Source organism: Plecotus auritus, assembly GCF_963455305.1.
Source record: "Plecotus auritus genome assembly, chromosome: 8".
NCBI lineage: Eukaryota > Metazoa > Chordata > Mammalia > Chiroptera > Vespertilionidae > Plecotus > Plecotus auritus.
In genome coordinates this window covers 113,648,787-113,719,787 of record NC_137782.1, presented here as the reverse complement: position 1 = coordinate 113,719,787, position 71,001 = coordinate 113,648,787, and the positions used below count along the sequence as shown (strand labels likewise).

General features: G+C 49.0%; 2 protein-coding genes across 3 annotated transcripts in view; both read right to left on the bottom strand.

Moving 5' to 3' along the window:
* The window catches only part of MAL (mal, T cell differentiation protein (MAL blood group)), a 23,593-nt gene extending 15,516 nt beyond the window's left edge, over positions 1-8,077 (bottom strand). Inside the window, exon 1 of one of the 2 annotated variants that reach the window (XM_080685290.1) lies at positions 7,971-8,077. In XM_080685290.1, coding sequence (XP_080541416.1) covers positions 7,971-7,991 — 21 coding nt within the window. In that variant the 5' untranslated portion in view covers positions 7,992-8,077. Of the gene's footprint in view, positions 1-6,976; positions 7,158-7,970 lie in introns of those variants that run through there. The other variant, XM_080685288.1, reaches the window with a different exon arrangement.
* Positions 8,078-34,761: 26,684 nt separating this feature from the next.
* MALL (mal, T cell differentiation protein like) lies at positions 34,762-58,223 on the bottom strand. Its single transcript, XM_080684239.1, has 4 exons — positions 57,876-58,223; positions 39,466-39,633; positions 38,182-38,304; positions 34,762-36,174 (listed from the first exon to the last, which is right to left on the bottom strand). Exons 1-4 carry the CDS (start codon positions 58,185-58,187, stop codon positions 36,112-36,114), a joined length of 666 nt encoding a protein of 221 aa, XP_080540365.1. The 5' UTR covers positions 58,188-58,223; the 3' UTR covers positions 34,762-36,111.
* Between the last annotated feature and the right edge of the window lie 12,778 nt (positions 58,224-71,001).

Below are 71,001 nucleotides of genomic sequence, written 5' to 3'. Positions count from 1 at the left end.
CACATCCATCCGCACCAGAAGAGAACACCCGCTGGGGTACCTTATCAGTGCCTGCCCAGGTGGCCGTTGGTCCAGAGCCCTACTGAGAGGAAACCCCCCATCCCCCACTGGGACCCTGGGCCGCCTGTGTCCATTTGAGTCAGCTCCCAGCCCCCATCCAGGTCTGGACAAGCTGGCCCCCTCTGGCCTGAGCCAGGCCCAGATGGCTCAGTCCCTGCCCCCAGCCCTTCCCTCACAGAATGCATCTGTAGCCCAGAGCCAAGCAAAGCCATTCCTAAGCCAGTGCACCCTGTACTCCCCAACCCTCCTCGGCAGCAGGCACGGTGTAGGTTCAAATAGTCAGCCTTTGTCCCGGCCTGGCATGCACTGCCCCTGCAATGGCATCTGGTACCCTCCCTCCCTCCTGAGAGCACTACAGGCATTTGCAGGCATTGCCCCGTCTGCGCCAAGGAAAGCTGAAGGGCACCCTTTTCCAGTGCAGCTTGGCTGTGTGATATGTGCACGACCATCCCCAAGCTCAGCCCCATCACCACACCTAGCAGTTTCCAGAGAACAGCTCAGAGTCACTGACTCCAGATCAAAGCAGGCCTCTGGTTCTTGAAAAACTGGAAAAGTCACTTCTCAACTGGAGAACAAATCCCTTAGAGACCTCTACCTGGAATTCTTCCCTCCCTTTAGAGAGGAGGAAAGGAGAAACCCTGGGCAATGCCCTTACCCCCCTCTAAGCAGCTAGGAGAGGGGCAGCACAAGATAGGGACAAGGCCAGGAGTCCCTGGACACAGCCATGCTCAGTCACTGGCTTGCACTGGCCTGCAGGGGCAGTCCCCACACTCCTGTGACCGCAGGAGAGGTCCCTGGCTGGGGCAGCAGGAACATTTCCCTGGGAGCAGAGAAGGTGCCTGCTCTGAACCCAGGAGAACCTCAGGGCACCTGGCTCCCTGCCCCAGCCTCTCACTGGATACTGCCCCTTCTATTCGTTCTTTCCCCCCCAAGATTAACTGAATTTATTGAATAAGCAAAGACAGAAAGAAAAGGCTGTGAGAGGGTGCCCAAGCGGCAGAATGACTGGTGTGAGAGGTGAAGGAAAGGGGGTGTCACTAGCCAGCATCACAGTGAGTTTGAGTTGGTCATCGGAGGAGATGCTGCCGTGACTTTATACACACATATTAAAGGCATCACAGGTCATCGTGATAAGAATAGACCATCACACAAAGTTTAACACATTCATATGAACACAGAGAAGAATTAGATAGAACTTATTTCTCATGGTACCTAACATATATTCAAACAAAGATGGCACTGCACAAAATGTATTACCTACCCCAGTAGGCTATACTTCCTGGAAAATCAAAACCATTTCTCATTCATGCCAACCTCCACCGTGACGTGCAGAGTGCCAGCAGCTTTCCCATCTCCTGTCAGCCCTCTTCAGCCCTCTGTAAGTCTTATTCTCTGTTGATTAAATTCTTGCTCAACTGCTGCTATGCACGTAAAAATTCGGCATTAATTTCTTCCAACTCTGCTACCCATTGCTAAAGAGAAACTTCAGGCTGAGAAGCCGGCCTACTGTGTGTGCCATGGCCAGGCAGTGGGAGAACAGCGATGGCTGAGTGGCATCCCGGATTCCCCTGTGTCCCCACTATTCTGTCCCTGCCTAAAAACATTGAGGGGTGAGCTGGCCTACAGATGACCATGGGGTTTGTGCAGCCCTTATCAAATGCAGATTCTTTTAAAAAATATTTTTATTGATTTCTAGAGTGAGAGGAAGGGAGAGGGAGAGAGAGAAAAATATGGCTGTGAGAGCATAACCTAGATTGGCTGCTTCCTGCACCCATCCTCCAGGATTGAGCCGAAACCCAGGCATGTGCCCTGACCAGGAATCCAATCAACAGTCCTTTGGTACTTAGGCCGACACTCTAACCATTGTGCCACCAGCCAGGGCTCAGGTGCAGATTCTTGGACCTGCCCTGGATCTAGTGTCTCAAAACCTCCAGTGTGTTTTTGACAAGCAGGCCCAGGGGGTTGTGAGCTCTCCAATGGCTCTGAGCTGTCCCTTCATTCTCAGGGTGGGAGAAGGGAGCCAGGCATTGCCCAGGGCTGCCCGGGGTGGGGTGGAGCAGGGCCACCTAGTCATGGTCCCTTGGGCTGTAGGCAAAAGTGCATCGTGGGCATCCAAGGAAATGCAGAAACCTGGATGTGATTTGCTGTCACTGCAGGAAGTGCCACCCTGGAGACCAAGTTATAGGGCAGTTGTCTCCGCTCTCTGAGTCTCAGTTTCCTTTCAGGTCCACAAAAATGGGTTTCTGTGACTTTGTATCCCTCCTCTGCTAGGAGTTCAGATGCTGCCTGCTCAGTGCAGCCAGAATGTGGACCACCCTCCAGAAAACGGCTGTATCACTGTGCCCCCCAGAACCCCAGTGCCCACTCCTGGCAGGTGGAGATCTAGGGCAGGTCCTGGAACTTGCCTGGTCACAATCAAATAATAAGAGGCCCTCAGTCACTTTGAGTCACAGAAATGGTCTCATTTTAGTAACTAGTATGTCCAGTTCACTGTAAACCAATCCCAGATGCCTCCTCCCCCCACTAAGCCCCCACCCAAGTGCACCCTACAAAGCACTGCCTCTTACCACTTTCAAGGCGGGGAATGCTGCCAGAGAGGTGGGTGGTGCCCTAGCACACTGTTGTCAAAGAAATGCTCTCCCATGCTTTCTGTGGCTCCACCTCACATAGGCTGGGAGGAGGCTGGGAGTTAGTAATTTCATACCCCATTTTCAGGCTCTTTCTTCTCACAGTTTGGAAGTGTGTATGTGTGTGTGTTGGTGGGGTGTCTCTCAGGGCGCCTTGTGAGAGGCTTCCCCTTAGGGCTCTGGCTAGAGCTGAGACTAAAAGCATCCCATGTGAGCATCCCGTTCTGTGAATGGTGGCTTGAGTGTCATAAGCCCATGACTTATAGGAAGAGAAGGAAACCGAGACTGGATTCCATAGGAAAAGGCCCTCATGGTGGTGGCGGCGGGGTGTGTGTGGGGGGTTGAGTCGGTGGGGAGGAGGATACAGGACAGAAGCAGAGCCCTGGGATGAGTTGTTGGGAATGGGGAGACAATGAACATTTCATCTGGGTCCATAGGGGGTACACTTGTGCTCCACTGCCTGCAACAGCAGCATGGCCTGTGTGGCTCTGGGGGTGCTCACTTCCTGTGAGGACCCTGCAGGAGTTAGAGGTCAGAAGCTCTGGGGTAGGGGTGCTGCACCAGGGGAAGGCTGCCAGGCCCCACCCTGAGTCGCGTCCTTTCCCAGCTCCCGTGGCAGTTTTCCTACCTTGGGAGGGGAGTGAGCTCCACCCTGGTGACTCCTGGAGGCCAAAGTTTGACATCTGCACCTCCCAGGCTACTGGGAGGTCAAGCATGGGAACATAAAGAGTGAATAATCAACAACTCGCTGAACTACGGATTTAAAAAAATAAACATTTCACACCCATTGGATGAGCAAAAAATTACAACATCTGACGCTACCAAGTGTGACAAGGATGGGAAACAATGGTGACTTTCATAGGCTGCTAGTGAGATTCAGGAAGGTCCAGGTTTAACCTGAAGCTTATAGGATTTGGGGACCTTCTTTATAAAAGAATACAAAATGGGGCAGGGTTTTGGAAGGGGCTGAGCAAGTGGGGGTCCCGAGCTTCATTAAGCTTCTGCAGCCTCCCAGTAAGTCTGCTTCTGGGTGTGTACATCACAACAGACCAGTGTGCACATGTATAACCCTCAGCGCTGCATGGAAAGCATGCTACAGAAAGACATGTACATTGTGTGAGACTGTTTTCATCCTGTGAAAACAGGGAAAGCAGGGCATGTACAGCTCAGCACATTTAGCTTGAGGCGGTCCTGAGGATGCAGGAGCAGAGTAATTCAGATTTGACCAAGTTCAATGATAATGACCTGGGTGCCCATGAAATTTTTATATATATACTTTCCTGTAATATTTTAAATTAAAAACAAATCAAAGTGACATTCAAACAACATAAAATTAACCATTTAAAACTGACCAATTCAATGACATTTAATATATTTGCCATGTTGTGCATCCACCATCTCTATTGAATTCCCAAACATTTCCATCACCGCAAGAGGTACCCGTACCCATTACGCAGTACCCATTATGCTGCAACCCCCTTTTCCCTTCCTCTCAGCCCCTGGCAACCACCAGTTTGTGTTGTAATCTATGGATATTTTATATAAACAGAACCAACAATAGGTGACCTCTACTCAGCACAGTGTTTCCAGCACAGTTTTTCAACTTTGCAGTATGTATTAGTGCTGGATTCCTTTCTATGGTTGAAAAAAATATGCCATTGTATGGATAATCACAATCTGTTCATTGATGGACCTCGGGCTGTTTCTAGCTATTGGTTATTGTGGATGGTGCTGTTATGAACACGCCTGCCCATGTATCTAGTCAGGTCCCCGCTGTCCATTCTTTTGGTTACAAACCCGGGCATGGATTTGCTGGGTCATATGGTCTTTTTTTGGGGGGGGAGGGGGACCCACCAGTTTCGCATAGCAGATGAACCATTTTCCATTCCCACCATTAACGCATGAGAATTCCATTTCTCCACAACCCGGCCAGCACTTCTCACTCTCCATTTTTTAAAATGCCATCCTAATTTTGAGTGCAGTGGCACCTCACTGTGGTTTTTGATGTTGTTTCCCTGAATGACAACATTATGTGCTTATTGGCCATGTGCCATGTGCGTATCTTCTTTGGAGAAATGTCTGCTCAACTCCTTTGCCCATTTTTTAATTGGGTTGCTTATCTTTTTGTTGTTGAGTTGTAAAAGTCCGTAATTTAAAAACACCTCCCGGGGTGGCAGCACCGCCTAGGCCTTTTAATCCTACTTCCCCTGCACATGGAGACGCAGGCAGCTCTGCATTTACAATCCTGCACGGGCGAACTCACAGGGCTGTGTCTGCCTTCTTTCTGCTCTCCCGCCCTCTCTGAGCCCACCCCCAACCTAGAGAGGAAGAGAGTGAAGACAACCTGGCATGCAGGGCCTCTCAGGAAAAGAGTGGAGGGAGCAGGGCTGAGGTGGAAGAGAAAAAACAACTTACAAGAAAGGTGAGAAGGAAGTGTTCTGGCAGGCAGAATTATTTCTTCTAGAAGCCCCCACCGTCGCAGGTCACCACCTGGAGGAGTACGTTCCCACTAATCCCTGGCTCTGGTTATATTTCCCACACCCCTGTTCTCTCCTTTCACTTGGTGGGGTGGTGGTGAAGGTCGTCCTGTCCCCTCCTTTGAAGATGGCTCTGCGGGCTGTTCCTACCTCAGGGAAGGTGGTGAAGACCATGAGGGCACTGGGCAGGGGCATTCCTTCCCCCAAGCTGCTGCACCAAGAGGAAGCAGAGGGCACGGGGAGGCCAGACCCTAACCTGCCACCACCTGCTGCCACATGAGCCAGTTCTTGTGAAGGCAGGAGGAGGGCCCTCCAGAATCCGCCACATGGAGCCCAGCTAACACTCACTCATGGTTCTTGTTAAAATGCCCCCCAGACAGCTACACAGAGTGAGCCACCCATTGGAGCAATGTAGAGACACTAGGGAGCGCTTTCGTTGTTTAAAAATGTCTCTGCCCCACCACACTCCGCCATCAGCCATCTTTTCTTTCGGTCATGAAACCCTGCCTTCGTAAGAACAGTCCAGTAGCCTCTACAGGAGCACTGCAGGCTCGTTTTCATCAGTAACCCAGCCTCAGGCAAGCGCAGGGGAATGAGCCCTTTGGGGAATGAATGTACCAGTGGCACAGCCCCTCCCCACTCTGCCGGGCACAGGGAGGGTCCCTATCTACATCTGGTGGGGTTGGGCTTAGTGATGTCCCCCTAGGGCTTTTTCTAGGGGTCATTTCCTTGGTTCTGGCTAGCCCCAGGATTTGAAGTTCCTCTGGATATACCCAGGTTTGGGATCAATTCAACCCTCATGAGTTCAGTGATCCAGTGCCACGAGGCAACCTGGGGCCCCTAAGTCCTCCCCCTAAACCCTCCATGGTTGGCAGAACCTGCTTCCTTTGGGGATCACCCTTCTGCCTCCATCAGGCAGTAAGAAACTGGAATCCCATTTTTTAACAGTCAGGTTTGGCCATTTTCTTTTCCTACCAGCTCTCCAGGCAGCCATCTCTGTGGTGGGGGTACAGGAAAGGAGTCTCCATGACTTTCACGTCCAAATCCACAAAATAAACACAGCTCGCCCCCTTCCAGGTAAGAGCTGGTGGCACCTGGGGAGCACCTTCCCTTCCTGCAGCCACCGCGGAGCTGCGGGCTCCAGGGCAAGAAGAGACCACGGGCAGGTGCAGAGGCCTTGGCAGCTCAAGGTCAGCCCAGCCGCGGGATCGCTCTGCCAGCACACCTCCACCCAACACACACACACACACACACACACAAACACACACACACTCTCTCACACACACACACACTCACACACAGTCACACACACACACTCACACACAGTCACACACACAGTCACACACAGTTACACACACACACACAAACACACACACGCGCGCACGTGACAAAATCACTAGTGGAGCAAACCACAGCCTGTTTTGCTCCTTCTATGACACCAGCCTCATCTCCAAACCTTGGCTGGTGAACTCAGGCTTCTTTTGCAGACTTTAAAAAACAAATCCTAACCCTGGAAAAAGCTGGGCACCTCTAAGTGGACATCGCTTTCCAATAGGGCTGCTTCTGCGTGGCCCTTGCGAAGCTTTGGAAGAAGCTTTGGAACCGGCGCGCAACGAAGGGACCTGACCCGCTTCCAACCTGTGACCCAGGTTGACCACTTGGATTTCCCTCTTAAGTCTGTGTTTCTTATTGTCGTTGGCCTAGAAAGGTCCAAAGGACTGAAAGGGTAGAGGGGTCAGGGGACGGGAGACCCTCCTCAACCTGGGCAGCTTGCGAATCACTCCCCAGCGCGGGGGCGCGCGAGCCACTTACAAACTCGAGGATGAAGAGCAGGTCGGGGAAGGTGGTGAAGACCGCGAGGCCGCTGGGCAGGGAGCTGCCCCCCGACGCCGCTGCGGGGGCCATGCCGGCGGGCTGCGTGGGCCTCGGGATGGGACGCGCGGCTCTGCTCCGCGATGACCGCTGGGTGGCTCAGTTGAGGCCAATGACCCGGGTCCTCGCGCGCGCGGATTAAGAACAGGGGCGCTGGGCCGAGGAGGGAGGAGCCCAGGCCGCTGCCCGCCCCGCCCGCCCCGCCCGCCTTCCCGCTGGGCGCGCCCCAGGGGACGGGCACGGGATGGGGAGGGGAGCTGCTGGCGTCGCCCTGACCCACTCAGAGCGCCTGGCTATTCGACACAACTCCGGTGCCACCAGGGAACAAAAAGCCACTTAGGTTGTGCACTCTTAGCAGGTGATCACCACCCCTTAGGAATGACAACCATCAATCACTACCTCCCCAAACTCCTCACCCTGGGGCCCCACGACGTGCCATTGCTTTAACTCTTCTTAAGTTGGGTATCTTTCTGCGGGGTGCATTCATATGCGCCACGTCCGAGTCCCGGCTCACCGCAGGGCAAGTTCCTAGTCCTGCTCCCCGGGGGTCTGCAAGAGCGGAGCCAAGACCATCTCTGGCCACCCACCCCTTCTTTCTGCTGCGCTGGAACCCGTGAGCCTTCAGAGCGCTCCACTCGGAGCCTTAGCTGCGAACATGGAGTGACTCTCAGCCATCCAGCCCGGAGGAGGGCTGCTGGTGCTGCTGCTGGTGCTGGGGCAGATCTGCTCTGAAGCCAAGGGGCATGGTGACACCCCTGGAGCAGAGTTATCCCCTTCGCCCAGAGGGGCAGCTGGCGCCTCCTCCTCGAGCCCTTTGACTGCCTGTTAACGGTGGCGCTTGTTTCCGCTCTCCCCACCCCCCGCACTACAATTTCTTTCTTTAAAAAAAAAAATTACTGATTTTAGAGGGAGATAGAGAGATTTGTTGTCTCACCCATTCATATTCACGCTCCATTCATTGGTTGATTCCTGTAAGTGCCCTGCCCGGGACCCAGCCACAACCTTGCCATGTTGTATCTGGAGAAAAAGCTCCACCCAGCTGAGCTCCCTCCCCCGCCAGTTGTTTTTTTTTTTTTTAAACTTTATTTTTTAACAAGTATCACACTGAGTGGTTGCCTGTTTATTTTAATCTAGGCACTATTACTGGGGCATTCTCCCCCCTCCCTCAGGCTCCCCAGCACTTCTGTGGCTTCACCCACAGCTGGTGGCAGGGCAGCCAGCCAGCTCCCCTCTCTCCAGTGGACCCCATACTCTTTCCCTCTACACAGCTCTTTCCTTCCCAGTACCTCTGAAAGAAGGAAGTTCCTTGCCCAGGAGCTATCCATTCTGACCCCTTTTGGGCAGGGACCAGTCATTTGAAATGAGAAAAATCCCACTGCACCTCTGTGAGTTTCCTTGGGGCTGCTGGTTTTGATGGCCTGAGACCCAGGGGACCATTGTGCCAGGGCCCATTGCCCTGCCCCCCTCCTGGGGGGGGGGGGCGGGCCCTTCTGCCTGGAGGAGCCTACATGAGCTGTGAGATAGTCAGGGCTGGGGGTTCATATTTACAAGAAGCCCAGGACCACACCTCAGTTTCCAGCAGAATATGAAAAACCAGCCCCAGACAATAATAAGTCATTGCAGCGTCCTCAGTCCTTCTAGCAGCATAGTGGGTATGAGTGCGGGGGTCAGTCTTGGCTGGATCTGGGGCTTCTGTCAAAATAATAACATCGCCTGCCTTGGCTGGTGGCTCAGTTGGTCGGAGTGCCGTCCTGTACACTAAAAGGTTTTGGGTTTGATCCCCAGTTGCTGTGGGTACGGGAGGCAACTGGTCAATGTTTCTCTCTCTCCTTTCCTTTCTCTCTAAAAATCAATAAAAACATGTCCTTGGTTGAGGAATAATAATAATATGGCCTGGGGTGGGTTTCTACAAAGTAGAAAGTAAAAGTTACACAGCTATGCCAGCTTGAGGGCTGACTAGGTCACCTCCCACTTGTGTATGGGTGGGAGGGCATGGGGCAGAGGGACCTGCTCTGAGAAAGATCCATGGCACAGGAAATGCCAGTAAATCATAGCAGATGATTTGCTTTTGAGGCCTGAGGAATGACTCCCCTTTGACCCATAAGGTAATGGGGCTCAGAAAGGTTAATAGGCTGCCCAAGGCCACAGAGCTGGTGGGAGTGGAGCTCAGCCTTGAACCTGAGTGATGCTGTGCCTGCCTTCAAAGCTACAAGCACTGAAGGCCGTGCTGAAGATGGACAATGCCAATCAAATGCCATGTTCCATGCAGACCATTGGCAGACACCCAAATCCAGCCTTAGTGGTCATCTCAAGCAGGACACTGGGCTTGTTCTCTGAGGCATCCCTGCCTGGCCAACAGGGCTCTGACCCTGACAGGGAACAGAAGGTTAGAGGTCATCATCCCTGTTTATGGTTGGGGAAGCTGGATGAAGGCCAAGCTCACAGAGCTACTGTGGGCCAGCATTTACCCCAAGGGATTTTATTTGTTTCAGTCACTGCAGCCCTGAATCTCCATCCAAGACATTAAGCAATGAGGGCGCCTGCTGGACAGATGCATTAACGGCAGGCACAGCTGCCTTGGCTGTAGCACTAAGTGCCCAGCACCACCATAGGCACTTTGTCCACATGACCCCATTTAATCCCACAGAACCTTTCTCCTAGGTGTCACCCAGAGGGGGGAGGGGACAGGCTCAGAGTAGGGAGGGGACGTGCCAGACCACAGGGAGGGGAATGGGACCTCTTGACTCCAGAAGGCTGCCATTCCCACCGCCTCCGTCTCTACTGAACAAAATCCACACCCTTCAAACCAGAGGTGCTGTTTGCTCCTCAGAGAGCAGTCCCTTGATGGACCAGTGGGGCACCTAGACCCTGCTGCCTCCAGTGACAATGAGCCACTGCGTGTGGTCTTTTTCTTTTGTTCTCAACCTCTTTTAGGTCCACATTTCCTAGTGCCAGAGAGGCTAGGCACACCCCACCACCTGAGGCGAGTCATGGCCAAGCTCTGCATGCTGGCGTAGTCTGGATGTCTCAGGGACAAGGACGGAGGTGGAGGGGCTGCAGGGTCAGGCTCCCTGAGATGTGTGAGTTCCATCTAAAAGGAACATCACATGCAGAGTCAGTAGACACCGGGGCTGGGCATGCACTGGCACTTTCCCCATCTCTACAAATGCTGAGCAGTGAGGCCTGGGCCAGTCACTCTATGTCAAGGTAGGGGGGGGGGGAAGAGGCCCCCATTTATGAGCACCTGTTGGGAGCACTGCAGATGCAGCCCTGGTAGAGGCCCCTGTCCTCAGTCCCCATTGGTACCAGCTCAGTGAGAGCCAGGCAACAGGGATAGCATGGGAGCAGGGTGCATACGATCCCTGCCTTTTTGAAGCTTATCATTTGTTGCTGGAGACACGGATCAGCCAGACATCCACATAATAAATGTGTGATGGGGTTTGATGCTTGAAGGAGAGAGGGGGAAGTCCTGGGAGCATCCACCAGCACAGCCTGTCTTGGCCTGGGTCAGGGGAGCTTGTGGGAGGAAGTGCTGCTTGAGTGAGTGAGCAGTGGTTAACTGGGGGAGGATCTGCCTGTGCCAGGTCCTCCTCCCCCACACTGTCTGAGGAGGAGCATTAGGCGCTGCTCCACACCCGGGATGCTGCAAGTACAAGGAAGGACATCCAAAGTAAGAGTCAGAGGCACTCGGGTCAGGTCGGGGAGCGTGCAGGGTAGAAGAAAGTGGATGCTCACAGTGAGTTATGGAAGACAGAGAGATGCTGACAGGGGTGCTGGAGGAGGTAGAAAGGGTATGACAGGGCGAGGGAGCAGCACAGATGAGTCCTGGAGGCCAGAAAGTTTTTGATCTCCGTGGGGAGCAGGGTGGCTCCTGGGACAGAGCTGGAAAGGTCAAAGGTAGGCTGGCTCAGGAGAAAAGAGCTGAAACTCGGGAGAAACCAAGATGGCGGCATAGGTAAACACCTAAACTACTGCCTTGCACAACAATGTTAAAACTACAACTAAAAGACAAAACGGAAACCATTCAGAACCACAGGAAAGCTGGCTGAGTGGAAATTCTACAACTAGAAGAAGAGGAAAGGACATTGAGAATCAGAGGAGCTGCAAAAGGCTGAGGTACGGAGATGCGCGAGTGCACGGAGAGGAAGGGTGGCTGAGTGCACAGGCGGCTGAGTGCGTGGCTGGTTTTCTAAAGTGGGAGGGAGACAGAAGCTCCCGACTGCGCTGAACTCCAGTCCCGGGTGAGTTTCTGGGAACCCAGACTCATTCGAGGAGAAACTGGACTGTCAGGAAAAGAGAAAGCACACTGAGACTCAGGGGAGCTGTGGAGGCAGAGGCCCGGAGGCACGTGCGCACAGAGAGGACGGGCGGCTAAGTGCACAGGCAGCTGAGTACACGGCTGGCTTTCTAAAGTGGCAGGGAGACCGAAGCTCCCGACTGTGCTGAACTCCAGTTCTGGGCAAGTTTCTGGGAGCCCAGACTCATTCGGGGAGAAACTGGACTGTCTGGCAGTGGGCAAAACTCGAGGGCGGCTTTCTCTCAGAGGTGCTTACAGTGATTACCGAGGGACACTGAGACCCAGGGGCCTCATAGGGCAGGGGTGACAGGAAGCCAGGGCTGTCTGCTCTGCCCTGAGACTCCGCCCCATCCAAGCTGAGCACAGAGGCTTTTGCAATTTTGCAAGTCTTGTCTCATAAGGGTGTCTCCAGCTCAGAAGTTCTCCCAGCATAGACACAGCTGATCCTCACAGCCAATTGGCCTGGAGGTCAATTCCTCCCAGTGATACCAACAACAATCAAGACTTAACTACAACAAGGCTGTGCACATAGTCCATAAAGGGGTGCACCAAAAGTGTCTACCTGAGGTAACTAGGGAGGCTGAGCCACTGGGCCCTATAGAACACCTACCACACAAAGCTACTCTACCAACTCAGGGAATCAATGAAAATGCAGAGACAAAGAAACAGATCACAAATGAAAGAAATGGAGGAAAGCAAATGGCTGAATATAGAGTTCAAAACCACGGTTATAAGGTTTTTCAAGAATTTTCTAGAAAAGGCCGATAAATTTAACAAGACCCTCGAGGATATGAAAAAGGACCAACTAGAAATTAAACATACACTGTCTGAAATAAAAAATATTATACAGAAACCTAACAGCAGACTAGAGGACCGCAAGAATCAAGTCAAAGATTTGAAATACAAAGAAGCAAAAAACACTCAACCAGAAAAGCAAAAAGAAAGAAGAATCCAAAAATTTGAAGATAGTGTAAGGAGCCTCTGGGACAACCTCAAGCATATCAACATCCGAATTATGGGGGTGCCAGAAGAAGAGAGAGAGCAAGATAATGAAAACCTGTTTGAAGAAATAATGACCGAAAACTTCCCCCACCTGGTGAAAGAAATAGACTTACAAGTCCAGGAAACGCAGAGAACCCCAAACAAAAGGAATCCGAAGAGGACCACACCAAGACACATCATAATTAAAATGCCAAGAGCAAAAGACAAAGAGAGAATATTAAAAGCAGCAAGAGAAAAACAGTGAATTACCTACAAGGGAGCACCCATACGATTGTCAGCTGATTTCTCAACAGAAACTATGCAGGCCAGATGGGAGTGGCAAGAAATATTCAAAGTGATGAATAGCAAGAACCTACAACCAAGATTACTTTACCCAGCAAAGCTATCATTCAGAATTGAAGGTCAGATAAAGAGCTTCACAGATAAAGGAGTTCATCACCACCAAACCAGTATTATATGAAATGCTGAAGGGTATTCTTTAAGAAGAGGAAGAAGAAGAAAAAGGTAAAGATAAAAATTATGAACAACAAATACATGTCTATCAACAAGTGAATAAAAATCTGATGAACAGAATAAACTGGTGAATATAATAGAATCAGGGGCATAGAAAGGGAGTGGACTGACAATTCTTGGGGGTAAAGGGGTGTCGGGGGTGTGGGAAGAGACTGGACAAAAAGTGTACACCTATGGATGTGGACAGTGCGGGGGGGGGGGGTAAGGGTGGGGTGGGAACCGGGTGGAGGGGAGCTATAGGGGGAAAAAAAGAGGAACAATTGTAATAATCTGAACAATAAAGATTTATTAAATTAAAAAAAAAAGAGCCGAAACTCACAGGGTGTAAAGCATGCTTCAAGCTTAGTCATCCCCTGTTCAGCCCTGAGAGTAATCTGGCTCCTTCTGGCTTTTGCAGAGAGGGTTGGAACCTGCATCTCTACCCCAGCGCTTAGGACCTGCCCAGAGAGTCACACCGAGAATTTGGCTCAAGTTGCCCGAAATGCCAGGAAATATTAGACGTACAGAGCAGGGCTGGGCCCGGGGATCCTTGGAATGTGGTCCTGGCAGATTTGGGGCTGGGCTGGCTTGCTCCCTGAGAAGCACCTTCCTTCGAGGTTTCACTTACCCCTGATAGCTTTTGCCACACAGCATGCTTCTTAGACTCGGAAGCAATTGCCCAGTAAATATCAGATGTTAGCAGGTGCAGCCTGGAATGGACGTGGCCCCAGGCCTTTGCTCTCAAACTCATACTTCTACCTGGTGCTTCCTCCAAAGGCCTCCCCTTAGGAACTCACCCCTCATGAATGACCAGGAACCCACCTTCTAGAAAAGCCACTTGCTTCCAGCCATTAAGAAATTAAGGGGGCCGAAACCGGTTTGGCTCAGTGGATAGAGCGTTGGCCTGCAGACTGAAGGGTCCCGGGTTCGATTCCGGTCAAGGGCATGTACCTTGGTTGCGGGCACATCTCCAGTGGGAGTTGTGCAGGAGGCAGCTGATCGATGTTTCTCTCTCATCGATGTTTCTAACTCTCTATCCCTCTCCCTTCCTCTCTGTAAAAAATCAATAAAATATATTAAAAAAAAAAGAAATTAAGGGGAAACTTTAACCTCCCACCTACCATGCCCCTGGGCCCTCTCTCACTATCTAGTCTTTGTAGCATTCCTGTTTTGTGTTGGAAAAAATATGCTTAACCTTAGAAAACATAGAAAGGAAAATTGTGCTATGCTCCCTGATTCTTCCACATCAAGACAACCATGTCATCTCTACAAATGATCTTCTAGAACTCATGACGAGACAGACAGTGCCTCTTGAGCTTCTGTTTCTGCAGAGTGACTTGTCCATTCATTCAGCTTCAAACCCTGCAAGAGCCATCCATGCCCAAGCTGTCTGAGTGCAGGTGACCAGGCTGGACAGGAAGGCATGTGTGGGAGCCTGGTGGTGGAGGTGAGGACAGCGTGCCTGCAAACATTCCAGGTGGGGGCCATTAAGGCCTTGCCAAGGCCAGTGTGAGTTCTCTTCTGGGGGAAGGAAGGAGAATCCAGCAGGTGCCTGTGTCTCTTCAATCCTTGCAATGCTTAGCCAGTGCCAAGCTCTTGAAAAAGAGCCAGAAAACACAGGGGGCCAGAGACCAGCCCAGAGGTCTCTGAGTTGGCCCATGGACCTTGGAGATGCACATTAGCATGAAATACAAAAACCACGTAAAACCTCAACCAAGCAGAATGAGAAACTTGGTGCAGAAGAAGAATGGAATGTTCTCACGGAGTAGGACCTCGCTCATTCGTCTGTTGGTGCCCAGAGCTTAGCACAGGGCCTGGGACATGGGAAGGCAAAGAGTGAAGGACAGAAAGAGAAGATGGGGAGATGGAGAGAAGGAACGAGGGAGGCTTCTGGAAAGCCAGGGACCCACAGACTCCACAGGGGCTGCGTTCCATTGGTTTCCTAAAACTGCCTGCCATCCTTGATACAGAGTGTACCCTTTGGGTGAACTGATTTCTATCACAACAAACAGACCTGTTTTTCCAGCTGTGGGGCCTAAAGGAAATGGAGGGAAAAGCTCTTGGTTGCCCCGGGTCTTGGTCTATGACTCAGAGCAACTAAGCCCTTGGCAGGAAGGGAGGAAACCCGCCGCAGCCTCACCTGGGTGACAAAGGAGGAGGCTCCAGAGGTGCAGGAAACTGCCGGCCAAGGAAGGTGGACGGCAACCGCAGCCTGTGGGGAGGAGGGCTGGACCCTCATCTGACCAGCCTGTCTGGTTTGGGGAGCAGCCCTGACTGTGCAGAGCTGGCCACTGCATTGTGGCAGATGACTCAGACCCCATCATCTCGGCCTCACCTCCCGGAACCATCACCTCCCAGAAACATCACCTCTCAGATCCATCATCTCCTCTAAACTCCTTCACCATCAAAAAGACCAGACTTCTAGCACGACCAGGTTCTCTAAGACACGACTTCCTCCCCCACTGCCCCCTATCTCTGATCACTGCTCAGAGGGAGCAGCCATGTGGGAAAGGACAACTCTTCTCCAGAAGGCCTTGTGACCACAGCCACTCGGCCCAGGACAAGTCACCCAGACACACAAGGCCTGTGTCCTCACAGTGGGACCCCATGCCAGGAGGGGAAGGGACAGCAGACATTCATGTGCTAACACAAGAGGTTGGCCAGGAGAGCATCTTTGCAGGTGAAAAGAAGAAGTTGCAGATTAACACACAAAACATAATTCACGTTTTTCTTTAAAGAAACGATGTTTGTAAATGTGTAGATGAAGTACTTGGAAGGAGAGAGGAGGCACACTTTTCACAGTGGTTCCGTCTGGGGATGGGATGATGGTGAGGCCGAGGAGGGTAGGAGAGAAATGCCACTTGTTCTTTGAATAGTGGACGTAGAATATAGAATGTGTCATTGGAAAACCCATTAAAGGAAGGCACGGCATGGCTCTAGGCTGCTGACCTGAGGGGTCCCCTTTGTTCTGCCATGCTGGAAACGCCTGTGGGCTGTACAATCAGAGAACAGGGGGTAGGGACCCCAGATCTCAGAGCTCCCCCTTCTGGAAATGTCATTTTTTTTCCCTACCCCAAATAGCCCCAATCTTCAAGAGACAGTTACACCTCTGGGCCAGGAACAAGGTGGCATGCCTCCTGGGCCCACCCCTGGATGATGACACGCTTGCTCACCACCTCAGTCCCCTGGTTGTCACAGCCCTCTTGCTTTGGGTGTCCTTCCCACCAGAAGGAACGAAGCATTCAGGCGGCTGGCCCTCCTGAACGCTGGCCTCTGACTTCTCCTCTGTACATTGCTTTCCACAGAGATAGCCACACACGGAGTCAGGGCTGCACCTCTGATTTCATTACAATCGTCCCCTCTTTCTAGTCTCATGTTGAATATACAGCAGACATCTAACGAGAGACATTGGAGGGCCCTCAGATTACTAACAGAGAATTTGAGACTTGAGTTAAAAATCTCCCTTTTGGCTCTGGCCAGGTGGCTCATTTGGTGTTGTCCCATACACCAAAAGGTTGTGGGTTTGATTCCCAGTCAGGGCACATACTTAGGTTGCAGTTCGATCCCTAGTCTGAGTGGGTATAGGAGGCAACTGATTAATGTTTCTATCATACGTCAATGTTTTTCTATCTCTCCGTTCCCCTCTTTCTAAAGTCAGTAAGACATATTCTCAGGTGAGGATAAAAAAAAACTCACCTGGCAAGTATGGCTCAATTGGTTGAGAATCGTCTCATGCACCAGGAGGTCATGGTTCGATTTCCAGGCAGGGCACATGCCCAGGTTGTGGGCTCCACCCCAGTAGGGGGCAGGCAGGAGGCACTGGTTGATGTTTTTCTCTAATCAATGTTTCTATCTCTCCCTCTCTCTTCCTTTCTCTGAAATAAATAAAAAACAAAAACAAATCTCACTTCTGCTATCAATTCACTGTGCAACTTCAGACAAATTACTTGATTTCTGTGCCTTGGTGCCCTGTCTATAAATAGCCATCATGATCCTGCTCTCACAGGGCTATTGTGGATTAAATGAGATACTGCGGGTCGAGTGTCAGCTGTGAGGTAAACTGCAAGATTAATAGATGCTCACAAAACCCGCCCATCACTGTCAGGTCCATCACTGTCACACACATGTGTGTGATCCCCCAAGTGTCTTCACGCCCAAAAGGAAAGTTTTCTCTCCCACGTGGACACTAAGTCCGCTGGACTAGAGAACATTCTGGCTCTCACTCACACACCTGCATTTCCGCCTCATTGCCTGGCCAACACCTCCCGGGCCTGAGGCTGTTTCTGTCCCTTCCTGTTTCAGTCAATGGACGTTTCTGTTCCGGTCACTGCAGGAGCCACCAACCGTGAATTTCTATAGCTCAGAAGGTGGGAGGCTGGCAGAGCCAATCCCACAGTCGGCAGCTGAGAACTAAAGCAAAGGATGACACTGTCACCACTGCCTGACTTTGACCTTTTAAAAGAGGTCCTCCCAGCCTTCTAATGCCAGGGCAGGAAAATAAATTTAAAAAGGTCCCAGAATTTTCATCAGCAGTAAAATCTCTCAGCCCCAGTAGAAACCCAGCCATTGTGGCCTGGCTTCCTCCTTGGTTCACCCCCATTGCTCTCACTGTGCCATCAGCTGGCACCACGACATGATATAGACCAGGTGACACACAGGGGCAGCAGCTGGATGTGTCCTGTCCTCCTCGCCAGGCCTTACTCACTCGGCCAACCTGTTCCGGAGGTTTCACCCTCCAGTGACCTCTTGGGCCTATGGGGTAGGTAGGGGCCTGCCCAGCTGGGAGACAGGGGACAAAGCAGAATTCCACTGGCAGCGGTCAGGCCTGGTTCACTGGGGCCCTAAGCAGCTGCCTTCAGCCCAGAAGGCTCCACCTGGCCTCTGTGATAACCTCACCTCCTGCTCCAGAACGGCCAGCTCAAAGGGGCCGGGTCCTCGTTCCCACCCTGCAACTGCGCCAGCTTGTCTCTGAGTCCTGGGACAGAGGAGGGTGAGCACTTGCACCTCCTTGGTTAAGTTAATTCTTAAGTATTTTATTCATTTTGATGCTTTGTATATGGACTTGTTTTTCAAATTTCCTTTTTATATTGCTCATTGTTCGTGTATAGAAATGCAATTGGACTTTGTATCCTGCTACTTTGCTAGACTTATTTGTTCTAACACAGTGGTCAGCAAACTGCGGCTTGCGAGCCACGTGCGGCTCTTTGGCCCCTTGAATGTGGCTCTTCCACAAAATACCACGGCCTGGGCAAGTCTATTTTGAAGAAGTGGCGTTAAAAGAAGTTTAAGTTTAAAAAATTTGGCTCTCAAAAGAAATTTTAATCGTTGTACTGTTGATATTTGACTCTGTTGACTAATGAGTTTGCCGACCACTGTTCTAACACGTTTTCTTTTTTTCTTTTTTTGTAGATTCTTTAGGGTTTTCTGCATATAAGATCATATCATCTGCAAACAGAGATAACTTTATTTTTTCCTTTCCAATTTATATGCCTTTCATTTCTATTTCTTGCCTAATTGCTCTGGCTAGAACTTCTAGTACTATGTTGAACGGAAGTGTTGAGAGTGGGCATCCTTGTCTTTTTCCTGGTCTTAGAGGAAAAGATTTCAGTGTTTCACCATTGAGTGTGATGTTCACTGTGGGTTTTTCATATATGGCTTTTATTCTGTTGAGGTAGTTTGCTTCCCTAGTTTGTTGAGTACCTTTATTTATTTTTGTCATGAAATGGTGTTGAATTTTGTCAAATGCTTTTTCAACATCAATTGAGATGATCATGGCTCCTCTCTCCCCCCAGCCCTTCATTCTGCTAAGGTATTACATTGACTGACTTTTCACACGTTGAACCGTCCTTTCATTACAGGAATAAACCCCACTGTCATGGTGTATAATCCTCTTAATATGCTGCTGAATTCTGTTTGCTAGTGTTTTGTTGATAATTCAGTGTTCATAGGAATATTGGTCTATAGTTTTCTTATAGTGTCTTTGGCTTTGGTATCAGAGTAATGCAGGCCTCATCAAATGAAATTGATTTGGAAGTGTTCACTACTCTTCAATTTTTTTGGAAAATTTGAGAAGGATTGGGATTAGTTCTTCTTTATAAATGTTTGGTAGAAGTCACCAGTGAAGTCATCATGTCCAGGGCTTTTATTAGGATATTTTTTATTCAATCTCCTTGCTAGTTATAGGTCTATTCTGCTGGTCTGTTTCTTTGTGATTAAGTCTTTGTAGGTTCTGAGTTTCTAGGAATGTGTCCATTTCATCTAGGTTATCCAATTTATTGGCATACAATTGTTTATAATATTCTCAGAATCCTTTTTATTTCTGTAGAGTTAATAGTACTGTCCCCATGTTCATTTCTGATTTTAGTAATTTAACTTTTCTCTCTTTTTTTCTTAGTCTATCTAACTAAAGGCTTGTCAAATTTGTTGATCTTTTTGAAGAACCAACTTTTGGTTTTATTGATTTTTTCTATTGTTTTTTTTAATTCTATTTTATTTGTATTTGCTTTAACCTTTCTTATTTCTTTCCTTCTCTAACTTGGATTTATTTGTTCTTCTTTTTCTAGTCCTTTAAGTTGTAAAGTAAGGTTGATTTGACATCCTTTTTGTCTTGTAATGTGTTTATAGCTATAAACTTTCCCTTCAGCACAGCTTTGCTTGCACCTCATTTTTTTTGGTGTGTTGTGTTTTAGTTTTCACTCATCCTCAAGTATTTTCTAATTTCCTTTATCATTTTTTCTTTGATCTTTTGATTGTTTAAAAGCATAGGTTTAATTTCCACAATTTTGTGAACTTTTCAGTTTTCCTTTTGTTACTGATTTCTAATTTTATTCTGTTGTGGTGAGAGAAGAGACTTTGCATAATATCAAGCTCTTTAAATTTATTGAGACTTAATTTGTGGCCTAACGGGAAGATGTCCCTTGTGCACCGGAGAAGAATATGTGTGTGTGGCTGTTGGGTAGAGTATATATCTGTTAGGCCTAGTTGGTTTATTGTGTCATTTAAGTCCTCTCTTTCTTTACTTATCTTCTGTCTGGTTGTTCTACCCATTACTGTGAGTGGGGTATTGAAGTCTTCCCCTGGAAGGTGTAAGCCTTCAGTAGACTCCAGAGCTCCAAAAGCGTTACATCAGACAGATCCCACCAGTGTAACTGTCCAGGAGGGACACAGATGCCTGGTGCTTCATGCTCAACCATCTTTCCAGAATCCTCCAACCAACAGCTGCACCTTTTGGGATATGCAGCCTCATCCACAGCTCCCTGTGGAGGGGGGTGAATTGATTCTCCCTCTCCCCAGGGTAGGGAACTAATCAATAGAGTAAAAAAAACCAGTTTATTTTAAAAATTGAAAAGGGAGTATTTTTCTTATCATACCTACAGCCTGAACTCACCTGGCTTGGGGACTGTCTCTCTGAGTGAGGAGTACATTTGCACGGCTGATGAAGAGATGGGCTCAGGTATCGGGCTTCCCAGGGGACTGTCAGGCTATTTCTAACCGGCCAAGAACTGACTTGGCCAATCCTCCCCTGACTCTTTCCTGGCTGTTGTTGTTCTTAACAGGCAAAGGCTCTCTGATGAACTCGTAGACCCCTGGAGGAGGCACGCCCAGGGAGGTTCTAAGCTGGGCTACATTTGGTCTTCATAAATGAGGCTTGGTACCAGAGCTCAGCATTTCCCTAAGAAATCTGTCTGGGAGGACTGTTTATGGCTAAGGCACTGCTGCTGGGCCTGCACACACATGGTGCTATGGTTGTTACAATTTTGAGAAAGGTCCCCATATCACAATGTTGCCCTGAGTTTCTCATGGCTTTTAAAAGCGATTCCATTCATATGGATTAATACAGCCGAGACTAAGTTACTGCTTTCTTTTGTTGGTTGCTTTGTTTCCGTGTTGCTGCATCATTCCCACTTTGTTATGATCTTTGTAGTCTAAATTCTTCCTGCTGGAAAGCAAGAACCAGTCTGGTGGCTGTTGTAGTGTAAACCCTGGTATTTATTCTTTTATTTCCTTTCTGAAATGCAAGTGCCTGACTTAAGCTTTGATTGCTGAGGCATCCATTTCAAAGATAGCTATCGGACAAACCATAGCTGGCCACACCCTTGATGGGAGCCTAGGCATTAGGGCTCCTTTGTGTTCAAGATCTCGATGGCTATAAATAACCGACCATTTGGGCCACTTGTTTATTTTCTCTTCCCACATTTTAAATCCCTGCTGTTTGTTGTTGTTGTTGTTTTTCTCATAAGGAAGCATTTATTTGAGACTTAACATGAAATCATTCAAACAAAATTTGTATAAGTACAAATCTACATTGAATCATAATACAGATAGCAAGAGACAAAGTAAAAACAAAGAAAACTAATTGGTGGCTATATACAGATGGACATAGTAGTGTCTTTTAAAAACAATATATGTTTTAATTGATTTTAGAAAGAGAAGAAGGGAGAAAGAGAGATAGAAATATCAATGATGAAACACCCATGAAAAACACACATGGTGTCTAAATAAGACAAAGGAAAATCGTTTGGGCAAAAATAAAAAGGATCCCAAATCAATTATATAGAAAAGATTCCTTTATTAACTTTTGGTCGAGAATATGTTTGTATATTTTCAGAAAACAACTCCAAGACCATGTGGATTCCTGCAACAGAGAGGAATTGACAGGTTTGCTCCAACCAGGAAGACAAGAGGAGAAACAGTCCAGAGATGGGAGACGCCGACGACGCCTTGCCACGCTAGCAGTCAGCAGCTGTGCGTCGCAGCAGGTTGCCTAGGACCAAACCAGAGAGGGTCGGACCTGCATTGCCACCATGTGCCCACCATCCAGATATCATTGCTGACATGTACACTTAAGGAACTGTTTGACATTGAAACGGGGACTCAGAACTGTTGGACATTGAAATTGGGACTCAAACATTTTTTGTAATTATATGTTTATTCCTAGTCTGCAGAGGCAAGATTTTTTAAAGGAAAGAAAAGGGGAAACAATAGATACAGAAGCAAAGAAGCATTGAACAGACTGTCGGGCTATAGCGGGAAGGCAGAGGAGGTTTTTTTTTGGGGGGGGGGCTGTAAGAGATCAACTGAAGGACGTGTGCGCATGCATATAAGCATAACCAATGGATAAAAGACACTGGGGGGGGGGCAGGTAAAGGCATGTACTGGGGGGAAGGGGAGGCTGGGGGGAGGTCAATGGGAAAAAAAATGAGACATATGTACTACTATTTGTAATACTTCAAACAATTAAAAAAAATTTAAAAGAAAAAAAAATAAACCCATCCATTAAGTGCAAAAAAAAAAAAAATCAATGATGAGAATCATTAATTGGCTGCTTCCTGCACTCCCCTTACTGGGAACTGAGCCCACAACCCAGTTGCCAGCCCGTTTTGCGCGTGCCTCCATACCTCAGCACCTACGCACCTCCTACCAGTCGCAATGCACTTTTTTTTTCCTTCTAGTTGTAGAACTTCCACTCAGCAAGCTTTCCCGTGGTTCTGGATGATATTTGTTTTGTCTTTTAGTTGTAGTTTTGATGTGGTTGTGAGAGGCGGCAAGTACAGGTGTTTACCTATATTGCCATCTTGGTTCTCCTCGCTGTAAGTGCTCTTATGTTTTAAACTTACCAATAAAGAGTGAGCCCAAGAAACCCTAAGTTCCCAACTCCACCCCAATAAAAGCAGAACCCAGGTGCCTGTCTCTCTCTACATGTGACCCCCCTGTCTGACCCCAGGTGTGCTGTGTAATTTCCAGGTCTTGTAAGTAATAAACCTGTATCTTTCCAAAGTTTCCTAATGGTTATTGCTGAAGGGCATCTTGCAATCATAAAAAGAACCACAAGAGTTGGCCCAGCCACAGCACTGCTTATTAATAAGTTGAGACCAATATGAAACACTGGCCACCAAAAAAAACTTGAACCCTTTTGCTCAGAAGCCCCCAAGTTGGGGCCAGAAGGGAAGGCAGTTCTTAGCTCCCAGTTCTGGGTTCTGTCTGCTAAGGCATCCAGCAGAGGAAAACAACCACACGGGTGTGTTTTCCTAGCTATGGCCTGACCAACAGAGTCCTAGCACAGAGAACAGAGAACAGCCTGGAACAGCAGGCGTAGAGCCTGGGGCAGGCGGGACCAACGCCAGCAAGGATGGTGGGAATTGGGCGTATGGGATCCTAGAAAGCAGAGCTCAGAGTGAAGCCAGAAGGCTCCTCTCCCACTCCAACCATGGGCCTGAGGGCACCTGTCTGGCAGCCTGATTTCCTTTTCATTAGCTTCACACCAAAGCCTGCAGAGTCTCCAAAACACGTCATTCATCTGTCCATTTTCTCCCTCTCCCCGACTTCCTTGGCCCAAGCCTGGGGCTGCCTTGGCCACAGCCTCTGTGCAGCGTCTGCAACGGCTCTCTGGGGCCTGTGCCTGCGCCCTCTGATGGCCTCTCCTCCGCAGCACGGCTCACCTGGCCCACCAGCCTCATCTCAGTTTTGCAGTTCAGGGAGTCACTGTACTGTTCTCCTCTCCTCTCCTCTCCTCTCCTCTCCTCTCCTCTCCTCTCCTCTCCTCTCCTCTCCTCTCCTCTCCTCTCCATCCTCAGAGGCAGGGCCTTGGTGCTCTCTGTTCCCTCCACCTGGAACACCTCTTCCTGAAGGGCCCAGTCACATGATCTTCTCTTAGTGGGACCTCCCTGACAAGCCCTCCCAGAATTCCCTTCCTCCCTTCGTCACTTCTTATGTCCCCTTGGCCATTTCTCACAGCACTTTCTTACACTGGAAATTATTCCATGTTTGCTCGCTTATTAGTGCTAGCCCTCTGGAAAGCCTGCCTCACCCTCCTCACCGGGAATAGCGCCGGCACCGAGGAGGTCCTCAATCAACAGTTGAGTGTGACATCCTTTATAGACTGCAAGCCAGCCTACTCCCTGAGCATGGCTGCTCCTGACGTCCCTGCATATGAAAACTAGTCTGCAGCTAGCCTTCCAGACTGAGCTCCTTTGGAGGAGCAAATGCCCATTAGGCCCTATGGCGGCGCTGGGTCTGAGCGGGTCAGGAGACATTGCACCCTGGATTGTCTGAAACCTGCTACACGATCTGCGCTGCTCACAAGGCTGCACCACTTTCTTTTCTTTTTTAATCCTCTCCCGAGGGTATGCTTTTTATTGATTTTAGAGAGAGAGAAACATCCATGTGAGAGAGAAACATTGATCGGTTGTCTCTCTTACCACTCCCACCTGGAACTGAACGTGCACCTTTTGGTGCAATGCTCCAATCACCTGAGCCACCCAGCCAGGGCCTGCCCCACTTTCTGAGGTCTCTGACCAACCACCTTGTTCTCTGTCGATGCACAAGTCCTCTTCCTGGAGAGGCAGTTGGAATCCCATCACCGCACTCATTTTGCCCAATTGTTACGCTGTCAGGCTCACAGGTCCTCTGCTTGGTGGCAGGCACCTTCCTTGCCCTTCTCCACTCTAAGTTCTTGCCTTCCACCCTCTCCTTCACCTGATGTGTCTCAAGCCCAGGCACCCACCTGTGTGGCCCCCTCTACCTCTCCTTCCTGCACCCTCGGGGAAGCTCTTCTATTCGCCCAGCATTTCGCCTACAGGAATTATTTATTGTTCCACAGAACAGGCCTGGGAGCTTTTCAAGAAAAGAACAGTTGTAGTCATTTTTCTGTCATTAAGGTCTAGAGCATACATGTTTGATAAACAAGTAAATGACTGAGTTTGAATGAGTGAGTGAGTGAGTAAATGAGTATGTGAGTGAATGAATGAGTGAGTGAGTGAATGAGTATGTGAGTGAATGAATGAATGAGTGTGTGAGTGAATGATCAATCTTTCCTAGCTGTCATGATGTCTGTATAGTGGTTCTGACATAGGACTTGTAGGGACAGATGTGGGCTGGCAGCAAAGTTTGCCTTTTGAGGCTGACCTTGGAGGCAGCCTACCCATCCCTGCCCACTTTAACCTTCTTCCTTGTTCAAGATCCAAATTTCAGTCAGATCCTGGGCCCTGTAAGCTTCTTGGCACCTCCCCAAGCCCAGGGCTTCCCAACCTTTCCTGAGTCAGAACGCGTGTGGTGTACTGGTGTTTTATAAAATTTAAAGATTCTTTTGTTGGTGAACACAACACACTCACACTCAGGTGAATGCAGAATGTCTGTTACAGCTCCAAACGGGAGAAGACCCCAGGCCGCACCTACAGACAGGATGACACAGGCTGGAGCTGTAGGGGCAGCTGATATGTGGCGAGGAGGGCGGGGGTCCTGTGGACTGCTGGTTTGAACCACCTGGCGTCATAAGCCCCAGGACATAGGGCCTGTCCCTGGTTGGCAGGTACCTGGTTCTGGGGCAATCAGAGTTGGTGCACAGTGATCCAGAGTGAGGGGAGGGGTCCAATTAGGGAAGTGGTTGGAGTGTCTTAATGGAGGGAGCTGCAGTGTTAAGGTTGCAATAATTCACTTGAGGTGCCATATATTTTTTGAGTTTTAAGAGCAGGCAAACTGGGCTGTCAAATGGAGAAGCAGTGGGGATGATCACCCATTCATTATTACATCTTACCTAGTAAGTTTTAATCCTTGAAAGCTCTATTTTAACTTACATAAGGCTATATCTCACTATTATAACTGGGTCTCACCTTGTCAAACCAACTTATAAGCATCAGAGACAATTTAATTTTATCTTGTTACTCATTGTGTCAGAGCATCTATAGAATATTTTAGAGCAATGGGTACTGTACCTGTGATAAATTTAGCCAGGGCTACAGTTAAAGTGAGGCATACCTTTTTTTTCTCTCTATCTTATACTTAATTACTTTCTTAAGTAATTGTAGGGGATATCATGTTTGATTTTAGTGGGGTCTGCAGGTATAACTGTAATTTGAGACCTAGTATTAAGTCCGAGAAACTGTCAGTTGGTACATTTAAACAAATATTAAAGTTAATTTAGAACCTAGGTTATAGAGGCAAAAATGCCAATCAGCACCCTTTTTTTGTTGTTACATAGTTTTTAAAGTAAATTTTAGGTTTCCAACTGAGTCGGATTCTGGACCTTTGCTTCAATTTAATTATACACACATGTATGTATAAATGTATGATTTATATATGTGTGTATATATGTACAGAGTGGGCAAAAGTAGGTTTACAGTTGTTGGTTTGGAAAATTATGAAATAATTAATAAATAATAATACAAGATTAAACTCTGTGTTTTGAGTACTCACCATTATAAATCTACTTTTGCCCTAATTTTAAAAATTATTATTTTTTTTATCTCCCCATGTATCCAGATTGTTTCTTTCTTTTTTTTGTGTGTGTGTGTGGAGGGGTGTGCTTCCAGAATCTCAATGCCATGATCTTAGTTTTTTACTCTAATAACTCACACTGGAGGTTCCAGGAGGTTCCAGGGAAGCGGGAGTGCAGGGGCCCTGCCTCCTCTGTAGCCATCCCTCTCCTTCCAAGGCTGCCCTGGAAGTCAGGGTTCACACTTTGGAGAAGGGTAGCAGCCTCTCCATGGACAGGCAGTTAGCCCCCATCTGAGTGTTAGGTCCTTTGCATATTCATGTAGGGGGTGGGGTGGGGCCCAAGCCCATTGGCTTGGGGTTTTGCATTACTTAAGCAATTGAGTAACTTTTTGTGCAGGTGTTGTGTGTGTGTGTGTGTGTGTGTGTATTGGGGGTGAGGGTGGGGGGTGTGGTAACTCACCACAACCCTGAGGCCACTTGGGCTAGTGTGCAGTCCCCAGAGTTTGCCCAATTAGCACCATTCATCTGGGATAGTCCCACGCTGGGGGGCTTTGGGGCTGAAGACAGTGGCCACCGCGAGCAGACACAGAGCAGGCACAAGACTAACAATTAACTTGCAAGCCCCTCCCACTGTTTCTGGAGCCAAAGGGAGAGCAGTCTCCCCACCAAGTGGTCAGGCCACCCTGCCCAGCTCACAGTGCCAATTGTTCTCAAAGATGTAAAGGTTCCTTTGATGGTGGACACAACACAAAGACGCTCAGATAGATGAAAGGCAGACTGTCACTTGCAGCTCCAAACCAGAGCAGGCTGCCGGGCAGGCACACAGGGGCTTGCACCAGGACAGGGTAGCAGGCAGCTGGAGCTGTAGGGGCAGCTGTGCCACCAATGGGCTGGGGTTAGCTAGGTTTCTCAGCCCTCTGTGGCCTGGCGAATCTGAATAATTGCTAGGGGATAGAGCTTAGGGGCTGTCCCTGGGGGTCAAGTGCCCGGTCCCTGATGATTAGGGCTACAACAGGGTCAGAGCCACATAAGGGAAGTGGTTGGGTGTGGGCTGAATCAGCCGCTCAAGAAAGCCACTGACCAGCCTCTAGCCAGGGCCTCAAACCTGGGTCAAGACAGCATTTAAAAAAATAACTGTCTTACAGCTGTGCGGGTGGCTGGGCCTCTCCCAGAGCTGAGGGGCAGCACAGCACCCCGGGGTCCTGTGCCCTCTCACTGTAGGTGGGAAGCTCTGCTAGGTTAGTCATGGTAAAGCTATTCACAGAATTAGTTCAGGCCTGGCACAAACCACAACCCCAGCCGATCATGAAATCCATGCGGTTAGCCTTCATTCGTACATTAACTCCACTGGGACACATTCAGCGTCATCTACTCTTTCGTAGGCGCCATGTGGGTGCTGGCAAGTTCCCTCTGGACAGAAAGTCTCTTCCTCATGCAGCTTTCACCCTGGTGGGAGAGGTCTCCAATGTGGGGAGGGTGCTTTAACCGTCTCCCATTCATCCACTTGGAACTGAACCCCAATACTCAGGTCTATGCAGGAGCTGTGTTTGGCTTGGGGGCCTTACCACGGGGTCAGAGCAGGGAGGGGAACATGTAGGCAGGCCTTCAAGTCCCTCCTGGTTTCACCATAGATCAAAGCTGCACATGGCATTTAGCCTAAGTTTTAGGCCTTAGAGGACACAGGTTGCTCCGGGATGTGGCTCTTTTATGTCCTTGGGACTTAATGTGTTTTAAATTCTCTCAGATATTTTAATACTGTTGATAAATTTAGGACGTCTTAATTTAAAATCACCAACCTTGACTGATGACACATTTTAAATTAATGAAAAGGTTAACTTCTACCCTACCACGCCACATTCTTTTAAACTTGACAAGACATTTAGAATGTGAACTATATAAATTTACATGAAAAATTATTATTATGGATTTGATTAATTCTCAAGAAATTCTGTTTTCATTCTAACCCTTCCCCGGGCTGTGGTTGCAGAGACAGGCAGGAGCAGGGGGCAGAGCAGAGGGAGGGCTGACTGGCTGGCCTGCTTGTGGGAGGGGCCAGGCAGCCAGGGCTGACCCATGCCTGGAGGGGGAGTGGCTTTTTCTCAAGGTGCCACCCTGGTTTTGGCTGCAACAGAAACAAAGCCTCAAGCCAATCGGAGGTGGGGGCGGCTCATCGCACCTGCACTGCAGGGATTTGGAGATCTGTCATGTGGAATCTACAGCATGTCCCAATCCACTTCACAGACAAGTGAGTGTGTGCTGCCTCACGTGTGTGCTGCCTGTGATAACATGGAAACATCAGCGCACAGGAGATGCTGGACCCTACAGCGTAGGAGGATGAGCGGCCCGTCCAGATGCCTGGTTCTCCACCTGACCACCTGAGGAAGAGGAGTGTCAGGGGCAGGGCCCTGCTGTGTGAGGAGGACAGTTTATAGAACAGAGATTGGGGCGCCTGCTGGGGCACAACCAACTCTATGTCCTGAGCAGAGGGTATGGATGCCCACGCCTCTGTGGGTCCACGACACCCAGAAAGCTTGGCTTTGGGGCTCACTCAGGGAGGCTTTGGTGGGCCAGGGAGGCTCTCCTGAGAACCCCCAGGTGCGCTGTGCTCCACTGTCCGCACCATCACCACTCCCTTTCCTAAACCTCATTCCTCCAGGAGCTCAAAAATCGGTACCAGAGTCCTAACAGCTCATTCACATCAGGGATAAAAGGCAGAGGAACAAGGAAACTTCGGGGACCCGCTGATCCCCGAGGGAAGGGAGCGGTATGAATGCTTCCCTCAGGCCAAGGGCTTTATGGAGCCTGCTTGAAGTGTTTAACCTGTGTCCCCACAGTTTGAGAGACATAGGATTGGTCCCGGGTTCAAGTTTGAAACATCCGGAGTGAGGGCTGAGCCTGCTCTTATGTGGGAGCCCAGTGGGTCACGGTGAGGATGCCAGAAAGGAGGCCACGGAGCTGATGGGGGACAAGCAGCCAGGGACGGGCCCGAGGGCCTTCCTAGCTCCTGTGGGAAGAGGACAGCACTGAGCTGCAGGTGGTGCTGGCTGCCCAGGGTGCCGTGTTCAGCAGCCAAGGTGGACAGAGCCACATCCTCCCTCATTCAGGTCGCCAGCCAGAGCACACAGCACGGAAGCCATGGAAACACACCTGTCTGAGAAAGAGGCCAAGCCCACCTCTGCCAGTGCGAGAGCACACAGAGCCCACCGAGCCGTCTTTCCACCACCACTTCCTCCTCTTCCCCATTCACCCCGAGGGGTCAGAGACCCTCCCCTGCAGCGGGCTGGGGGGTGCGGTAGCATAGGGGTGGGAGTGGGAAGGGACATCAGATCTAGTCTTCATCACCTCAGAAGGACCACCTGCCACGTTTTCCTCCAGGCTGAGAACAAGCCCCAAAGACTGAATTAAAGGGACCGAGGGCAGTTAACACGCAGCTGCTTTTCAACTGCTTTGCAGAAGGTGTGGATAAATGTCACAGTCAGTGGGAAGGGCTGGGCTTGGTAGGAAAAGCAGAAGCCACAGGGGAGGTGTGTGATCCTAACAGGAAGCACCTGGCTCCAGGCCAGCCTGGCGCTCCCTGCAGGTGAGCCCTCAGGCCCGGAGTCCTGGCCCTGAGACACGCGTGCAGCTCCAGCTCCCGGACACCTTTGGGACACGTAAACCTTTATCTTTAGGATAAAGAAGCAAACGTGACACAGAAGCAAAGTGAAGTGATCTGCCCAGGGTCACATAGCGACTTGATGGAACAGCCACAGCCAGAGCCCAGGTCTCTGCCCCCTGACCCAAAGGACTTTAAAAACCATAACTTTTTATCTTAGGGCATTATAGATCCCCCTGCAGTTGTAAGATATAATACTGAGAGATCCTGCAGACGCTATGCCCAGTTTCCTTCAGCGATAACATCTTCCAGCGTCACAGCCATGATCCAGACGTAGACACAGTCCACTGATCCTGTCAGAGTTCCCAGGTACATTTGTATTTGTGTGTGTGTGTTCAGTTCTGTACAGTTTTATCATGTGCAGATTAGTGTGTCCATCACCATAGTCAAGTTGTATAACCCACCCAAACCTTCCAGTTGAGGATTATCCCTGTTCCTGAAACTTACACAATGTAACCATAAATACTTTTGTTAGTGACAGCTGGCATGACAACATAAATATCAAAGTGGTGGTAGTATAAATTATAAACAATTACCTATCACTAGGCCATCAGGAAATATGGCTCTGGCGGGTACTGCATCCTTTGTCTTGTCAGTCATTAGTACCTGAGCTACAGTATAAGAAGCACTGTAACAGGTCTGACAGCGGAGAACAATCTGTGCCAGTGCTGGGTCCTCTGTCTGCTCTGAACCTACCTCCCTGCAAGTAAAAGACCCCGTAATAAATCCTGTTATTCCTTCGAAGGTGCCTGCTTCGTTCTGTGGTCTGAAGGTACCTTCTCCTTACGGTGGCCTTTATGCCCCTGTTCCCCTGTCAGATACAAGATACTGGTGCCTCCTTGCCCCTTTTATAATCACAATAACTCCCCTCCTGCCCCACCCCTTCTTAGACCCCGGCTCACTAACTGTTCTCCATTTCTATAATTTTGTGACTTCAAAAATATTATTTCAATTGAATCATACAGTATACAACATTTGAGTTTTTTTTTTTTTAAATCAACATAATTCCCTGGAGATTTCTCCAGGTTGTTATATGTATAGTTTCCTCCTTTTAATTGTTGAAAAGTATTCCATGATATGGATGTACCACAGCTGATGAATGACATCTGGGTTGTGTCCAGTGTGGGGCTGTGCAAATAAGGCTGCTGTGAACATTCATGTTCAGGTTGTTATGTGAATGCCAGTTTTCAATTCTCAGGAGTGCGGTTTCTGGATCCTGTGTTGGTTTAGTTTTATGGAGTGTTATACCATTTTACATACATTCCCATCAACAATACACAAGTGATCCAGTTTCCCCACATCCTTGCCAGCTTTGACAACAGTGTTGCCATTGTTTGAAATGTTAGCCATTCTGATAGGTGTAAGGATTTAATTTGCATTTCCCTAGGAGTGAATGACGTTAAACAACTTTGCACGTGCTTATTGGCCACTTGTACATCTGTTTTTTAAAAAATATATTTTATTGATTTTTTACAGAGAGGAAGGGAGAGGGATAGAGAGTTAGAAACATCGATGAGAGAGAAACATCGATCAGCTGCTTCCTGCACACCTCCTAATAGGGATGTGCCCGCAACCAAGGTACATGCCCTTGACCAGAATCGAACCTGGGACCTTTTAGTCCACAGACTGACACTCTATCTACTGAGCCAAACCGGTTAGGCTATACATCTATTTTTTCATTCAGATTCTTTGTCCACTTTTTAAATGGAGTTTTGCCTTTTTATTATTGAGTTGTAAGAGTTCTTTATATATTCTAGAGACAAGTTCCTTACCAGATACATGATTTGCAAATATCTTTTTTCATTTTGTGAGTTGCCATTTCACTCTTTTAATAGCATCCTTTGTAGCTTAAACAGTTTAGATTTTGATCAAACCTAGCTTTTTTTTTTACTTTTGGAGAAAGTGGACTCCAGAGCCATGCAGGAGGGGGACCTCTGAGGGAAGGCTGGGCACTGGAGGTGGGAAAGAGAATGCCCTAGAGAGTCAACCACAATGGGAGTCAACCTCACAGAAAACGAAAATGCTGAGGCCTGGCTGGTGTAGCTCAGTGGTTGAGCATCGACCCATGCACCCAAGAGGTCGCTGGTTTGATTCCCGGTGAGGGCACATGCCCAGGTTGAGGGCTTGATCCCAGTGAGGGATGTGCAGGAGGCAGCCGATGAATGTGATGTTTCTCTCTCTCTCTCTCTCCCACTCCTCTCCCCTCTCTCTGAAAATCATGAGTACCTGCATGCCCCAAATTGAAAAACAAACAAAACAAAAAACACTGAGGAAAGCAGTGGCTGGTGTTGGTCCAACAGTTTTCATGTCTGGCCAGCTTCTTCACCATCTCCTTGAAGTCGCCCCAGCCATGATGTTCTTGTTCAAGGCAGGAGGGGAGAGGACAGAGTAGTGGGTGTGGCGGTGCCACCCAGGTCACCACTTCAGGTGGATGGACACCTCCAGCTGCTAGGGAAAGGCTAGTGGGAGAACAGTTGCCATAGATGCCTTTGCACCCTCACCCCTAAAAATGACCTGGTGTAGGAGACAGAGGCTCTGCCCTGTGCCTTGGCCAGGCAGGGCAACTCTGCAGGGGCAGCCACTTATTGGGCCAAGGCTGCAACCTCACTCAGGCCAGCTCCTCCTCGGCTTGTCCCGCCCCCCTCACCTGTCCCAGGTTCATCTCCCCAGAGGCCTCCTCAGTAAACCTGCACAAACACAGCCTCAGGCTCAGATCCTGTCCCCAGGAACTCAATCTAAGACATCCAGTCATGTCTGACCCCTTCAGGAAAGCGAAAGGTTTCCTAAACCCCTTGCCCCCACCCCCAGGAGATCTCTGCTTTCTTCTCAGTTGCCAGAATCCAGCCCTCACCACCAGCAGGATCATGGGAGCAACGAAGAAGCCTGGAATGGGTGTCAGGGGCCCTGCCTGTCACACACATTAATTTACCCACCTGGAGCTAATGAAAAAGTGGGACGAGGGCATGGCTCAGGGCTGGCTGACCTTCCTGGGGGTGGCATTCTGCATGTTTTGATAAACTGGTTCATATTTTCTGTTTCCCATGCTTTGAAAACTTCTTAGGTTAAAGGTCAAAGCAAGGAAGAAATGTGGAGAGACGCTGGGGGTGAGGTTTAAGGCCTTGACCTACAACCTGAGCATGCAGCGTCTGGATGTGAAATTGGTTTCCTCTGTGAGGTGAGGATGCGGTGTCACTGAGCAGCTGGTGCAGGAGCAGGGCCTGGAGGGGAGGATGGGAAGAGCTGAGCAGCAGTAGACAGGCAGGGCGGGGGAGACGGATAGGCAGGGGCTGCCTGCTGCTCCAGTCCCCTGGGTGATGCAGCCAAGGGCTCTGGAGCAGGGGTGGGAGGTCAGTGGGACACTGTGAGGCCAACAGAAACCAGGGTGCTTCCTGGATGGCCTAGTTACAATAAAGAGGCATCTAGGTGGGGCTGAGTCAGCCCAGTGCTTTATCACCATGTCCAACACTCTCCTGTGATAAAACACACCTGGGGCAGAGACGGGCTGAACTACACAGAGATAAGTCCCAGCGCAGTGAGGACAAGGTCTACTAGGTCAGTAAGAGTTCCTGGGAGCTAAGCCTCTGCCCGGGTGGTCCAGCGTCACCATGGACATGCCTCACCTTTCTCCAGCTGTGAACTGCTGACAGGTGGACTGCTGCTGTGTACTGCGCAGTCTTGGACAGAGGCAGAGACACAGCCTGGGGGATGGTGACAGAGGGACAGGTGTGTGGCAGCCCAGGAACTGGTAGTCCTCTGGTATCCTAGAAAGGACCAGCTCCAAAGGAGGGAGATCTAGCTCTGTAGGTTTTGGGGGAAATCAGCAGATTGGTGCTGCTTCTCCACCGCCCATCATGCTGCTGAAGAGCCTGCATGTGGTTCTCCCAGGTCAGTGTCCAGCCTTCCCTGAGACAGGCTCCACTTTGAATTCCAGACACGAAGGCCAGTGACAGATCAGGGGCGGGGTGGGGGGAACCAACATTCTGTCATTTGGGGCTTTTCCAGTCCTGTTCTGGCTGACCCCAGAGGTATGTTGTTTTCTTATTTTTTAAATCATCACCTGAGGATATGTTTATTGATTTTAGAGAGAGGAGGGAGCGAGAGAAACATCAATGTGAGAAACATCCATCGGTTGCCTTCCGTATGTGCCCTGATAGGGAATTGAACCTGAAACTTTGTTGGTGCACCGGATGATGCTCCAACCAACTGAGCCACCGGGCCAGGATTGTCGTTCGTTTTTGAAATATTAATGTTTTATTATTGTTTCATCTCTTTGAAAGGTTGTAGCCCAGTTATTGGTCAAAGCAGAATTGCTGGCTGTCTGGGTCAAAACCGCAAATCTAACCTGCTACCGGCTTGCTTAGCTGGTGCAGGGGTGTGGCTGGTGAGCCCAGCAACCACATGCTTGGTGCTCAGGACATGGTGTGGGATGCTTGGTCTGTGGTTGCCCAACACCCTGAGCCAAGGACTTGGGTGCAGGATGCTGGGAAGTTGGGGTACAGATGGGAAAGTGAAGTTTAGATGAGCTTGTGTCCTGGCCCCTGGGGTGCTTTCCTGCTGGGGTGCCTTGGGGTCTTCCCTGTAAAGTTGGGAGCCTGGGGAGGTCCCTAGAAGAAAAGGAGACCACCCCTCCCCAAGGTAGGAAGGTGGTGGCGAGCCTGGAACTGTATCAGCTGTAGGTGAAGGGGTGGGGCAGGGCTGGAGGCTGGGCCCACATGTCTGCATGGTGAGTGGGGGCCTGCGGGGTGGTGGGAAAGAGGAGAGCACCCCAGGAAGAAGAGCAGGAACAGAGGTCTGGCAAGGGGCCTGCTCCCCACCCAGGAACAGCCGGTGCGCCTCCAGCTTTGCCTCAGCTGCGTGAGTTTGGTTCTGGGACTTGTACCCAAACTGTCCTTACTGAGGTGGACATGTTGCCCAAGCCCTGGAGACAAATGTGGCCTCGCATGTGGCTGGCCGGTGGGCTGGGCCTGAGAAACCTCCACAGGGGCTTGTGCGGAAACTGCTGTCAGGCTGTGTAACAGCGCATTTCCAGCTTCTAACATCACCAAAGTGACCCACTCGGTATTTTTTACTGTAAAACACCTTTTATTTGGATGCGGCTACTCAGTACATATTGAACAGTGCTCATCCCAGGCAGCTGCCAGGCAAGAAAGAGAGAGATAAAGGGGGGGTTTTCAGGATAGCAGGGCAAGTAGGAAGCCAGCAGTCAGCGACAGCAAAGCCAGTTTCTCTTAGGGGACTCCCTGTCCCCCTTCTCCCAGGAGCAGAAGATAGGAACTGTGAGCCCTTAAATCAGTGAAGATGAGTCCCTCCACATCTAGCTTACTTCGTTTCAAAGTGACAGCAGGTAAGGGCGGTTATGGGCGATGCCCGAGGCGAGAGGCCAGGAGGCCACCGTGGTGCTGAGGACAGTGTGGAGAAGCCCAGATGCACAGCTTTCTCAGGGAAAACATTTACTTTGAAACCAAGCACCTCTTTTTGTGTTTCTGTGTGCACAACGCCAGCCTTCTCGTTGAGAATGGTCCAAAAGTCGAACGCCATGTGTCCAGCGTGTGAGCCCTGCACTGTGGGAGGCAGCGGAGTGGCCCAGCTCCTCTTTGCTGGCACCACAGCGGGGACTTGAGGGGAGTGGGCACCCATGGAAGAGCACGTCCCTGGACGGGGGTCCTTTCCCGGCCTCCTTACATGTCCCGCACAGTGTGAGAGGAGCCCAGAGGAGAATCCTTGTACATAACATCCTGCTTCCTTCCTTGAAGGTCTTCTGTGGGGGGCAAGGCGGCTTCTAGTCCTTGTCGGGCGGAGTCCTGCAGCCCACCCCCACGCCCCAGCTCTTACTGTATAACAATTCTGTAGAGTCACTCACTTCTTTTTCTGCAAATCTAGCCTCTAAATTGGATCCCAAAGCTGGGCAGGGAAGGGAGGGAGAATGTAACGGGGGTGGCAGTGCGGCTGGTCTTTGCTGCCAATCAGAGCAGAAGCACAGGGCGGGAGAGGGTCTGCATCTAAGCAGAGATGTGATGTGGAGGCACTGATAGCACCATGTAGGCTTTAAGAAACTAAGACTGCATGTTCCCATACACCTGCCTGGGGACCCTAATTGCTGAGACAGGGTCTCCAGCCAGGTGTGACGCTGGTGGATCGGGATTCTCAACGCTGAGGACTTTGGAAACTAGTTTTCTGGCACCAGCTACTTTCCCAGGCAAAGGCAATACAGCCTTCCATAGTCATCACGATGGATTACAATGTCCAGGAGGCTATGCGGAGTGGGATTTCATCCCTCCGTCCGAAAAGACGGTCTGTTAGTCCCACTGACGTTTTGTTGGTCTGTGTGTCATCCAGATGGCGAATGCTGAAGCGACCTTCAGGAGCCAATGGTCCACGCTTTACAAGAGCATTTCGTGCCGGGCAGGACTCTTGCCCTCAGTGGTAATAGATGCTGAAGGCGTGGAGGACGTACAGCAGGGTGGTGATGAAGGCGAAAAACTGGAAGGGGGTGACAGTGACTGTTACAGACGGACAGTGCTGGCTGCTGCCCATCCCTCTAAGGGGCCCTCAGGCCCTGAGGCCTAGCTGGCCACATGCCCTGACCCTGCTGTGCCCGCTGTCCATCGGAGGACAGCAGCCACTGGCCAACTGCTCCGTGTCCCTGGAACTGTCCACTACAAGTATCCCGAGGCCACACTCCTGACGTTCTGCTCTTGCCTCATTTGCAGACTTGTGCGTCTCTTCCTGCCATAAAGCAACTCATCGCCCTCCTTGCCCTGGGCCCTCTCTCCCCCGCTGTCTTCCAGTCACAGTGTCTCCCTCTCCCATCCTCTGTCACCATTTGTGCTCTGACGACTCCCACAGTTTCCCTCGCCAGCCCAGACTCCCGCCTGAGAGCCTGCTGGTCACTCCTCATGGAAGTCTCAGAGGCCCCTTCAGCTCTCCATGGTCCAGACTGAGCCCCTGAGATCTCCCCACAAGCCGGACAAGCTGTGAGCGCCAGGACCCTCCTCCTGCCCAGTTCCACTAGCCAGAAAACTGTGGCCACCCTGACTCCTCCCTCCCCTCTCCACCAAAGTCCCAAGTCATCTGACTGCATTGCCCCACGGCCTACTTCTCCCTTGTCTCATGCCATCACCCCTCGCCAGGGCTTCTCTCTGCCTCCCTTTGTCCTTCTCTACCCACGCTGCTCTCTGCTGTGCCCGAGAGGGAAGCCTCACCTTGTTTCACCAGCATGAGGTGAAAACCGTGTGATGACCCCCACTTCTCTGGGTAGAGTCCTTGCCCATAACACACTTTCCAGGCCTGGCTGACTGCTCCAGCCTTTGCCCTGCTGTCCACTCACACTCTGTTCTCACTCATTCATTCATTCATTCATTCATTCATTCATTCATTCATTCAATAAATATCTTTTGGGCACCTGCTATACTTCAAAAACAACAGTGGCTATAACAGTGAACATTTGAAAACTCCCGTCCTCGTGGGGTGAGGGGGTCCTTGCCAAGGCCCTGAGCCAGAGCATGTGTTGTGTTCAGGGGCAGCCAGGAGGCCCGTGTGGCTTTAGCAGCTGAGAGCGGGTGGCAGTGTGCAGGGCCAGGCCGTGAAGGGCCGGGGCCTTAGGTGGGGTGGGTGGCAGTTGAAGGAGGAGAAATAGTTCAATGAGAAGGGCAAAGACAGGCTGGAAAGGCAGCTGAATACCTGTGGCAACCCTAGTGGGTCATGGTGCTTGCCTGGCACCCCATTTTATACTGGGGCAGCCCCCCACACTGCACCCCTTGGCCACCTGATATCTGTAGGAGCCCCTAGGGACATGGACTCCACCTTTCTGGCCACAGTGATGCCACGGTGACTGAGACCCAGCTGGGCACTGGAGTCCTGCCTTGGAAGTTTCCCAGGTGAGGTGATAAAGGCTAGGCCTGTCAGAGGAGGAATCTGTTAGCTGTGAGCTTACTGCCACGTGAGGGCGCCATTCCCACACAGGGAGGAAGGAGGCGCAGTGCAGAGACCAGGAGGGGAGGCACAGGGGCCTGGAGTCTGGTCCCTCGGGCCCAAGGTCTGGGGTCCCGCTTGTCCCACCATTTGGCTGAGCTACCTTACTTTGGGTCCCATCACTGAAATAAAAGAGTGCCTGGACAGTGCAGCCGTGCTGAGGGACCTGGGCTGCACTCCACAACAATGAGAGCCCTGGAGGGCCTGCAATAGGAGACGGCTGCTCCAATTGTGCTTTGGAAAAAAAATTTTTGGACAGCAGTGAAGGGGATGTAAGAGTATTGAGGTGGGAAAAACAGAAGGCGAGAGGTGACACCTGAACTTGGGCCTGGGGCACTGCGAGCTTGGGCACATGTGTGTACACACACACACACACACACACACACCCACACACACCCCTCCTCCTGTGCCCAGGGCTCCATCAGCCCGAGGGCTCAGGTGGGCTGTCCTGCAGGAGGCAGAGCCAAAGAGCCAAGCCCCTTGGACCCTCCCCATGGCGTCAGGCCCAGCACTCACCGTGGCCGCGGTGTTTGTCATGTAGTTGCCCAGGTCCTGGGTCTCAGAGACGATGGTGGCGTGGGCCTGCAGGACAGCCGCGCTCATGTACAGGATGCCGGTGGTCCCGTGATACAGGCTGTCCTGGAAGGGAAGAGGGAGGCCACATCACCCGGGCACTTAGCCAGTGAGCGCCTTCCTCCCACAACACAGCTGGGAGGAGTGAGAAAGAGGCAGGCCTGCTCCCTAACTCCTGCCTTGTTTTCTTTGGGTTTTCTTTGTATTGTTTCTAATGAAATATCTATGTAGTGAGCAATAGTGGATTAATAAACAGCAGTAATAATATAAATACTAATTGAGAGCTTATTCTGTGCCAAGTTTTAGGCCAAGCCCTTTTCTCATTTATCTCATTTAATCTGGTCAGCGATGAGGTAAGTTGTTCAATATAGAAAACATTTAATGGTTATCAAGATGTTGTGAAAACATGAAACAATGATGTAATATTAAATGAAAGTTTTGACATCCAAAATTATTAGTTCAGTGTGATTAACATATATATGCATTTTACACAAAATTTGTGGGGAATCAGAAGAATGAACCGAGTGATTGTGACAAGACCTCGAGATTGGGGTGACTTTTTTCCTGTTGGCATTTCCTTCGATATTGCTCCGCTGATTTTTCCCAAATGAGATTTAGAGGGAAATGTATCAGGATGTGCTTGACACAGGAGTACAGTCAACCCTTGACCAACACGGATTTGAACTGTGCTGGTCCATTTAAACGTGGATTTTTTTCAATAAATACTGTAAATGTATTTTCTCTTTCTTATGATTTTCTTAATAACATTTTCTTTTCTCTAGCTTTCTTTATTGTAAGAATACAGTATATAATACATTAGCATATAACATATGTGTTAATCGACTACTTGTGTTATTGGTAAGGCCTTTATCAACAATAGGCTTTTAGTAACTACATTTTGGGGGAGTCAAAAGTTATAAGTAGATTTTCAACTGTGTAGGAGGTCAGCCCCTCACCCCATGCTGTTTAAGGGTCAACTGCATACAGAATGTGTATGTTCCTCACAAGGAAGGCACAGCAGGCAATGAAATGAGATTGACTCTGGCAGGGCAGCGCTCTCGTTTGGTTTTAGAGCAAACCCATTCACATAAAAAGTCTTGGTCATGGGGGCCCAGCCCAGGAAAGTCTCTGGTTCTCCTTCTGCACCCAGAAGGCCTGCTGTCCCCACAACACCCAGGACACCAGTCTGGGGGAGTTCGAGGGCCTAGTCCCCTCACTGGTTCTTACCAGGACTCTCCAGGACTCATATCTCTTGTAAAATCCAAGCAAGTAAGACAACAGGAACATGAGGGAGATGAGGAACGAGGTCAGCGAGACATACAACACCCATCCTTGCAGCAGCGGGTTTGCCACGTGGGTGGCGGCCACAAGGACCCAGACCCAGAACCCGAACACCTGTAAGAGAAAACCAGTGAAGGAGAGGTCATTTGCATGTGTGGGGTGCATCTTCCTTTGTGTGGTCTCTCTGCTCCTCTGCCTCTGGTTAAAAGCTCTTCAGGTGAAGTTAGGTGGGAATTGAGGGAATGGGGAGGAAGGCTGGCGCCTTGAATCACAGTAAATTTTATTAGAAAATCCAAAGGGTTAACACAGAGGCTGACCACAGAAGGACTTGGCCAAATATAGCCTGTGGGTGTGTCTACTTGGTCCAAACAGTGTTGGCATATACAGTTTTTTAAATGTGTCTGAGTAACATTTAAAATAAGACATTTCACATGAGAAATACAGATTTCAGACATTTCTTAAGAAATCTATAGTTCTGGCTACACATTTCCCAGGCAAGAGTAGGATGAAATAAGTTATGACTATCTCTTTAAAAAGGACCCAGAGTCCTCAGTGGACCACATCCCTCTCCCCTGTAATCCCATGCCACTGTGTAGCACGTTCTGTCACTCACTTTCACTGTGGAATAGTCCTCCCTTTCTCCTGGCTCCTTTCACCCACTGACAGTGCCTGCCTGGCCCTGTGGGAACTTGGTTTGGTGCACCCCCCCCGCCAAGTTATAGTATCTGATGCCCTGCTAGGCAACACGGTTCCAGTTTAATCACCTCTCAACTGTGTCCAGTCATTTATTACCCCCTTGGTGGAAAAACCAAACCTTTTTCCTGTTTTCTCTGGGCTCTGTTTTTGTTTGCTTTGGGGCTGGGCTTGCACTTGTTGGTGAGCCCAGGGGAAGAACTATATGTGCAAAGATGCATATCCAGTTAGAGGCCTGGAGGAGAGGGTAGACATGAGCTCCAAGTGGCTTTTTAAAAACTGATGAGAGAGAGAGAGAGAGAGAGAGAGAGAGAGAGAGAGAGAGAGAGAGAGAGATTTCTTTTTCCACTTATTTATGCCTCTTATTTGTGCTCTCACCAGGGATCGAACCTTCAATCTTGCTGTATTGGACAATGCTCTATCCAATTGAGCTACCTGTCCAAGGTGTCCAAGTAGTTTTATTGTTGGTTTGTATCTGACTCTCTGAGTAAATTTTCTTCATGGGGCCTCCTTAGGATGTCCCTGTGAGCCTCCTCATTCTCCTTTTCTTCACTCAAGTTAAATCTGTGCTTAGAAGCACCTCATAAGCTGGATCCCAGGAACCCACCGCCAGCCCATTTCTCTCTGTGGCCTTCAACCCCACATGTCCATCCACTTGCCTATGGATATCTCTGCTTTCTGCAGGGACCAAAACTGCACTTGTATGATGCTGAAAGTGAGTTCCTCACGACATTTTTCACCCAGACATCTCACTTGCCTCACCCCAGTCCTGGCCCTATTTCTCAAGCTCCTCAAATCCAACAGGTACAAAATCTGACTCATTGCCACTCCTCAATTCCTTCAGGGTCCACCCTCCCAAGCACCTCCTGAGAATGACTTTCCTGAGGAAGAAAGAGCTATGGGGTTGGGAATGGGTGTATAGAGGTCTCCAAAGATAATGATAATGTTCCATTGCTTGCACTGCACAGTGAGCACAAAGGAGTTTATCTTTTACAAAGTAATAAAATCATTTTGAAAAAGAAGAACCTATTGGATTATAGCCACTAGAAATTTTGGGTGATTGGTGGTGGAGGGAGCCAAGGATATCTCCTGGGTTTGTAGTTTGGAGAAATCATACTACCGAATTTTAAACTTTCTGTAGAGTCACTGTAATCAAAAGAGTTGACAGTACAGGTGACTCACATTTCTGCCCATTTCAGGAGATAGCTCACCCCTTTACTATTTCCATTGTCTTTCCACATAAAGTTTAGAATCAGCATGTCAATATCTGAATATCTATCTGCTGGGATTTTGATTGTGTTAAATCTAGAGATCCATTTGGAGAGAATGACATCTTTTCTATGTTGAGTCTTCCAATCCACGAACATGGTACACCTCTCCAATTATTAAGATGCTCTTTGAATTTTTTTTAATCAATGTTTTGTAGGTTGTGGCATTATAGATGCTGTGCACATTTTCTTATACTTATGCCTTAATATTTGATTTTGGGGGAGCTACTGTAAATTGTATTGCTTAAAATTAAAAAAAAATATTTTTCCAATTGTTCATTGCTAGTGGTTAGAAACAGGATTGATTTTGTGTGTTGATAGTGTATCCTGCAACTTGCTGAACTCACTTATTAGTTCAAGGAGGGTTTCTGAGTTCTTCTTTTTTGGTGATGGTTTGGTATATTCCTTAGAATTTTCTATGTATCTCATTAGATTTTACTTTTTATGATTACTAATGAGATTGAACTTATTTTCATATATTTCCTTTTCTGTGGATTTTTAATTTTTTTCCAAATTTTTTACAACTTTGTCTTATTGATTCACAGGAATTCTTTCTGGTAGTGTGTATCTCACTGACTATTATAAATATCACAAATGTATTTTGCCAGCACATCTCACACATGTTATCATATCTTTTGATGAACTCAGTTTTTAATTTTAATATGTTATTTTTTTCTATTATACACTGTGCATTTTGGGTCAAGTTTAAGAATTCCTTCACTACCTTATTCTTACACCTCAGATATTCCTTTAGAAATATTTTCTTATTTTCTTTCTCTCTAAGATACAACTATTAGTCATTTCTTCCTCCCTCCCTCCCTCCCTCCCTCCCTCCCTCCCTCCCTCCCTTCCTTCCTTCCTTCCTTCCTTCCTTCCTTCCTTCCTTCCTTCCTTCCTTCCTTCCTTCCTCTCTTTCTAGTTGTTGTATGAATTCTAATTAGGAGACATTACATTCAGAATTATAGTACTCAGAGTGATAATTTTCAGAAGACTATAACAACTTCTTTGCCAGTTAAGGGGTACAGAGGGTACTTTAATGTATTCTTTTTTCTTTTTATTCCTCACCCAAGGATATGTGTGTGTGTGTTTTTAATTGATTTTTTAGAAAAATGAAGGGAGAGAGAAACATTGGTGTGAGAGAGAAATATCGATTGGTTGTCTCCCATATGCACTCCAACTGGAGATCAAACCTGCAACTTAGGTATGTGCCCTGATCAGAAATTGAACCTGCAACCTTTCAGTGCACCAGATGATGGATGCTTCAAGCAACTAAGTCATCCAGCCAGGGCCCTGAATGCATTCTTGATTAAGTGACTACTACCATTCTAATTTTCCTACTGGTAGTTGTAGCTCTGTTACAAGTTACTGACCACAAGTTCATGTTCCAGATTTCTTTGCCAACACAGTCTTAGGGTGGATTGGGAAAGGGGCAGTTAATTGAAGAAGCAGGCCATCCCTTGGTAAAAGTTTGTAGTTTTCTTTCCCACTACATCCTTTTATTGAGAATTTCCATTTTTATCCTGTGTTCCTCCTCAGCCATCTCACACTCTAACTCTATCTGCTAGATTTTGGTCACATGCACCTCATTCATTTGTATTAGGTGCAGTTGTAATATGGACATTTGTTAATGGTGCTCTTCATCATGCATCTTTTTATTTTTATTGATTGATTGATTTGAGTGAGAGAGGTAGAAACATCGATTTGTTGTTAGACTTACTCATGCATTCATTGGTTAATTCTTGTATGTGTCCTGAACAGGGATCAAACCCTCAACCTTTGTGTATTCTTGGCATATGGGGACAACACTCTACCCCATCAGGGGCCTCATGCTCTTTTTAAAAGCATCTTTCTAAGAAGCTTTGCTCCTGTCATTTTTATTGGCCGTTAGTCTGACAGCTGAACATAAGGGTTCAGGTTGAGAGGTCCCTCACACACTGGAAAATGTATGAACTTTCTCATTGCACAGTTCTCTATTTTAGATAGAAAATCTTGGGCTGCAGCATCTGGCTGGTATTTGGGCTCTTCTTCCTGAGGGCTCTGCAGGAAGCAGAGCTGCCCGGGCAGTGTGTTGGTGACCCTCTCCTTCCCTAGGGCCTGGGGACTCAGAAGTGGGCTGATGCTCTGTTTCATTTTCTCTCTCCTTTTATGGGCCATACATCTTTTGGTTGGAGTCTTGATGCTCTCCCAGCACTTCTTCAGCTGCTTGAACCCCCTCAGTGGCATGGTGGCTGAGAGTTGTATACCTGAGTAAGCACCTGCCAGGTACTTTGCTTGAGAGCAATACTCTGAGCATCACTTTTCTTACATTCCAGCACATACCATTCAAGTCAGGGCTGCCTGGTCCTGAGGAGGACGTGTGGAGGGATGTGTGAAGGGCCCTGAACTGGGCCCTTGCCTGTCAATCCAGTGACAGGTGCTGCTGATGCTGCCGGGAGGTGCCAGGGCTCCGCTTTAGGGCACCTGGTAAGTGTCCTGCCTCCACACCATGGGAAGTGCATACGAATGCCTCACATGCCGACACCCAAACAGTGTTGGCTCTTAACGGGGATGACAGTCAGGATTTAGTGACTACACTGGAACCTGCAATATTTTAGACTCACATTAGACCTGAGGGCAGAGAATGGTTTGTGCCATTCACTGTTGAACTCCGTGTACCCAGCACAGGTTCTGGAACAAAGTAGGTGGGGAGGGGGTCAGGGAACATTGTGTGCTGAATGAATCGCATAATGCCACCACCACTTCACATTCACCAGGCTTTACAGTTTGTGAAATGCATCCACTCAGACGGCCTCATTAGGTCTGTATGGCAATTCAACTAACTCCCTTGGAAACTTTCTAAGACCTGAGAGCTGCCACTTGATATCTTTTGCCACTTACTGCCAGCTCACCTATGCCAGGCTGAGGTCGGCAAGGGTGCCTTGGCCCCACCATGCCTGTCAGTGCCTGTCTCCTCCTGCCGGCAGAGGTGCCCTGACCCAACACTGCCACGCACACATCACTTAAGGTCTGCACTTAATTCTCAGCACAGTCTGTGAGGTGGAGGGTGCTGGGGGGCACTGAGGCCTGAGGTCACACAGGACTTGAGGCAGGACACTGCGGGTCCTGAACATGATCAGATTTCACACCTGGCCTCTGAGCATTTGTGCATCTACTCAGATTGCCTGGGAATTTTTGGAAAGGGCTTCAGGGTTGCACAATCAATGAGTTGCTCAGGAATGCTATTTACTTTGATTTCCACACCCTCCACCTTTTGAACAGTAGAAGGGACCTGGGCCAAGGACAAGCCCCAGGGAGTGAAGCCCAGGGAAGTGGTATCTCATTTCTGTGTCAAGCAGGCTGCTTTGGTTCTTTACAGGTAAGGTAACGTTGAGTGTTTGTCTTCCCAGCTTTTAAAAAAAATCTCATATTTAGTTTTCCAGATTTTCTTGGCAGCCTCAACCACTCTCTCATTTTAATCCTCATTTTGTATTTCCCAAGAGCAGGAGACATACTTAGATGTTTGGGGCTGGGGCTCCATGTGGGAGAATGCTGCATTATCACTGGGTGTGGTGATCAAGTATATTTCAAGTCCAATTTAGGCAGAGTCTGTTTCCTGTGAACATACACAGAATGCTCATCTATGCCTTTTCCAAAGCTGAGCCGACACTTGATGGAATCTCTTCAGGGAGGATGGAGCATAAAATAAGTCTTGTCCCTTGTTTCCGTCTAGAGCCTAAAGCAGATCCCTTGCATTTAGGTTGCTGGTGGAAGAGCCCTCACACGTATCAGCACTGGCCTAATAGCCCCTAGTCAGAGTCTGGGGACAAACAGCTGATTCCAGATCTGTGCTGAGTCTTGCTTCCCTTTCTAAAGTCCTGGGATCATCGGGGACTTTGAGGAAGCCCCAGATCTGGGTCCTGCCCAGAGACCCTGATTGAATGGATGAGAGAGGGTGCCCCAATGATGCAGCCAGGACGAGGGCCCCCAGAGCCCAGCTACTGACTCCCACTCATAGTCACTCCAGAGCACGGCAGCATCGTTCCTCCTGGGTTCCAATCCCAGTGCTGACTGTTGTGCAGGCTACGTAACTCATCTGTGCCTCCATGTCCACGTTCATGTCCATGTCCATCTAATCGAGGTGGTGGGGAGCGCACAGACCCTTCTCATGTGGTTCTTGTGCAAATGGTGAGTGCTGGGTAAGCATGGTTGGCCCTGTTAGTCATAGTCATTTGGAATGGCAGAGAAGATGGGAAGGGTTGTTCCCTGAGAAAGACTCAGAGGCGGGGAATGCGCAAGGCTGGTCTTCCTGAAGGATAGGAAGTTGACACTGGAGGAGCTTGGAGACCAATCAGCGGGGTGAGTAGGACACACCCTTCTACAGACTTGATGAAAGCTTTGGTCGCCAAGAAAAATGTACCTATGTATATGCACAATTTTTGTCTACAAATCTGGGGACTCCCAGATACTCAAGCCCATGAAGACCCCAGGTTGAGATCCACTGCCATCTCCAGGTTAAATAATGGTGCCATCAACTGCTTTACCATTTTGACAATATCAATGCACATACTGTTCCACCCAGTAATTTCACTTTTGGAAAGTTGTCCTGCAAATAATACACAAGAGCAAAATGACAAATGCACAGGATTGTTTGCTGCAGCCTTGCTGGTTACAGAAAAGATAGGATCTTTCTCAACGCCCACCCAGTGGGGACCAGTGAGGTCTGCACAGTGGACCCTCAGCAGCCTTCCAAAGAACGAAAGACTCTTTTTATATGAAAATGAAACAGTCGAAGAATTGTAGAAGGCACAGCCCAGTGAGCCCAGTGTGCTATGATTTGTGTAGGGAAAGAAAAGGTACGTGTGTGGGCTTGTGGGCACACACTTGTTTGTAGATTTCTGAAATAAGATCCAGTCAATCAATCAGTGGCCTGGCCTTCGAGAGGCATTGCTTGACTCAGTGACCGGGTTTTAACTAACCCCAAACAACCAACATGTAAGTTTAAGAGAGAAGAGCCTTGGAAGGGTACTCAGTTGGCGGGAGCGTCGTTCCAATGCACCAAGGTTACAGGTTCGATCCTCGGTCATGACACGTACAAGAATCAACCAGGGAATGCATAAATAAGAGGAACAATAAATTGATGTTTCTCTCTCTCTCTCTCTCTCTCTCTCTCTCTCTCTCTCTCTCTACCTTCCTCCTTTCTTCCCTCCTTTACCCTCTCTCTCTCAAGTCAATCAATAAATATTTACAAAGAAAGAGGAAAGACACTGTGCTGGATGACAGAGACCCATGAAAGACTTTTGAACAGGAAAGAAAAGAGGACTGCCTTTGCTTTGGGAGGATCTGCCCACCTGGATAGAGCAGCTGGGGGCTGAGAGGCCTCTGAGGGGCAGGGGCAGGTGAGGGGCTGGGGCAAGGGCTGAGCTGCTGCAGCAGAGTGAACTTCATGCACCACCTGTTTCTGAAGACAGATGCTGCCCGAGCCATGACCCCATGTGAAGCACAAGGAGGAAACCCAAAGACGTGCAATCTCAGGTCTTCAGAGCCCAGGCTCCTGGCCGAGGCTGGGGGTGTGGGCTCGGGTGGGGCGGCCAGGAGCTGAGAAGCAGGGAGGCACTCCACAGGCGATACCCAGTGGCAGGTCTTTCTGCATAGCTGGCTGCATTTTGCACGACAGGTCTCACCCACCACCACTGCATTCCTTTTTTGACAGCTTGTCTTCATTTTTATGACATGACAGCTTTGCCTCTCCTTTTCCCCCTCATCCTTGGGTGGACACAGGCTGCACCACCACCACGAAGCCTCCCGCTGGGAGAAAAAGGCCCAGATCAAGCCCCCGGGAGCCAGGTGCCTGGGCTGTCCTGCCCCTGCTGCAGGCCTCCCTGTGGCAGCTCCGAGGCCGATCCCGTGGGTGCTGATCACAGCCCACAGGCAGCTCCTCCCGGTGTCTGGGGACTGGCAGCCTCGGGACTCTTTCTGGACATCATCACCTCCTAAACCAGTTCTGAGAGGCCAACTGACTTCTTCCTGTTACCCACCGGGACGGGGCAGGCCTGGACCTGAACTCAGGCTCCCAAACAACTAGCATTTCTATGGAAGTTCTATGCTCCATAATCCAACCTAGGACACCGCCGAACACTCACTTTCTCGACCTGACTCATGGAGTGAGAATTTCTTTCTGTGGCTTTAAAGCTCGCAGGAAATTGCCAGCCTAGTGCCCTCATCCCCAGTGAGGGCCCCTGTGTCATCCGGTCCACTCCAGGAACAACAGTGCTGGCCAGAGCTCTGTCCAGGCTGCTCCTGGTCGACCAGGTCATATAAGGAGACCTTGGTGCCCACAAGAGCTCTCAGGACCAGGCTGGCTGCCCGCCAGGGAAATCAGGGCCCACCCTGGGGTGAGCTGCTGGGAGGGGCAGGATGTCTCCGCGGGAGGGGAGGTGAGTCAGCACCAGGCCTCCTCTGCCTTCCTCCTGCCCTCCCTGCCACCGGCTTCCTCCCCAGGACCACACCCACCCATTCAGACCCTGGCCTCCACCAACCCAACTTCTGACTGACAAAACAGCCCGGGCTCACAGGGTAATAGAAGGTGGAATAATAAAAACATTCCTGTCCTGCCAAAGTCTAAAGGACTTTTCCTTCTTGTCCCTGAAAAACAGCAACACCCAAATTAAGCATTGGTGGTGGGGGGTGGGCGGGAGGGAAAAACTTTTTTTACTTTTTAATTTTTTTACTTATGCACCTTAGCAAGTTAGAAAGTACTGAAACCACCCAAAGAAGCAGGACAAGTGCATCCGTCCCCACCCTGGCTTCTCCTCTTTGGCGCCCATGTTTATTATACGTATGTCCCTTCACATGTTTCAGGAAGTCACTGGATGAGTCTTAGCGTTGGGTTCAGGCAGGTCCCCCCACCTCCTCCTTCCCCCAGGAACCCACAGACATTTTGTGACCAGCGACTCTGTCCTGTCCTTCGTCAGGCATGGAGGGCCCAGGATATCACATTCACTCCAGTCCCCATGAACGGCCTGCTCAGCACCTCCCTCCCCCACCTTGTGTATGAGCAGACCCTCCAGGGCAGGGACCAGACCAAGGCCAACTCCTCCAGGAAGCCCCCCTAACTACCAAGTCCCCAGGGCACCCCTCAGTGACTTCCCTCATGCATTGTCTCTCTTTGTGGCCTCCCCAGACCCTGAGCTCCTGAATGCAGGACCCAGCCCTGTGGCCTTTGTGTCCTCAGTGCAGGGCACAGAGCTTGGCACACAGCAGGTGCTTGTACGAGCTGCTGAGCAACTGGAGAAAGGCGGTAGGAGGTGGTTGCTAGCCTCTACTCACTCGCTAGCTGCTCACTCTCATCTTCTTGGGCCTGATTCCTATGCAGGCGGCACCACCTGACACCTCTGGGCTGCCACTGAGACCAGCCACAGACGGGCATTTCCTCCAGGAGGACGGGCACCCATTGGTTTTGTCCCTATGCATCTCCTGTGCCTTCACCTCCCAGGCCCTCTGGGAGCAGCTTTCCTGGGAGAACAGACAGGATTTCCTGAGAGGCTTTCCCATCTCCCGCCTCCTCCCCACCCCAGTGGCACCTTCGTGTTCTGTGACACCACGTGGCCTGGCACACAAAAAGAACTACACAAAAATGTGCCGTCAGAGATGGTGACGCTCAAATAAACAGCCCCTCTCCCCCAGCCAGCATCACTTGGGCAGAGAGAGGGTCCGGATGGGCGGGTGGGGGCTGCGAAAAGAGCAGAGGCAGAAGCGCAAAGCTCTGAGACTCCATTTGGGGCGAAGGGCTGAGATGGATAGACTTCTCTGAAATAGGTGGGAAGATTCTGTGCCCCACGCCCACGGTACCTGGCCCCTGGATGGGGAGCCTACTGTGGCCCTTCTCCGGGGCCCACCAGGAGTCTTCTAGGTGCAGCTTGAAGCAGGAGGGTGGGGAGCTGGGCTCAAGCTGCCCTGTAATGTGGGTACAGTGTCTGTTGCTACAGATCAGGCCTGTGTGGGCCCCCGGCAGCAGTCCACCTGGCCGGAAGGAGTAGACCAGGAGGAGGCAGCTGAAGGGCAAGGCTGGCCGGCAAGTAGGAGAGGATGCAGAAGAGGGGAGGTTTGAGATAAGAGGGATAAAGGCCAGGGAACCTGGCTCGGGATCCTCCACCCCCTCCCTCCTCGGCCCCTTCCTTCTGCTTGTCAATCTGGATGACACTCTAGAAAGCTCTCCTGACTCCTGAGGCCCCGCTGTGCCCCGTGCCCCGGGGAAAAAGCTCCTGGAAGGGCGCTGGCAGCAGGTGGGGCACTTCTTATCGGTGGGTGAGGCTTCTTATCTGGGGCCCCGGGTCCAGTGGGTCAGAATGTGAGGGGCCCCTCCCTACCCTCCTGCAGTGAACCGGCTGGCTGATGTGCAGAAGGCTGCTTGCCTGTCCGTCTGCCCTGATAGAAGCCGCTGATTCAGAGGACATTGCTCATGGTTTGGCCAGTCAGGGGAAGGAGAGGACTATAAGTCCAGACCAGTGGGGTGGGTGTAGATGATTGCCTGCTAGTTCCCTGGGTCTCTCAGCTCAAGGCTATCCTTCTGTGTTGTGGGCCGGAATTCTGCAACCACAGTTCCTGGCTCCCAGGCCCTGTCACTGTCCTGCCAGCAGCAATGGCAGCGGCTCCAACCCCAGGGTCCCTGCACTCCTCCTCCAGGGTGACCCTGTCCCACAGTTAACCCCTTCTCAAAGGCAGGAAATGGAGAACAGTTAGTGAGCCGGGGTCTAAGAAGGGGTGGGGCAGGAGGGGAGTTATTGTGATTATAAAAGGGGCAAGGAGGCACCAGTATCTTGTATCTGACAGGGGAACAGGGGCATAAAGGCCACCGTAAGGAGAAGGTACCTTCAGACCACAGAACGAAGCAGGCACCTTCGAAGGAATAACAGGATTTATTATGGGGTCTTTTACTTGCAGGGAGGTAGGTTCAGAGCAGACAGAGGACCCAGCACTGGCACAGATTGTTCTCCGCTGTCAGACCTGTTACAGTGCTTCTTATACCGTAGCTCAGGTACTAATGACTGATAAGACAAAGGGACAAGGAATGCAGTCGTGCCAGGGGCCAGTTTGATATCTATCTTAATTGTCACACCATTCAGCCATTGCTAACAAAAATGGTTTTGACTGCATCTTAAGGAGCATAGATAATGATCAACTAGGAGGCTTTGATGTGCAGTACGAAATCCGAAATCGGGACTCAGGGTGAAGTTAGTTTTGTTCATGTCAATTCTATACAGGTAAGGTAAGGTAATGCGTAACCCCTGGCTAGCAGGAGGGATGCGGGAACATGTGGAGAGCACCCCAGGTGGGATTGAGGGTGCTCAGCCACAACTGCCCATGGCCCCGGGACCTCATCAGAATGGGCTTACTCCAGGGCCTGGCATTCCTGAAGGACTTGGCTTGAGGGGTGAGACATTTCCTGGTCCAGACTAGGACTGCCTGGGACTAGAGGGCAACACATAGAAAGTCAGGCTGTGGGAAAGAGGGGGCGGCTCCATGTGAATCTCATGCGTTCACTGAGCTGATATTTAGTGAGACCTACTCTGTGCCAAGCAAGGGAATGTAAAGGTAAGAAGGCAGATATGACCCTTGCTGCTTCGTTCTGTGGTCTGAAGGGAACTTCCCGCTCCGGTGACCTCACCCTTGGACATTACCCCTCATCACCACCACTTGTTCTTGTTTCCCTGAAGAGCAAAGCCTAGGGCGAGAGCAGCCCTGGCATCTTGATAAATGCTTGTGGATTTGCATTTGGGATCTGCTCACAAGCCACCAGCTTTCTAGGAAGAGGTCCAATGACCAGCAGCAATGAAACAGTAAAGCTGACACTTCTCGGGCTGCCTGGGAAAACCCTTGTGGAAACCACAGAGCTGTCTCATGAGGTCTGGACTGTTCCTGTCTCACTGCTGAGGCTCAGAGTGGTTTAGTGAGCTGCCCGGGGTCTCACAGCAATTAAGTAGCAGAACCTCTGACAGACCTTTTTTTAAAATCCTCACTTGAGGATGAGGAAGGAGAGAGAGAGAGAGAGAGAGAGAGAGAGAGAGAGAGAGAGAGAGAGTCAGCACTTCTCCGCTGCTGAACAGGCCAGGCCAGAAGCTCAAAGGCAACATCAACAGCAGGGAGTCATCTCACCTTCTAACTTGCTGACTCTCTAGAGCTCTTCTTAGCCACTTCTTTTTAATTAGTCAAAAATCTAATTTGTAAGTTAAGTAGTGAAAAGGTCGGGGGTTATAAGACTTCCCTGGACTCTTATTCATAAAATACTCCCTCAGTCCTCGTCATCTGAGTCACCTCAGCTCCTAAAGGAGCAAAGAGCAGACGTGTCAACCTTGCAGGGAATCAGGCAATCATAAGGTCACCTCACCCCACCCAGCACTGTCTGCTCTGAAGAGAGAGGGGGTGTGTGTTGCCTGGTCCCCAGGCTCTCCCCAGGGCTAGCAACAGCAGGCACCCCCACTCACTGAACAAAGGAGATTGTATTTTGAAATTAATATGGTTTTCAAATGAGAAATATTTTGAAATTAATATGGTTTTCTAACGAGAAATCTGAATTCCACTATAAACCAAATAACATACAAATGTGAATGTTAAAATATCAAAAGGCCGAAACCGGTTTGGCTCAGTGGATAGAGCGTCGGCCTGCGGGCTGAAGGGTCCCAGGTTCGATTCCGGTCAAGGGCATGTACCTTGGTTGCGGGCACATCCCCAGTAGGAGGTGTGCAGGAGGCAGCTGATCGATGTTTCTCTCTCATCGATGTTTCTAGCTCTCTATCCCTCTCCCTTCCTCTCTGTAAAATATCAATAAAATATATTTAAAAAAAAAATATCAAAAGTCTTTTTCTGTTGCTGGTGGGAATGTAAAATAGTACAGCACCTCTGGAAAAGGGTTTGTCAGTTTCTTAATAAAAACCAAGCATGCACTTAATACACAATCCAGCAGTCACACTCGGTGTTTTCCCAGAGAAAGGATGACTACAGCCACACAAAAGCCTGTCCCGAACATCCACAGCAGCTTTATTCAGAATAGCTAGCAACTGTCAGCAATCAAGCGTTTCCCAATGGGTTGCAAGTTAAACAAACCGCAGTAAATCCACGCCAGGGACCACTGCAAAGCAGTGAAAAGGAAGGAGCTATTGATACACCATAACTTGGGTGGACCTCAGGGAACTGGCTGAGGGAAGGGAGCCAGTCTCAAAAAGCCACATGCTGTGTGATTCCATTTATTTATCTTACTTTCTCAAAAAAACCACAAAATTAGCCGAAACCGGTTTGGCTCAGTGGATAGAGCGTCGGCCTGCGGACTGAAAGGTCCCAGGTTCGATTCCGGTCAAGGGCACGTACCTTGGTTGCGGGCACATCCCCAGTAGGAGGTGTGCAGGAGGCAGATGATCGATGTTTCTCTCTCATCGATGTTTCTAACTCTCTATCCCTTTCCCTTCCTCTCTGTAAAATATCAATAAAATATATTTAAAAAAACACAAAAAAACAAAACAAAAAAACCCCACAAAATTATCGAGACAGAATTAGTAGTTCCCAGGGTTCAAGAGGTGGCTGGGGGGACAGGGTTGGAATGCGGTGGAGGAGACCATAAAAGGGAACCGGGATGGAAGGCTTTGTGGGACGGAACAGTTCTGTATCTTGATTGTGGTGGTGGCTACATGAATCTACACATGCGAGAAAATGACCCAGAGGTACAGGCTCCCTGCTATCTGAAAGTGGAGGTTCCTATGAAGCCAAAATGGCATAAAGCTAAGAAGCAATTACCATTAATTTACATAGAAAACGTTTTGCATGTTCACACCCCCAAAATAACCTACCAATCATACTAAACACACTTAATTACGTCCAGTTTCACTCTAACTAGAACACCTTTACGAGCTCTCTTATTTCTGTTAACTTAGGACCCATCTTGCTAACAGTCACAAAATCAATAGCGATAAAGCCCAGATGCTCCCAGACTCAGCTCAGAGCTCTGGGCTGGGTGCTGAGATGCTGCGATCCTGAGGTGGTTCCTGGGCAGGAGCTCGGCGGCACGGCCACTCTTGCTGCTGGGGTGCCACTGCTTCTACTGGCTGCTGCAAATGAGCACCGACCACTATTTTTGCCTTTTTCATAGAAGCAAAAATCCTCTTCAGATTTCTCTCGGTTAGTGAAAACAGACACCGAGGTAGAACTTTTGTCAAGTGAAAATACAGGCACATAAACCTATGCAGACATACCTTACCACCTCGGTTTCCTGGTTTGAAATTGTCACTAGCCTGATGACAAATGTAACGATGCGGGACACTGGATGAAGGGTAGGAGACCTTCCTGAACTAACTTTGCAACTGCCTATGGATCTATAATTACTGAAAGTCAAAAGTTTAAAATGTGAATTTTAACGTTAAAGACTTAAAATAAGGCCACTTAGACAAAGACCTTGTGAGAGCAGGCTGCTGGGAGCAGAGCAGCTAGAGAACACTAAGGCCCCCCTGGACCCTCTGCCATCCTAGTCTGTCATTGTCCAGAAATACAAGAGCTGCCACTGTCAAGGCAGCAGGGGTGTCACAGGGTGGAGGGGTCTGAGGAGCGGAGTTGGGGCCTCAGCGTGCCCCTTGTTTATAATTCTGCTGTCCTCACTCACCTGGGAACGCTCTGGACACAGGCCCTGCTCTCCAGACTTCACAGTGGGCAGTTAGGAGACAGTGGCTGGAGGGACATGTGCCTGCAGATGCCACCCATGTTTGTATCTGAAGCCAGGTTACGGATTTCGCTTCCTCTGCCTCCTTTTGCTGGCCTGAGCTCCCAGTTTTAGACCTTCTTCTCTAGACTCATGTCCTCAGACAAACATACCATCTGTGATGCCTTGGGCCCTAAGACAGAGAATCTACTGGGACCCCCAAGGCTTGGTGCTCTGCGGTCAGCCCAGTGGACGGCAGTGGGCAGCACAGCCAGCAGACCAGGATCAGAGAGGGGCTTCTACTGGCTGACTCTGCACTTTCCTCTACAGCCCAGCAAGTCTTCTGCTCCACGGGGTCAAGAATCAGCCACTCACCTCGACGTTCTCCCCTCCTCTCCTAGTTACCTCCTCCCTCTCTCCCCAGATGTGAGGCACACATGATTCTATATTGCGTGCTAGGAAGGCTTATTTAAGGAGAAAACCAGTGCAAAGTAGCATGTACAAAATAACCCAACTAGATAAGTCCATGTGTACAGTGGTCCCCTCTTATCTGTCGGGGGCCACAGTCCAAGACCCTCAGTGAATGCCTGAGACCTTGGACAGGACAGCACCAAACCCCCCTCCCCCCCGCCACACACACCTATGATAAAGTTTAATTTATAAATAGGTGCAGTAATAGATTACCAACAATAACCAGTAATAAAACAGAACAATTATAACAATGTACTGTAATAAACTTGGTCTCTCTCTCTCAGCAACTAGCATGAAATTCTTTTTCCTTTTTCACAACCTCACAGATAAAAGACTCATTCTTACCGTAGATTTAGCAACCTCAGCATGATTTTTTTTTCTTTCTTTATTAAATTTAGAACTTTGACCTTTTCACTTTAAGGAAGCACTTAATGGCTTCTCTTTGGCATATCCGAATTGCCAGCGTCATTACCCTTGTGGTTTGTGGCCATTCTTATGTAAAACAAGGGTGACCAGAACACACTGATACTGTGACCACTGATCTTATAACCAAGGTGGCCGCAACAGGTTGGAAGTGTCTATGGTGCAGAGACACTGGACAAAGGGATGATTCGCATCCTGGGCTGGACAGTGTGGACAGCGTGAGATTTCATTACACTATGCAGATTGCTACACAATTTAAAACTTACGAATTGTTTATTTCTGGAATTTTCTATTTGAATTTTCTATTTAATATTTTCAGGTCATGGTTGATCATGGGTAACTTAAACCACAGAAAGCAAAACTATGGGTAAAGGAGGACTATGGTATGTATATGAATATATGCATGTGTATGACTTATATTTCTTTCTGTGTTTTCTAAGTTTTCAACAGTAAATAAGGATTTCTGTGAATGAAAAATAAAGTGGTAATGAGAAAACATTAGACAGGCCAAATGGAGGGACATTGTATAAAACAACTGATCCATAGTCTTCAAAGTGTTAAAACAAAGACTGAGGAATTACTCCAGATTAAATAAGAAAAGGAGACATGACAACTAAATGCAATGTGGAATCCTGGACTGGATCCCGGGCCAGAAAAATGCCATCAGGGGGAAATCAGCACAATTTCAATAGGTTTATAGGGCAGTTGATATATAGTCGCAATGTGAACTTACTAATTTTTTAAAAATATTTTTTTATTGATTTCAAAGAGGAAGGGAGAGGGAGAGAGAGATAGAATCATCAATGAGAGAATCATTGATCGGCTGCCTCCTGCACGCCCCCTACTGGGGATCAAGCCCACAACCGGGGCATGTGGCCTTGACCAGAATCAAACCCAGGACCCTTCTGTCCACAGGCTGATGTTCTCTCCACTGAGCCAAACCAGATAGGGCCGTTAACTTACTAATTTTGATAGTTGTGTTGGGCCTCAGGAGAGGCTGAGAAAAGAGTATATGGGAATCTCTGTACTATTAGCAGCAGTTTTCCTATAAATCTGAAACTTCAAAGGAAATATAAATGAATAACATTGAACCACCGACAATATCCTGCCACTTAAGATATTGATGACCCAGAGCCCAGCAGAGCCACGCACTTTACTCCTCCAGGAATTCCACTTGCAGGAGCTGGCATCCTGGGAGCGGGTACAAGAGATGTCCCCACCCACCCATCCACCCCAATATGTTTATTGATTTTAGAAAGAGAAGAAAGGGGAGGGGAAGGGAGAGAGAGAGAGAGGGAGAGAGAGAGAGAGACTGGTTCCCCCCCCCACCACCACCCTTGGGCCTGCATTTGCCCGACCAGGGACCAGGAATCGAAACTGGAAACCCTTTTTGGTTTATGGGAGGGCACTCCAACCAACTGAGCCACCCAGTTGGGTCTCACGCCAGTGCTTTCTTGATTCTAGAAGCCCCTTTCCTCCAGTCTCCTGCCTATTGGTCTCTCCTGGTCTCTGGGCCTTTCCTTCTTCGTCTCCCCCTCCCCCCACTAAAAATCTAGACTATAATTTGAGGTGCAAATTCACAGCCCACAGGCCTGAACTCCTGGACTTGACCAGGTCAGATGGCCTCTCCCTGTCTGGTCACCTCCATGAGCACAGTGTGACTGCTGGAGAAGTGCTCACAGTGTCCTTTCCGCAGTCAGGGACCTGGGAAGGCAGTGTCACCCGTGGCCTGCCTGATGGACACAAACCATGTGATTGAGTCAACCACAATCCTGGCAATTCGTGTGGTTGTTCTGAGGTGAGGACACACCCGGGTCCTGGCACAGAGAACTTGCAAGAGCACTAAGATGTCACCAGCCTGGCAGGATGCCCATGCTTGTGTCCTCTGGGAGGTTGGGGGGGGGGGTGGCAGGCTGGGCAGAAACCTGCCTGTTGGGTGAGGTTTCAGCTGGAGCCACCCAAATGTTGGGCCTGCCCTGCCTCAGTCCCTTTCTGGGTGCCCTTTAACCAGTTTGCCAAAAGGCCACTCAGTTGGGCCAGCTTTCCAAGCCGAGGACAAGAGTGAGAGGGCTGGCCAGGTCCAATTGGAAGTTGGAACCACTTTCTGGCTTTCCCTCCCTGCCTGGCAGGACGGCCTGGTTCAGAGCTGCTGAGGAAGTACCCCCACAAGCTAGGCATTTCAGAGGAGTTGGGAGAACAAGCTCCTTTGCCCTGGTTTGTTCACCAGATTGAGTGCCCCCATCAGCGGAAGGGCATGATGACAGCGGCTCGGAGACGACCAGTTCAGTGGACACTGCACAGAACACGCCAGGGTCTGGCAGAAATTGGACCACAGTTCAGCCACCGGCACCCCAGAGTCACCCCTGGGGTGACGGGTTCTCGTGGGTAGCCAGGGTGGCTCACCCCTAGATTACGGCCAGGGTTGTCATAAGCCGCCTCCTCTGGGGAGTCCACCCAAGTCCAGGTTCACCGTCAGCTGACTTGACAACAAGGCACTGGCAGACCTCTCAGGAGGCGAGGCCGAGTCCCGTTTGGAACTTTAGAAAGGTAGTTCGGGAAAAGAACCCATAAAATAAGAGTCCGTTTCCAAAACTCTCCTGAAGATCCACAAGATTCTAGCAGCCCCTCCCCCCCCCCCCCCATCATCACCCGCTGTGGGGGAAGGAGGAAACCCACCGGCGCTGCGGGCCCCAGGGGAGCGCAGGAGGCAGTGGAGAGTATCCTGGCGCCCGTGGAGCGATCGGGAGAAACAGCTCTGGCGGGTCCGCTTCTTACCCCCGAGAGGGGAGGGCCCCAGCCCCTGCGGCTCCTCGCCATCCGTCCATCTGGGGGGCCTTACTCACCAGCTCGGGCAGGAAGAAGGCGAAGGGGGTGGTGAGGAACAGCGCGAACCCCGAGGGCACGTCGGGTGGCGCGTGGCTGGTAGGGGGCGGTGGGTCTGGGGCGGCCATGCTCACTTGCTGCTTGGCTCCCGGTTCCCTGCCTGGCTCCTGGCTCCCGGCTCCTAAGCCGCTGTAGGGCAGCAGCCCGTCCAATATCAACCTCTGCCCGACACACCCATGGGACGTCGCCTGGGAGGGACAAAAACGTTCCCGCCGAGCAGGTCCTTCCACTTGCTGCAGCCAGAAACCCTCAGTGAAAGTCGGCTTGCGCATCGGACGGGCCTCTCCTCCCTAGTCTCTTCCTTCCTCGGAATTTTTGAATCCGGGAGCATATTACTCCAGGGATACCAGTCACAGCCCCACCCCCCCCTAGCCCCCCCCACACCACCCCCCAACTCTGTGCCCAGAGTATAGGCTAAGGCTGTTTACCGTGACAAAGACTGTGTATTTAGGACTTGCTGTGAGCCAAGCGATCTACAGAGCACTCCATACTCCCCACAGCCCTGCCCCAGGCTGGTTAACTCCCTTTCCAGTGTGGAGACCAAGAATTTGCTAGGTCAGGTCAGACTCTGACATGCTGGGTCTCACATCTATGCCCCTGTTCCTTCCATCTCCCCCACTCCGGCTCCCCCTCCCCGCCCCTCAGGCCACCTTCCGCCTGAAACCAGAGGGAGAGAAGCAGCCCTCACTTCCAGCTCCCTCCCCAGGGACTTGGTGCTTCCTTCTTTCTCTGCACCCTCTTCCTGACCCTCCTCTTTCCCCAGCACAGTAGATGGAGGAGACCACTGTCTCTGGGAGAAATATGCCCCAGCAGGCACCCCAGAATAGCCCAGCTTGAGGGGGCTGACCCAAGCCCCAGCTCTCCTCCCGCCCCATCCTGGCTTCACAGCCAGTGTGGCCAGGAGCCAGGCTTTGGGCCAAGTAGTTCCTTCCTACCTCCTCCTGCCTGCTGGCCAGCACAGGGACTGTGACCTGGCAGCCAGGCAACTCCTTTCACTACATGTGGAGATGAGCCCTTTCCTCTCTACCTTAGTACCAACGGCCTGCTGAAAGTCCTGGCACCCAGAGTTTGCTGGCTGCTTGGGTTGGGTCCCTTCTCCTTGGCCTCGTGGCCTCAGCCTCAGCCCTGGTGTGGAGGGATGAGGGGAGAACTGCCTTATGTGCTCCAGTGATGAGATGTCCTCCTCAAGAGACCAGCGCCTGCTCCTCAGCAGAAGCAGTGCCTTCCAGGCCTGCCCAACCTGGCACAGATGGTGGGTGGGCCTTTGATTGGTCTGGGGAGAGCAGGGGTGGAGGGGGGTGGGAAGCAGGGTTTAGAAAAAACAAAGCCCAAAGCAAAGGCCTTGCAAGGAGTGGCAATAGGCCCACTGAGTGAACCTCAAAGCAGATGGTGGGTAGGCCCGGCCGCTCCACATGCCTGCCTCTGGAGTACCCTCAGCCCCCCAGCCACCCAGGGCCGACCCAAGGCACAAACAAGCCTCAGATGGTGGCTGCCCAGCTGCCCAGGGCTGCCCAAGGCTCAGGTAACCAGGGCCGGCCGAGGCTTGTGCTGCTGGTAGTGGCAGCAGCAGAGGTGTGATGGAGCATCGCCTTCCCTTGATCAGCGGGTTGCCTCCCGTCCCTGAGGGCTCCTGGACTGTGAGAGGGGGCAGGCTGGGCTAAGGGACCCTCCCTCCAGTGCATGAATTTTCATGCACCAGGCCTCTAGTTTTATTATATTCAACAAAGTATAGCACACTCTCCTTAAGCTATTTATAAGAAAACTATATAATTCACAAGGCACTTCAGGCAGTAAATTTCTAGAAGAGATGGAAGTTAGAGCTTAAGAGCATCTTCGCCTTCTAGGATAATCCAGGTATCTCAGGGGCTGGGGCATGAATGCTCTTGGACACAAGGTCAGAGTCTGCCAAGAGAAGAGGCAGGGCCTCTACACAGAGGTCCCTGGTTTCCATCTCATGGCACTGAGAAATGGAGTTAATCCTGAGCATCACTCCAACATTACTTGATCACAATCATTGTCTCCATTTTCTTGTTTGTTAATTGGGGCAGGTTAAATGAGATGACATATATGAAAACCTGTAAGACATTTCTGGCATATGGCAAATGCTTCATAAGTACTTGTTTACCTAATTCTAATCCTTAAACCACTTCTCTTCTGGCTCTCTTTCTTCCCACAGCAAGATCAGTGCCTCTCTGTTAATACTTCCATGCTAATTTCAAATTTTAAAAATTTTTTCAAAATTTGTACCGATTTATAATATACTTACAGAAAAGTGCACAAAACACACAGGCCATGAAACTACCACCTAGAGCAAGAAATGGAACACTGTCCTGGCGGGTGGCTCAGTTGGTTGGAGTGTCGTCCCATACACCAAAAGGTTGGGGGTTCAATTCCCAATCAATGCACATACCTAGGTGCATGTTTGATCCCCATTGGGGGGTATACGGGAGGCAACCGATTGATGTTTCTCTCTCACATTGATGTTTCTCTCTCTCTTTCTACAAATCAATAAAAACATGTCCTTGTGTGAGGATTAAAAAAAGAAAAAAAATAGAATATTACCAAGCTCCTCTCAATCATTTCTCTCACCCTCCTCAAAACACCTGTTCTCCTGATGTCTAACCCAGTGGTCGGCAAATTGCGGCCCACGAGCCACATGCGGCTCTTTGGCCCCTTGAGTGTGGCTCTTCCACAAAATACCTTGGCCTGGGTGAGTCTATTTTGAAGAAGTGGCGCTAGAAGAAGTTTAAGTTTAAAAAATTTGGCTCTCAAAAGAAATTTCAATCGTTGTACTGTTGATATTTGGCTCTGTTGACTAATGAGTTTGCCGACCACTGGTCTAACCAAATAGGCTGGTTTTGTCTGTTTCTGAGTGGATTCCTTTGTGGCTGGCTTGTCTCACTCAACATGATGCTGCAAAACTCATTCATGCTCTTGTGGGCTGCTCCCTGCTGCATGGTACTCCGTTGTATGGATATACTACACTTTATCCATTTTATTGTTTATAGACTCAAGTTTTTACAACTTTGTGTTATAACATGGCCAGGAACATTCTAGAACAAGTCCTTTGGTGCACCTGCGTGTACATTTCTTTTATTTTTTCTTTTTTTTGTTAATCCTCATCCGAGGATATTTTTTCCATTGATTTTTAGAGAAAGTGGAAGGGAGAGGGAGAGACAGAGAGAAACATTGATGTGAGTGAAACACATCGATTGGTTGCCTCCTGCACGCACCCAGACCAGGGCCAGGGAACCTACAACCAAGGAATGTGCCTTTGACAGGAATCAAACCCAGGACCTTTCAGTCCACGGGCCCATGCTCTATCCACTGAGCCAAACTGTCTAGGGCTATTTCTATTGATAATATCTGAGACATGGAACTGTGAGTGACATGGTATGTGTCTTTCACAGATAATGTCAAGCAATTTCACAAAGTGGTAAAGCTGTTTAAATCCCAATGACAAGTAGGCAAGTCCCATTGCTTATAATTGATGTTTGCATGTATATTATCACACTTGGTGTTTGCACCCTTTTACTTTTAACTTATCCATGTAACTATAAGGTTTTTCAGTGTTTTTTATGTGTGTGGTTATAAATATATTTGGGTTTTCCCCCCACCTCCCACCGTCAATCCTCCTGAAATTTGCTGCCTTTAATTGGTGTGTTTAGACCTTTTACATTTAACATAATTATTGATATGTTTAGATTTAGGTCTATCATTTTATTTATTTATTTTTGTTTTCATTTGTTTGCTGTTCATTTCTTCTTTCCTGCATGCTTTTGAATTTTTGAATATTTTTAGTGTTCCATTTTAATTCATCTATTGAGTTTTTTACTGTCTCAACATTGTTTAGACTTTAGAACCTACTCTAGGAGTTACAATATACATAGTTAACTTTTCAGTCTACTCAGAATTAATATTTTGCCACTTCAAATAGAATGTAGAAACCTTATAACCATATGGGTCCCTCTACCCTCTTGCCTTCCAGGTATAGTTGTCATGTGTATAATATATATGTGAATATATATAAATATATGTATTGAAAACCCCATAAAACAATATAATAATTTTTGCTTTCAACCATCATAACTATTTTAAATGACTTAAGAGAAAAATCATCTATTCATTTACCCAGATATTTACCATTTTCGTTGTTGTTCCTTCGTTCCTAATGTTCCAGCCTTCCCTCTGGTATAATTTCCTTTCTGTCTGAAGAGCTTCTGTAAGTGCTTCTTTTAGAGCAAGTCTGTTGACAACGAATTCTTAGTTTTTCACTGGAGAATGTCTTTTGCAGTATTTTTATTGAGGTATAATTGACTTCAACATTAGTTTCATGTATACAACATTATTATTCAAAATTTGTATATGTTGTGAAATGGTCACCACACAATTAGAGGATGTTTTTGTGTGTGATGAGGAGTTTTAGGTTCACTCTCTTGGCAACTTTTAAATATGCAATAATAGTATTATTAACTATAGTCACCATGCTCTATGTGATAAAATATGTAATGCTTCACAAATTTGTGTGTTACCTTTGTGTAGGGCCAAACTACATTTCCCAGCATTGTTCCAATTTTAGCTTGTGTGCTGCCTAAGAGCACAATCTGATACTGTCTTTATTTCACCTTTATTCCTCAAGAATATTTTTTACAGAATATAGAGTTCTGGGTTGACAGGTTTTTGTTTTGTTTTGTTTTGTTTTGTTTTGTTTTGGTCCTCCTCTGCCCCTTTTACTCAGAACTTTAAAAATGCTCTACTGGCCCTGGACAGTGTGGCTCAGTTGGCTGAGGCTCATCCGTGCCTGAAAGATTGCTGGTTCAATTCCTAGTCAGGGCACATGCCCAGGTTTCAGGTTTGATCCCCAGTTAGGGTGTGTTTGGAGGTAGCCAATTAATGTTACACTCTCACATCCATGTTTCTTTCTCTCTCCCTCTCTCCTCCCTTCCTCTCTCTTTAAACTCAATAAAAGCATATTTAAATGCAAAGAATAAAAATGTTCTACTGCCTTCTGACTTCTGGTTTCTGAAGAGAAACTCACTTTCTATTATTGTTCCCTATATTTAATGCATTGTTTATCTCAGGCTTTCAAGATATTTTGTCTTTACATTTAGTAGTTTATGATATGGGTAGGCATGGATTTCCTTGACCTTATTTTGTTTGGTTCCCACTGATATTCTTGTGTCAGTAACTTTATATCTTTCATCAAATTTAACAAGTTTTTAACCATTATTTCTTAAAAAAATTTTTTTTCTGTACTATGCTCTTTCTCTCCCCTACTGAGATTCTGATGACAAGAAAGTTAGGCCTTTGGGTATGGTCCCACAGGTTCCGGAGGCTTCATTTTTCAACCTATTTCCTTTCTGTTGTTCAGCTGGACCATTTATATTGATCCATAGGCTGGTTTATATTGACCTACCTATATGGATCTATTTAATTATCTGAAAGTTCACTGACTCTGTCTTCTGCTTTCTGTTACTGAGTCCATCAATGACTGTTTTCATTTTGGTTATTGTATTTTATTTATTTATTTATTTATTTATTTATTTATTAATTTTTGTTAATCCTCACCCAAGGATATTTTTCCATTGATTTTTAGAGATAGTGGAAGGGACACACACAGAGAGAGAAACATAGATGTGGGAGTGACACATTGATTGGTTGCCTCCCACACAAGGCCCAACCAAGGCCGGGCATGGAGCCTATAACCAAGGTACATGCCCTTGACCAGAATTGAACCTGGGACCCTTCAGTCCACAGGTTGATGCTCTATTCATTGATCCAAGCCTGCTAGGACTTACTTTTTATTTCTAGAACTTCAATTTGTTCTTCCTGAATCATCCATTTGTCTGATGAGACCATCCTTCTATTCCTTCCAAGGATTCTTGCCTTATTTCCTGGGTTATGATTATAATAGCTGCTTCAGTGTCTCAGTTCCAGCTGTGTCATCTGAGCCTCTTGACTGTCTTTTTGTCCCTTTCCTTGACAGACATTGAGATTTTCCTGGGTCAAATATCAAGTAATTTTGGATTGTATCCTGAGCATTTTCAATATTTTTATGAGACTATGGGTCTTGTTTAAATCCTACGGAAATGTTGATTTTTTTTTTTTTTTAATTAGCTTGGTTCGGTTTAGGCTGCCAGTTCCCATCTGCCTTTTCTGGGCTATAACCCCTAAACAATTTTGTTTTCAATCCTCAATCGAGGATATGTTTTTATTTATTTATTTATTTATTTATTTATTTATTTTTGAGAGAGGGAGAGAGAGAGAAATATTGACATGAGAAACATCAGTCAGTTGCTACCTTGGATGCACCCCAACCAGGGACTGAACCCACTACCTCTTTTGGTGTATGGGAGGCTATTCCAACTAACTGAACCACCTGGTCAGTTCATCAGTTTAGATTTTAAGGCTTCACAGGGCTATTCCAATCTCTTTGGTTTGTGTGGTAATCTTGGGCCTGGAAGCTCACTTCTAAAATCCTTTGGGGTGAGTTCAGACATTCATATACTTCTTTACGTGGTCACTTTCTTTGCCTCACCCCTCCCGATAAGCTACCCTCCCTGCTCACCTTGGTCTTCTGGCTAAAAAGTCAGGGTTTAGGTCCCCTGCTCCAAAAAGCAACATGATATATACAGAGTGAGAGGAAGAGAGAGAGAGAGAGAGAAAAGCAACAGGGATTCCCCTGTGTTCTTAGCTCTGCAGTTTCTTTGGTCAGAGTGAAGGGTCCCTCTCTCTCAGCGTTCTGGTCACCTGTCTGGCTGCCACTGCCGTTCTATTATTACTGTCACTAGACCGCTGGGGCTGGGCGGCAAAGATGGAAAACACACAAATAAGCAGGGGCTTTTTAAGCTCTGGCTGTCGGGCTCGTTCCCATTCCTCACAACAGCAAGCGAGGCTTCGCCGGGAGCTGTTTGTCTGTCTCCTGTGCACTTCCCAGGCCCATGCTGTCTCTGAGCCCAGATGGAGGAGAATGGGGCTTCCACCAGTTTGGTGGTGTTTGAGTTCTGGTTTCTTTCCCAAGACTCCCTGCTCCCATTTATTGCTTCAAGTCCTCAGATGCTGCCCAGGCCTTCTGGCTGCCCTCAGTGGGAGGAGGAGGAGGCAGAGCCACCCTGTCTGACCAGAACCGAGCTGCACACCACTGTCACCACCTAGTACCTCTGTCTATTGGTTCACCCGCATCTGTGTCCCCATCCCTGTCTCTCCCCAGGATGCTGCTTTCAGGAGGGCAGTCACTTGGTTCACAGTGAATACTGCCGCACACAGTAGGCACTCAAGTCATGCTTCATGATTGAATCTAGTCTCTTAGGCATAGAGACTTTGGGACAACTGCTTTTATCTTTTATTACTCTTCCTCAAGCTCTCTTCCCACCATAAATTAATTTTCACACTTTTCAGAGACAATTTCTTGGTCACCTGACAAGGGGCAGGAGGCCAGGGGAAATCCTGAGGTGCCTGGGGAAGGAAGGGACAGGTGTAGCCATTGGGTGGCCTCCATTGAAAGGTTAGAAGGAGGCATTCCGGTTAACCGTGGAGGGAACTTTCTACCTCCGCAGGCGAGCGGTTCCGGGGAATGTGGGCTTCAGATGAACTGGACCCAGTGATCACACAGCGCCCCCAAGGATGTCCGTCCTGTGTCGTCATCTCTGCTCCTCACTGTTTCTGCACTGGCTTCATTCTAACCTCGCTCAGTGCTGCCCCCCACACAGGGCTGCCTCTAGAGGGAGGACTGGATGGAAGGCCGTGCAGAGAGGCCTACCTGGAAAGGGCTCGCAAAGCTGGGAGCCTTTCCTGCTTCCCCAAGGTGGCCTCTTCGAAAGGACAAAGTTCTGCCAAGTAATCTGCTGTCAAAGCCAGACACACACGAACAGGTTAAGGTCCAGCCTGCCTCCAGAGCCGGAAAAATGGCTACAAGACACAGGACTGGACCCTGGGGTTGAGCTGTGTCTCACAGTGACTCCGCCTGGCTTTGTGGCCGCACACGGCGGCTTCCTTCAGCAGGAGTCGCAGCTCTGAGCCCCTTCCTACCTGGAGGCACAGCCCTTCCTGGCCCTCACTCCCAGCTCCACCCAGCCCGCCTCCCTGCCCAATCGCTTGATCACCCACCAAACACCGAGAGCTCAGACAGCAAGCCTGGATGCTGAGGGGACCAGGTTATCTAACCTACCCGCTAGAGAGCAAATAAGGGGAGCTCAGACCGTGAGGGGCACAGCCAAAACCCCGTCCATATTATGAGGTGCCCCAAGTCAGGTAGCGAGGCGCGGGGAGGGGGCCTCGGTGGGGGAGGAATGCCCACTGTGGTCCATGGCCACCTACTCTGCGCAGGCCCAGTGCTAGGACATCGCAGGCCACAGTGCTGCTGGGTTTAATGTAACCGCAGCCGTGACGGGCCCTGCAGTCGGCACCTTCCCTCTGGTTCCTTCCTTCACGGTTCCTCTGTGGGATCCGTCCACCTGGGGCGCTGATAGGACAGAGAGCCTGTCGGGGCTGCCCCCCCCCCCCCCCGCCCTGCCCCCCAAACCATCAGGTGCTCCGGGACACACACCAAACAGGGGAGCGAGGGGTGGCTCTGCAGCTCAGATGCCCATGCGCAGGAAGAGGGTGCTGTGGTGGACTCCGTTGTGAGGAGCGACCCAAAGCCGCCAGGGGACAAGGGGACAGCCGGCTCTGACCCCCTCCGGCCCTCCTCCGAGGACGTTCACGCGGAGGAAGCTGAGCCGGCCACATACAGGGCCCCCAGTGCGGCTGCGGACAGCCGGACAGACAGACAGACAGACAGACAGCCTGCCTCAGCTGGGACTCCCAGCTCCGCCCCTTTCACGGAGGCCTCAGGGATTCGGGCTCAAACCTGCTCCGCCCGCCCCTACGTGATACGTTCTGTACCGCAGCTGGCTCCTGTGAGCTCCGCAGGCCTCACACCTTAGACCATTTGTGGGCAAACTACGGCCGGGGCCGTTTGGCTGTTCTATCCGGCCCGCGGAGCAGAAAGAGCGGAGGGTTCTCTTGCTCTCCCCTCCGCTCCTTTACTTTGAATTTATATCAGCTCACACAAACACTCCATCCATGCTTTTGTTCCGGCCCTCCGGTCCAGTTTAAGAACCCATTGTGGCCCTTGAGTCAAAAAGTTTGCCCACCCCTGTCTTAGACCATGAAACCATGAGGACAGAGGCTGTTCCTGCTCTTTGGTACATGCGTCCCCTTGCCGTCCCAGCACCCAGACTCGATGGATAGGACACGGCTGGGAGGTTGGGGGGGGGGGGTGGGCCCCTCGTTTACAGTTCAGAATCCCTGCCCTGATCCCCCATGATCTGATGTGGGGAGTTCCAGGCCACACAGATGGGCCTTGTGTTTGTGGGCGCCCTGCTGCTGACCCCCCTTCCCCCTGCACGCCAGGCATGATTAACTCAGTGTTGCTGAGTCACCCTCCCTGATACGGCCCCCAGGCCTCCTGGGCCCCTGGGTGAGGCCGTGTGGGGTTAGGGTTAGGGTTAGGGTTAGGGCTAGCGTTAGGGCCATGTGGGAGCAAGACACAGGCTGTGCAGGAGCTGAGCTATGGCAGCTCCCAGGACCCTGAGGAGCCATGTATAATTATCAACTTAAAAATTAGCCAGCTATATTTGGTCTAACATTTAATTCACTCACCCCTAATGCCTTGGCAGGGCCAGACCAAATGATTTCACAGGCCTTATACTGCCCTTGGGCCGGACAGTCCCTACCTCCGATTTAAGAGAATGTAAGGGTCACCATATTTTAAATTCAATATTTGAAATGAAAAGGCTCAAAATGACTTTCTTTTTTTTTTTTTTTAAATATATTTTATTGATATTTCACAGAGAGGAAGGGAGAGGGATAGAGAGCTAGAAACATCGATGAGAGAGAAACATCGATCAGCTGCCTCCTGCACACCTCCCACTGGGGATGTGCCCGCAACCAAGGTACATGCCCTTGACCGGAATCGAACCCGGGACCCTTCAGTCCGCAGGCCGACGCTCTATCCACTGAGCCAAACCGGTTTCGGCTCAAAATGACTTTCTTAACAGAACATTGAAGTACTTAAAAAGGAAAGCACATATATTAAATTTATAAAGGCAGATTAAATGGTTGGAAGGTATTTCCTTAACTATGATTGCAACTGAAATCAAAGGTCCATTAAGACTGATTGTTGGCTCAACACTAGCAATGAATAATCCTAGAATAAAACTAAGAAAACAATTCCATGTACAATAACATCAAAAAGAATAAAATTCTGGCCCTGGTAGCTCAGTTGGTTAGAGCTGTGTTCCATGCCAATAAACTAAGGTTGCAGGTTCAATCCCTGGTCAGGGCACATACAAGAAGCAACCAATGAATGCATATATAAGTGGAACAACAAATCAATGTTTCTCTCTCTCTCTCTCTCCCTTCCTCTCTCTAAAACCAATAAAATTTTTTAAAAAGAATAAAATACTTAGAAATAAATTTAATTAAAAAGTGTAAGACTTGTACACTGAAAACTACAAAGCATTGTTGAAGGAAAATTTAGAAGACCTAAATAAATAGAAAGACATCCTGTGTTTATGGAGCAGAAGACAATATTGTTAAGATGGCAACATTCCTCCAAATTAACCAACACATTCAGTGTAATACCTACCAAACTTTCATTGGCTCTTTGACAACCTCTTCCTGTTTTGGAAGCTAAAATGTGGCATTTAAACTGCAGAGAGATTTCATTTTTAAAAAGAAAGATTCCACTGACTGGGGAGAGGACAGGAGTCTTGCTGGCAGAGGTACCCTGTGAACTGCCCCTTTTTTTGTCTAAGCATTCCTGAAACTGGCAGCCAGTGTCCCACGGTTTTCTCATGTGTCAGAAACTAGAAGTTGCCCACACTTGTCAATCATGATGCCTTCAAATGAACCCAAAAGACAGCCCAAGAATCTTACCAGCAATAGTTTCTTTCATTCAAAATGCTCAACTCTGGAGGGAGAAAGAAGATGGCTGCTGAAGGGAAGGCAGACTGCAAGATAGTGTGTGAGTGAGAAAACAAAGGGAGAGTGTGTGGTCGCACGGGGAGTGTTTGTTGGTGAGTTGAGGGACAGCTATACTCCAGGAGACTGTGGGGGACTGCTGGACGGGTCTCCCTTGACCGGGCAGCCCCCACTGCTGCTGGGTTCCCTCCCAGAGTGACAGGCTCCGACGCGGAGAACGTGCCATCTTGAAGGGGAAAGTGGATGTTATCGGTAGCCTGAAAATCTACAACTATGGCACCCACGGAACAGCTGCAAACCCGAGAACACTGGTCCCCAAGTGACGCAAGCACATGGATTCAGAGGAGCTCTACCCTCCTTCACAGAAAGGTCAGATTTTGCCTGTGGTCCAGGCAGGAGAGAGAAACACGCCCGGCAGGAGAACCTGGGGAAGTCTGCGCCTAGAAAAATCCATGGCTGTTGGGGTTGGCGTGATCCGTGAATGTGGAAGGGGCTCCGCAGAGCTGCTAACAGAAGGGAACTCTAAAAAGCAACCCATTTTGATTTGGGCGCAAAAGGACAGCCTAAAATTTTTAAAAGTGTGCCTGCTGCTTAGACACAAAGAGAAAAAAGACTGCACAGACTTGCGCGCAGCCCCGGCGTTTGCACACTTACTCTGGCTCTTTTTTTTTTTTTTTTTTTTATCTCTTTAAATCCTTGCTTCTGATTACTAAGCCCAATACATAGGATCACCCAATTGGGGACACTCTAAGAGACTGCAGGGGAAAGTTGTTTTTCTGGAACCTGGGCATCATAGAACCAGCTCTGGGGCAACCCACTCCACCAAACTGGTATTAAGTGCCACAGGGAAAACAAAATCTAAACACTAGCTAGAGAGGACCTATAGATGCAGAGGTCAATCCAGAAACACTGCCACCCAGGGGCTGAATCACAAATTAACTCTTGTGTAAACACAAATAAAGAGATATAAGAAATAAGGACGTATTGCCAGCTTAAAAATCAGGACTGGCTTACAACACTGAGGAGCAGTGGAACGCAGGGAACTTCAATACTGTCGTGACTAGGAAACAGGCGTGCCAAACAGAACAGCAGAGGAAGTGAATGACCTTCACTACTGCACATTTTTTATTTTAATTTTTTTCATCTTTTATTTAAGAAACTAATTTTTTTCTTTTTCCTCACTTGATTTTACCTTTTTAATTACTACATTTTTAATTTCAATCAGTATTATTACTACTACTATTTTACCTTTTTTTTTTTTTTTTTTTAAAAAAGTGTCATTTGATTTTTCTCTTTATTTTACTTTGGGATTAGTGTTCTACATTCTATTTTCATCTTTCCTTTAGCATCATTTTACTCTATCTCAACTTCACCTTTATGCCATCACTCTCTTCCTCACTTTTTCCCTTTTGTTGTCCTGTTTCTTTTACCCTATTCCTGCCTTAGATTTTCCCTATTCCTTCTTTTTACCCCCTGTTAAAATTCACCCTACTTATATATCTAATTTCCAATCCCCTGCTCGAAGTCCATACACACCTCTCTCTTCTCTTTTTTCACTATCCAAAATATTTTTCCCCTCTGTCCTTTTGTTGTTGTTTGCTTGATTGTTGATTATATCGATTTTTTTATGCTTGTTTGTGAGATTGTTTTGCTTTTGGTTTGTTTTGTTTTTTGCTTCTGTTTTCCCTCACCTCACTTGATATTAGTTGTTGTTTGGAGTTTGCATTCATCTCTAGGTACTTGTTGCTGGCATTTGTTTGGATTAGTGGCTGTTCTATTGGAGTTTTCTCCCCATATATATAGTTTGTTCCCCTCTTCTTTCTTATTCTCTTTCTTTTCTCTCTTACTATTTTTCCTTTTCCCAATTTCATTTTTGCACTCCTTTTTTTTATTTTTCTCTCTTCTTTCTCTCCTGTCCTCTAATTCGCCTTTCTCTGGTGGTCACCTTTATTTGGGGTTATTAATATTGTGAATACATTTGTGTTCAGTGCCTTGTGCATTGTACCTTGTTGTGTTGTATTATGTGCCTTTAAATCAACGCATCAACAAAACAACAAGAAACCCCACTGTATGGGAGAACATATTTGCAAATGTTATCACTGATAAAGTGATAACATCTAC

Coding starts and splice junctions, on each gene's coding strand:
- MALL (XM_080684239.1), bottom strand. CDS start 58,187: ATGCGCAAGCCGACTTTCACTGAGGGTTTCTGGCTGCAGCAAGTGGAA. Junction 39,634..57,875: donor CCTTCTTCCTGCCCGAGCTG/GTGAGTAAGGCC, acceptor TTTCTCTTACAG/GTGTTCGGGTTCTGGGTCTG. Junction 36,175..38,181: donor TGACAAACACCGCGGCCACG/GTGAGTGCTGGG, acceptor ACCCCCTTCCAG/TTTTTCGCCTTCATCACCAC.